The following is a 72,089-nucleotide window of genomic DNA, read 5'->3' on the forward strand; positions in this document are numbered from 1 at the left end:
ATAGAACAATCAGATTAGGTTAGTTTAACAGTTCATAAAAAGGGTGAGGAAAGCAGTTAAATCATCGAAAAGGGACACGTTACGACGCACCATTGAGAGGTGCGTCACGGTTCTCAGAAAACTAACCACTTTGACTTTGCTATTTCTCCTTTTTATTTAACGAATCTCGATTATGGGACAGGATACGTTCTGTTCGATTTATGGATCGATTGCGACAGAACGCGTAAACATTTTCGCAGCGAGAGGCTTAGGCTAAGGGGTTTAGAGTCAATACTCAGAAATATTATGTGTTGTTGTGTGTTCTTTCACGTCGAAACTAGGGGCCTATTTATAGGAAAGAGTTCGTGGAAAGATAGAATTGCAGAGTTCTAATCCACAAAGAATTAGGAAAAGAGACGTACTTAGGTATTTTCAGCGCCCAGGCCTGGGCGCCGAAGATTTCGGCGCCCAGAGCCAGGCGTTGAAAATAGGGTCTGGGCAGTTTTGTTTAGTCAGATTCGGATTCCTAAAATCCGTAGAGTTTGAGATTAATTCGAGTCTTTTAGCGCGTATCAATTTTGTGACGGAATGCGTCTGGGCCCGTTACGAACTCTAGGCTCGTTAGGATTTTAATTAATACGTAACTCTCATTTCCGAATCCTATTAGGAATAGGATTCTCGCAGTTTTCTATCTCGTTTAGGATTTATGTTGGAATGCAACACCTAATTCTGACAGGTTTCTATCTTTTATGATTTGCCACTTTTAGAAGCTACCTTTTACGGCAGCTACTATTTTTAGCAGGTTTCCATAAATAGCAGGTTTCGGGTGAAATGAAATGGGGAATTGAGATTCGTTTATTTTATAGGAGATGCGCTGTCAAGTGGTGTTTTTATGCTTTCATCATCGAACCCTTCCCTTTCGGGAATGAGGACAAAAGTAGGTGTCTACAGTTAGCCCCCACTTTGACTGAGTCTTGGAGTAAGACGATGGTCAAAGTATTAGACGGAGTGCGTCACACAAGCCATGGTGTATGTGACATGTTTTGCGAGGGTCTCACGAGCCCCCGAGTGATAACATTTGACTTAAGGGTCATCACTTAAAGTGTCGACATATCCCTCACGTGTCATTGGGATTTGTCAACTGATAGTATAGAAACTTCCTCACTTTGTCATTGGAAAGATCTAAAGATGCGTAGAAACTCCCTCACTTTGTCATTGGGAGTAACTACAGATGTTTTCGAAATTAAAGTTGTAAAGTGTAATTGGGCCTGGCCAAGCCCAATCACGAGGTAAAACGTTTTTAAAGATTCTCATTTTCAGGGCTAGCTAAACGAGAAAACCCCCTTGTTTTATAGGACGTAAAACGAAGGAAAATCCAACACATCGCTCTTTTTTGGAAAAACGAAAAAACCAATCCTTTAATTTTTGGAAAAAGGGAAAACCAATCCTTTAATTTTCGGAAAAAGGGAAAACCGATCCTTTAATTTTCGGAAAAAGGGAAAACCGATCCTTTGATTTTCGGAAAAAGGGAAAACCGATCCTTTGATTTTCGGAAAAAGGGAAAACCGATCCTTTGATTTTCGGAAAAAGGGAAAACCGATAAAAGTTATCGCTGCAGCGACTAAGGACCTGCGCTGTTAGTGACGCAGACCCCGCCCGCCGAAGGTGGGCGAGCCTGTCCGCTGAGGGTGGACCCCCCGTCCGATAGAAGTGGACGAATCTGTTTGATGTTTTTGAAAATAAGGACCTACGCGGTTTGCGACGTAGACCCCGCCGGCTGAAGATGGCGAGCCTGTCCGCTGAGGGTGGACCCCTCGTCCGATAGAAGTGGACGAATCTGTTTTGAAATTTTATTGTGTTTTTTTTTAAAAATAAGGACCTACGTGGTTTGCGCCGTAGACCCCGCCGGCTGAAGATGGCGAGCCTATTTTGAATTTCTTATTTTGCCTATGTAGAAGGGCTTTTGTGATTACAACCTGTTGGTGGGCCGTAATATTTCCTAATTAGATGTGTCCTATAAGTGGGTCCACATTGTGTATTTTTTGTTTAACAATATTTTTGTTTATATATTTTTCTTCTTCTTTTTTTTTGGGGATAGAAATATCAAGATAACGGATATCTTACACAAAATAGGGGAGTACGCGTGCCCGACAGCGAATATTCGCTGTCTAGGAAGCATTTTCAGCGCCCAGCAGTGGGCGCGAGAATATCTAACGCCCAGAGCTGGGCGTTGAAAATGCGAAGGGGGGGCTGGTCTTTAAATTCGCGGACCGTCTCCTTCCTTTCCCATGTCCACCATTTTCGCTCAAACTTCCTTTCACTTCTCTCTATTGATTTTTGCTCGTTTTCTTCGCTTTCCTTCACGAATTCTACTCCAAATTACTTCCCAATCTTCCCAATGTAAGTAATTTTCAATAATTTTGAGCTTTTTTGTCAATTTCAGTATTTTTGTCAAGTATTTTCGTGCATGAAATTGATTTGGGGGTTTTTGATTTTGTGCCCCTTTTTTTTAATTAGATGGTTGGAAATGTTCCACATAACATGTTTAATTAGTTTGTGCATGTTAATTTTTGCAAGTATGTTGATTTTTGTTGAATTTGGGCATTTTCATGCTAGCCCCCAAGTATACCTACGAATCTAGTATTTTCTTATAATGTAGGTGTTCTTGGTATATTGCTTGCGTTCCTCATAATTCATGAATGAAAAATTATGGGAGAATTTTGATTTTGCTGGAGTTAATTTTTACTTAGGGAATTTTGCTAAGTATGAACTTAGTATCATGTTTTTAAGGAACAAAAATTGTATGACTCCATTTCATGAGTGAAATGCACTCTTTTTAGGGATCGGTATGAGTGCCGATTTTGTCAAAGGTATAATGCCTTGTTGTATTGTTGATCAGCATGTCTGACGAGTCGTTACCCCCTCCTGGTGGCCACGAGGTGCGTGGCATTACGCGTCAGTCGACTGGCCCGGGTCCCCTATGGGTGGGCCCTGAGCTTTACGATGGTCGTGATCTGCACTACTAGGTTTGCACCGGAAGGTATGGATGGTATGTCTATAACAGAGTATTATTCGAAGTTCATCGAGTTGAAAATGGATGGTATGTCTATAACAGAGTATTATTCGAAGTTCATCGAGTTATCTAGGTTTGCACCGGAAGTGGTGGCAACGGAGGAGCTTAGAGCCCAGAGATTTGAGAGTGGATTGAATATGGACTTGCAACTAATGCTTGCTGGAGAGACCTTTACATCTCTTGACACCCTATATGGAAAAGCTGCCCATCTGTATCGCCTGCAGCAAAGAAAGAATGGGATTGGTAAAAAGAGGAAGGATGTTGGCAACCAAAACCAAGGTGGTGGCCAGCAGAATCAAGGGAATTTTAAGAAGAACAAGGGAAACAATCATTTCCAGTTCAAGGGAACCCAGGGTGGAAATAGGAACAACTTCCACAGTAACAATGGAGATAAGAATCAGTCTGCAGGGAATGGAACAAGAGTCTATGAGTGTAGACGTTGCCATACTAATCACCCAGGTCGAGACTGTAATGGAAACCAAATTGTCTGTAGGTTTTGTGAGAAGCTAGGCCATAGAGAATTTGAGTGTTGGGCCAAGAATGGGAAACCCAACCAAGGTAACCAAGGCAACTGCCAGAACAACAACCGGAATAACCAAAACCGGAATGGAGGAAATAATGGTGGAAACCAAAGGGGTAACCAGAGTGGAAACAATGGCAATAGTGGGAAGGGTAATGGAAAGCCCGGAGGGAACTATCAACCAAATGGGAACCGAAATGCCAATGAAAATTCTAATGGAAGTGGCTATAACAAGGGAGTTGCCCAAGGGAAGCTGAATGTGATCACTAGGCAGGAAGCCGAAAACTCGTCTGGCGTCATAGCTGGTACTTTTTCTATTAACTTCGTTTTAGTTAAAGTACTATTTGATTCTGGTGCGACTTACTCGTTTATATCAAATGGTATCTTAGAGAAGTTAGAACTGCAAGAACCCGAGGAAATAGAAGTACCCATAGTGATACCAACCGGTGAGATCGTGAAATGCACCAAGATCCATAGGAATGTACCTTTAACCATAGCCAAGACCATATTCTTGTCTAGCCTAATTGAGTTTGAGTTATGAGATTTAGATGTGATTTTGGGAATGGACTGGTTGGCCATGTTTAAAGCTAAGATTGACTGTGAGAAGCAGAAGATTCACTTGAAGTCTAGTCTAGGAAAGGTGGTATCGTATCGCCGTTTTGGGAAGCCTAGGAGTGTAGGAATAGTCACAGCAATGGAACTCGTGAAGCTAATACACAAAGGGAACCCTGTCTTCTTATGCAATGTGAGAGACCTAGACCATGTAATGAAAGAGCAACCAGGGGATATTGCAGTGGTGAGTGAATTCTTGGACGTGTTTCCGGAGGAGATCCCGGGAATGCCGCCCAGTCGACCAATCGATTTTACCATAGATTTAGCACCCGGAACTGCACCTATCTCGAAAGCCCCATACCGAATGGCTCCAGCAGAAATGAGTGAGTTGAAAGGTCAACTTGAGGAATTGCTAGAGAAAGGTTATATTAGACCAAGTGCATCGCCTTGCGGAGCGCCAGTCTTGTTTGTGAAGAAGAAGGACGGTAAGAGTTTTGAAGCTCTTTGGGTTACACTTTATGTTAATTAGTATATTATGTTCAAGGCGACTCAAGACACAACATGCAAACAATTGAACAATTAAACAATTCAACAATGACACTTCATTATTTTAATTCTTTAGGACTTGTGATCAAACAAGACTCAAGTGAAATTACTCCCATTGTTCCTTCTCAAAAACACTGTTTGAGATAACCCGACATTGCCTATTAACAAGCGGGGTGTGCCCTTAGCACGAATTGTCCTTAATTCAATTCACATAGACTCTCTAACATATTCTACCCCTTTGGTAGAATATATATTGCTCACTGGCAATATTCGACTGGCTCAATAATTATGCTAGACATCCTGTACTATAGCATAACAATAATAACAACTTGCATGCGCACTACTCATACATGCAAACCAACTTGAACAACATGCTTGACATAATTCAATGATTATAAAAGTCCATAACATGATAGTTCAATAGAATCTATAAGGCATAATTCAATTCATAACATGCTCGTTCATATAGATTCAATAATAATAATAACATGCTCGTTCTCAACATTAAACATGAATTCATAATAACATATTCATTCCCAATCATCAAACATGAATTCATAACAACATATAAGTTCACATGATTCACATTCAATACACTTCACAAAGTCCTCAAGGGATGGGTGGTCACCCTAGTCTTGTATGTACCTGGAATACCTAAGTACGGGGGCCACTGTGCGAATCACGACTCACTAGAAATCAACTTCTATAAAACAAAATAACAGAACGAAATTATTATCCATGTTTACTAAATTTCCAGTAACTATTTAAGAAACTAAAACCCTTAGTTTAATTAAAAATTGTAAGGGAATTAATTCCTTGAGTATTATTGATATTATGGTAGGCAATATATACTAAAAGATGTACAACGGTTATACATGATCTTAGCATGATCTTTGCATGATTTTAGGCGTGATTACAGCAATTTGATTGGCTAATTCTAAGGAGAATCTTACGTTATTTGCTGATTATTTACATTGACTAATTATTTACATATTAGGAGTCTATCATACCCCCGCAGTCAAAGCGGGAGGTTGTCGTACGCTTAGACTGTCCCGAAAATCATCAAATAGTACGCGCGGAAGACCTTTAATGAAGATGTCTGCAATCTGGTAACGGGACGGGACGTGAAGAACACGAACTTCTCCACGAGCAACTTTTTCACGTACAAAATGAATATCCATCTCATTATGTTTAGTGCGTTGATGTTGAACTGGGTTGCCGGAGAGATAAATGGCACTAACATTATCACAATAAACCAAAGTAGCTTTCCGGATGGGACACCGGAGCTCCAAAAATAGATTTCGTAGCCAACAAGACTCTGAAACAACATTTACCACACCATGGTATTCGGCCTCGGCACTTGACTTAGACATAGTGGGTTGCCGTTTGGACGACCATGAGATTAGGTTATCCCCAAGAAAAACACAATAACCGGATGTGGAGCGAGAGTGTCTGGACACCCACCCCAATCTGCATCTGTATAGGAAATAAGAGAGGCAATAGAGGATCTGTACAGGTGAAGACCGAATTGAATGGTACCTTGAATGTACCGTATAATGCGTTTAAGAGCATTCATATGTTCAACTTTCGGATCATGCATGTGAAGACAAACTTGTTGAACGGCATAAGAGATGTCTGGTCTTGTGAGAGTGAGGTATTGTAATGCACCGGCTCACTTGCGATATGTGGTTGGGTCATCATAAGAAGCTTCGGCTGTTGCGCCAATTTTGGACTTGGTATCGACGGGTGTCTGACTTAGTTTACAAGCAGTCATTCCTGCTCGTTCTATAATATCTGTTGCATAATTCTGCTGACAAAGAAACATGCCATGTGTAGTGCTGGTAACGGCAATACCCAGAAAATAGCTTAAAGGGCCCAAATCCTTCATAGCAAATTCGGCACTTAGTAGAGACATGATAGATTTTCTTAGTGCATCTGAAGAGGCTGTTAGAATGATATCATCAACATATAGCAGAATATAAGCAATGTCAGTACCGCGACAAAAAATAAAGAGAGAGTGATCAGATCGGCTATGATTAAAGCCAATAGTTGAGACATAGTCGGCGAAACGCTTATACCATGCTCGTGGAGCCTGCTTTAAACCATATAAATATTTCTTCAAGAGACAAACATGATTAGGATACTTTGGATTACGAAATCTAATAGGTTGATGCATATAAACAGTCTCATGAAGGTTACCGTGGAGAAAAGCATTTTTGACATCCAATTGATGAATTGGCCAAGAGTGTGCAAGTGCGATGCTTAATACCGCACGAATAGTAGCTAGTTTGACAACCGGACTGAAAGTCTCATCACAATTAATGCCAACCTGTTGGGACCTGCCATCACCTACAAGACGGGCTTTGTGCCTCTCAAAAGAACCATCAGATTTCTTTTTATGTCTAAAAATCCACATAGAGCGAATAAGATTCACATTAGATGGACGGGGCACCAACTCCCACGTCTTATTTTTAATTAGAGCATCATATTCATCAACCATAGCAGCTTTCCAATTGTGATCATTTAAAGCACTCACCGGGTTTTTCGGGATGGGCGAAATAGAAGGAGTGGTGGTAGTGTTTAAATTAAAGGGGCGCTTGGGCTTATGAATCCCATGCTGACTCCTTGTCACCATGCGAGTGGGCTGCTGGGTAGTGGATTGGGTTGCAAGGAGTGGGCCCGTAAGGGTGGGGCTGGCAGTGGGGTCCAGTCGGGTTGGAGAATAAGGGAATTAATTCCTTGAGTATTATTGATATTATGGTAGGCAATATATACTAAAAGATGTACAACGGTTATGCATGATCTTAGCATGATCTTTGCATGATTTTAGGCGTGATTACAGCAATTTGATTGGCTAATTCTAAGGAGAATCTTACGTTATTTGCTGATTATTTACATTGACTAATTATTTACATATTAGGAGTCTATCAAAAATCATTCATTAATTGGTAATTTAATAGTCTCAAATAGTCAACTCAAGTCCTAGTATAAAAACATTGACTTTTTCGCTTTAAAACCCTTAAAAACCAACTTTTTAAAGCTCATAAACATTCTGAAATTTTTGATTGATTCCCATAATTTAAATTGACATTAAATTATGTAAATCAATTGCTTAATCAATTTGAAACCAAAACCCTAGCAATAGTTTAATCCGAAAACATGTTTTGACTTCAAAAATCCACACTTTATAACATATAAAATCTGAAAATCATAATTTAAATCATCAAAACCAATCTCTTTAATTAAAACACAATACTAACCCAATACGGTGTTCATAGCCGTTTTAATTAATCTAAACAATCCAATAATTAAACTCAATCACAATAATTAAATCAATTTAAACAACCGAAAATTAATATTTTTGAAAACATAATTTGATTGTCCCAATTCAACAACACACACGCACACAACAATTAATTGTGTTGTGTGCGTGTGCGTCGAACAATCAACGCAACAACACAACACACGCACGCACCGCAGCAGCAGGGCGCACGAGCACGCGACGAGGGCAAGAGGGACAGGCAGGCGTTGGGCGCGCAACACAGCGACGAGCGGGCACGAGCTCGCGTGGCTGCTGGGCGGGACGACGCGCACGCAACACACAGCAACAGCGAGGGCGTTACGCTGCATGGCGAGGCGACGAGAGAGAGAGGGGCACGCGAAGTGCTGGGCGAGGGACAAGGCAACATCAACACGGGGCGCTGCGGGCTGCGGGACGAGGCACGACGCGTGAGGCTGGGCGAGCATACACGGCACGGCAGCGTGCCTTGCGCGGCAAGCAAAGGGGTCGGACGAGAGGAGAGGGAAGGGTGCTGCAAGGAGAGAGAAAGTGAGGAGAGAGAGGGAGTGCTGAAAATTTTGTGAGGGTTTAATGAGAGGGTCTATTTATAGGTTTTCTCTCCCTTGTGGGCTAGGTTAGGGTAATTTTGAGTTGGGCTTGCTTTCGGGCTTAGTTCATTATTTCCTTGCAAGCTTTGTTGGGTTTAATTAAAACAAAACGATCGGGCTTTAAGTTTATTAAATTCGTTTTGGAAATACGACCAAACAATTCCCGATTAAATAAATTCCTTGAAATTATTTAATAAAAATACGGTTTTTGAAATAATTAATATTTAAATTAATTAAAAATAAAAGTGCATTTAATTCTCATTAAATGAAATTAATTTGTAAAAATACAATGAAATGCTTTATAAATATAATAAAATATATTTATAATAATAGAAAAATACGAGGTATTACAGGTGCGCTATTGTGCCGCACCTCGCCGTCGTTCCCCCGCTGCCGCGCCTGTGCTCTACCGGCCAGCATCTCCTTGAATCTTCATTTGGTTAATTTCTTAAACCCTAAGTTAATTAAATGTTTTAATTATATTTTATAAATTTAATTTATGTTTTGATTGAATTAAATTTATGATTTAATTAGAATTTTCAGATTACATATTATGTTTAAATAATAAATTTAATTTTCAGATTATATAAATGCATTGAAATAATGATTTTTAATTATTTAAATCATGAATTTTAAGTCTTTAATGGTTTTAAATCATGGTAGGATGATTAAGGATTTAAAATTATTGTTTCGATGTTCTAAGCATGTTAAGTTAGTCTTGGAGAAGTTTTAAACAAGTTTATATTGCTGGGAATTTAAAGTATGATGCTTTGAAGAGTTTTCAACGAATTTCAATCATTAATTCAATAATTATAATTCTAGGAAATTATATATTCAAGTTTTGATATTGGGGAAGGTTCTAAATATGTTTAGGATGTATTTAGAATGCTTTATTATAGTTGTGAATGATTAGAAGTTGATTGGGGATCCTTGTTGGTTGTTTTAGGCGGAGAATTCTCTATAGGCGACTTTGGAAAGTGCTAAAGTAGCCTATCAATTTGTTTACACAAGGTACGTACATACCTGTGTGTTTGTGAAATGTGTGCTATTGTTGAAACTATGTTGGATGTATGTGTGGACTGGTTTATGTTGGAAATTTCACGATTCAATGTCGTTGAATGAATGCATTGAGCATAGAACTTTATTATGAGAATTATAACATGTTAGCATGGATGATTGATGCAAGCATGTCAGTTGGGAACTTTATATTATTTTATATATATTGGTTTAGATTGATTGATAGTTGTTCCCTTTTAGCATTTCACTACTTTATGAGGGTTGAGGACCTTGTTTAGTAAGTTGAAACTTTATACCTATATAAAGGGGTTAACCATTGTTAAAGGAAAGGTTGAATTAACTGGAATGAGTTCTTGATTGATAATTTTGCGATTGCTTACTTAATTCCAAGATAAAAACAATTGTGAATACTTGTTGATTACGTGATTTATGTGATTGATGAGTCATAACAAAGTATTAATTGGTAAATCATGTAAAGTGAAACTGAATAGCAATAGCTTTAGACTGTGCACGTCTGAAGCGACGGACAAACAAGAGTTGGGGTTCATGGTGGTAGCCCATGGCCTTTTCTGGGACCGGATTGATCACCGTGTTCTATTTTATTCAAAATTTCCTCAATATCGTAGGTCACTGAGGTTACGGAGTCGCGCCCGTACCTCGTCTTCCTTAGTGAAAACTTCTGGTTGGACAACTCGGTCCATTGACTATTTCAATTAAAATAATACTAATGATACAAAGGTCTAGTCTAGTCAAATGTGGTTTCAAGTTAATATGTTTGGGTCGTCCTTACTTATGCTTTATTAGTATCATGCTAGGAATGTTTATGCATTGCTTTAGTATGTAGTACTCAACTTTGCTGATTACGTGCTTTGTTTGTGTGTGTTGATCATGGCTATGCCTTATTGATCATGTGATGACCCATTTTTGGTGAGCAGTCTTTAAGGATCAATAAGCATCACCCATCTACAGGTTTGAAGTTGATGCATCATTGGGATCGGGATTAGAGAGCTTGTATTTAGTTTTGATTTGCTAAGTTGATTTGGGTTTGTTAAATTGAACTTTAAACTTGTCGTACTAGCTACATCATTTTATTTTCGTTGATTGGTTTTGGATTTTACTCTGTAATTGATTATTTATAAACCTAAAGTTAGTTTTTTGTTTTTCGCTGCAAAATTGTGAATAAGCCGTTACGTTTTCACACGGGCGATAATACTTTGATAATTTTCATAGTTATATTTATAAAAGGGTTATTCTAGAAAATGGAGAATTGTCGGGGTGTTACAAAGGGGTGTTAAGATAGAATTAGAATAATATAATTAGAGTTTTGATATGGTACAAGTACAACTACTAATTTCCTACGGAGTATTAGTATGATTAGTTGTCAAATTGAGTTAGGATTTATATACCTGATTATACAATATATATTTGCCTTTGAGATATGAGAAGTGTTGTGGGCAAAATTACCGTGCCTTCGTGTACCAATGAGGACGTGACACATGGCACGTATTGCGCCCCCTAAAGCAGAAATCATACGAAGTCTACTCCGAGGCATGGGTATTAATCTAGGTATCTACAGTGTATGTATTTAAGTGTGTATAAATGTATGTATAAAACCTATACCTGGAAAGGGGCTTAATTAGTATGTATCCCAAGTGAATGACTAAGCACAATAGGCCCAAACAGCCCACTATTGCCAAAAGAGGCCAGAGAATTGTAAGGAGAAAGGACACGTGTCCTCCTCCCATTCCCCAGCCAATCATGTAAGGGGAATATTAGGTCATTCCCCCAAAAACCTAGTACTATAAATATTCCCACTTCCCTAGAAAAAAGGGGCACAATCAATACATTCTAGAGCAATTACTGCTCTGCCTTCTCTCTACTTTCTCTCTCTATAAAAATACAATCTTGTTTAATCTGTAAAAGTTACCAAGAAACCTCCCAGGTATCTCACCGGAAAAACCCCACAACATTTGGCGCCGTCTGTGGGGAGGTACGGTAACATGGAAGATCAACGACAGGACAACGATGCTGGGCGGCCTACACGCGTAGAGCGGCCACCCCTCGAAAGAGAAATGCCGACTGAACATCATACGCCGGCCACAAGAATCACTGAAGATGCCGCACGTACATTTGCGGCCGGGCACACCCCTCGTCACACTGCCGAGGTAGAGGTGCTCAGCGAGGAGGACGACCAGGCCAATCGCACCCCTCCTGGAGGACACCTGGATCCTCGGGTGGATACGGTAATAGAGGAGAACCCTGATATGCCTGTCTATGTGGGTGCTCTTCGGGCTATTTTGGCCGAGTTCCAAGCTGATGTAGGGAAGACAGTTAATGCTGAGGTACAGAAGAGTATGCTGATTTACACCACTGCTGTGGCTGCAAATCATGAGAGGCCGGCAAGCAATAGGCCAACACTTTCTTTACGCCCCCCAAATGTCTGGACCAGGCTGACAGGCGAGGACCTAAGGAGACAGCCGCCAACAAGTCAGCCAAATCAGACCATGTCTTACCTACCACGCCGAATGCCAAGGCGGCTGGTCGGAGAAACGTCCCGAGGACGTGAGCAGCCACGCGCAGAGCAGTTGCCCGACTCTGAGTCGGAACTTTCTGACACCGGGTCAACCCCCGTCATGCCGGATAGACCTCTCCCTCATCCAACTTATACGCATCTGAGCCAGGCACGTCCAGGGGCCACCCGTCCAACCCGTCAAACTCGCGGACGCGAGTCCTCCCTGCGGCTACCTTACTCCAGGCGTCAAGACCCTGTATATCACATTCAGGAGGGGGTGTCCAACATGGCATTAGGGCACACCACCCCTTTTGCAGACTCTATCATGAGAGCCCCGAGGGAACCCAAAGTCAAGCCGCCCAACATTGATGCTTACGATGGTACCACAGATCCGGACATGCACCTCTTGGTTTACCGGCATCACATGTATGTCCAAGGAACAACTGACTCAACTTGGTGTAAGTATTTCCCGGGCACACTCAAAGGAGTAGCCTCTAAGTGGTTCGAGAGACTTCCAGCCGGAACTATTCGCTCTTTTTCGGAGCTCGAGCTATTGTTCTCTACTCGGTTCATGGCTCACAAGGAAGAGAAGAAGACGAGCATGCATCTGAGTAGGATTCGGCAAGGGAAGGACGAGTCCCTGAGGAGTTATGTGAAGAGATTCAATCTAGAGGCAGGGCAAATTCCGGATTTGCCAGATGGTGTTGCATTCGATAACTTCATTCGAGGGCTTAAAAAGGGCTCTTTCAAGTTTGATCTGGTAAAGAAAAGCGTCCGAACAATGGCAGAAGTGCTGGATGAGGCGGAGGCCTTCATTCATGCAACAGAGATTTGCAGCGTCCCGAAAGACCCCAGAGGAAGTGATAACGCCGAGCTAGCGGCAAAAAAGGAGAAATTTGAAAAGAAGAACCGGCCTAACGGGACGTGGGCTATTGCAAAAGAATCAGACAGGGCCCCCGGAGCGGCAGGTCAGAAACGGCCCAGAACTTATGATCGGGAGCGTTTCGAGTATAACACAGACATGTACACAATCCTGATGGACGTCGGGTCCAAATATGACATTGATCGTCCATTTCCCATGAAGTCACCACCAGAAAGTAGGGACCCCAAACTGTACTGTCACTTTCACAGTGACATTGGGCATGACACCAATGAATGTAAGAGCTTGAAAAGGGCATTGGATGGCCTAGCCACCAAGGGGTTCTTAAAAAGTTATATCAGCAGGAACACGGGAGGTTCTGGCAAACCCTTCTACAAGAAAAACAAATCCCCCCCCTCGGAGGAAGATGGGAATCGTACCGACCCGGAGTGCGTGGCAGTCATCTCAGGAGGATTGGCCGCCGGCGGGCCGACCATGAGGGGCCAGAAGGATTATGCCAAGCGACTGGGACAAGTGATGCTGTCCGGCAAGGCCACAGTTGACCCGTTTCCAAAAGTTGAAATCGGCGAGGCCGACCGTGGGAAAATCTCCACCCCGCATGACGATCCTTTGGTAATTGAGTTAAAAGTAGCTAACCTAAGGGTTAGGCGTATTTTGGTTGATACAGGAAGTTCGTCGGACATAATTAGTCTAGAGTGCTTGAATCGGCTGCAACATGATCCCTCAAAAATTGAGAAAATCCACTATCCCATTATAGGCTTCGGAGGTAGTGTCATCCACCCAGTCGGCATAATTACCCTTCCTCTGAGGATGGGAAATAAAAAGGAATCTCGGCAAATGGATGTCCGTTTTCTCATAGTGAAAGATCTGACGGCATATAACATCATCTTGGGGCGTCCCACGTTGAACAGGGCAAAGGCTGTCATTGTGACTCATCTGATGCTTCTTAAGATCATTTGTGACGATGGGAGCGTCAGCACTATACATGGTGACCAGCAACAAGCTAGAGATTGCTACCTAACCACCTTGAGTCCAGAAGCATGGGGGACGGGTGAAGAGAAAGGGACGTCGAGCAACAAACGAAAATGTGGCGACACGCAACCCAAGGTCGTCAAAGAAACATTAACTATCTCAGCAGGGCACATGGAAGAGAGACGCCCAGAGCCTGTTGGGGCCCATTTCAATGTGGTTTTAAACACAGACAAACCTGACAGAGTAGTGCCCATTGGGATTTCTCCTGACGACCCGCTGGCGGCAGAATTGGTCCACCTTTTGAGAGAATTTGAAGATATCTTTGCTTTCACGGTGGACGAAATGCCGGGTATTGACCCTGCTGTGGCCGTCCATAAGCTGAATGTGGACCCAACCGTTAAACCGGTTCGTCAGAAGAAAAGGAACCATGGGGAAGATAGAAATCAGGCGGCAGCCGCGGAAATACAGAAGTTGATGGAGGCTGGGTTCGTCAGGCCTAGTCAGTACCCCGACTGGGTTGCTAATGTGGTCCTCGTCAAAAAACCTAATGGTACCTGGAGAATGTGTGTTGATTACACCAACCTCAATAGGGCATGTCCAAAGGACAGTTTCCCATTGCCCAAGATTGACCGGCTCGTCGACTCTACAGCGGGGCATGCCATGATGAGCTTTATGGATGCCTACTCAGGGTTTCACCAGATTCCGTTGTGGCCTGACGACCAGGAGAAAACGTCATTTGTTACTGAACAAGGCCTTTACTGCTACAAGGTGATGCCGTTTGGGTTAAAAAATGCACCGGCCACTTTTCAGCGTCTTATTAACACTGTGTTCATTAAGCAGCTCGGCAGGAATATTGAAGCTTACATTGACGATATGATCGTAAAAAGTAAGCTGAGGGCGGCGCATATAACTGATCTCAGAGAGACATTTGAGACTATTCGAGCTTACAACATGAGGTTGAATCCTAAGAAGTGTGTGTTCGGGGTGACGGCAGGCAAATTCTTAGGTTTCTTGATTGATGAAAGAGGAATTGAAGCTAACCCAGACAAAATCCAGGCAGTAATTGATATGAGCTCACCAAAGACAGTGAAGGAGGTCCAGCGGCTCACAGGTTGCTTGGCCGCCCTGGGCAGATTCCTTTCCAGGGCTGGAGACAAGTGCCACTACTTTTTTAGATCTGTCAGAAAGAAGGCCAAGTTTGAATGGTCGGACGAGGCCGAGGCGGCATTGGTCAGATTAAAGGAGCACTTACACACCTTGCCTCGTCTTGTTAGTCCCTTGCTAGGAGAGACTTTGTACATGTATCTCGCCGTGTCCGAGCACTCGTTGAGTGCCGTTCTACTGACAGAGAGGGAGGGAATACAGATGCCGGTATACTTTGTCAGTCATGTTCTTCAAAATGCTGAAGTTAGATATCCTACAGTGGAAAAGTTTGGCTTAGCTCTGTTCATGGCCAGCAAAAAGCTCCGTCCTTATTTCTTAGCTCACAAAATTGTGATCTACACCGATCAGCCGCTCAAACTGCCCTTCACAAAGCTGGAGGCGTCAGGACGAATGCTGAATTGGGCAATAGAGCTGAACGCCTTTGATATCACCTATGAGCCGAGGAAAGCTGTCAAGGGGCAGGCATGTGCCGACTTCATTGTTGAAATGACGAGGCCAGACTTTGCCAAGAATACAAGCACAGTGTGGACAGTGTATGTAGACGGCTCATCCACACAGAATGGATGTGGAGCAGGGATAATCTGTCACTCCCCAGAAGGAGATACTTTTGAATATGCTATGCGATTTAACTTCCAGGCGTCAAATAATGAAGCCGAATATGAAGCCCTGCTTTGTGGCATTAAAATGTGTAAGGCGGCAGGCGCCGAGGAGATTGTAGCACTATCTGACTCCCAACTGATTGTGAGCCAAGTTAATGGGACCTACGAAGCTAGGGATCCGACTATGGTCAAATACATGCAGGCCGTCCATCAGGAAGTAGAGCCACTGAAAAGTTTTGAAGTAAGGCAAGTCCCTCGCTCGGAAAATAACCAAGCTGATGCCCTGTCAAAGTTGGCAAGTTCCGCGTCTTGTGATACCCCTCGGCACGTGTTCTGGGAGGTAAAAGAGCACAAAAGTGTTGAGCAAATGGAAGTGGAAACTCTTGACAGAACGTCCACATGGATGGATGACATAGTAAACTTCAAAATGAATGGAGTCTTGCCCGAAGACTCAAGGGAAGCGGCAAAACTTCAAAAGAAATGTTCTTGGTTTGAAATGTGGAACGGCACCCTCTACAAAAAGGCCTACTCCCGTCCTTTGTTAAGATGTGTAACACCTGAGAAGGGGCAGGAAATTTTAGAAGACCTTCATCAGGGGTTGTGCAGCTCGCATATTGGTGGAAGGGCTTTGGCTGAAAAGGCACTTCGAACCGGCTATTACTGGCCGACCCTTAAGGAGGACGCAATCTCACTGGTCAAGAAGTGTGACAAATGTCAGCGCTTTTCTCACCTAATACATCAACCGGCACGAGTTCTGACGCCCATTATAAGCCCAATTCCATTTGCTAAATGGGGGATGGATCTCCTAGGCCCATTCACGACCGCACCAGGAGGAAGGCGTTATGTCATCGTTGCCGTAGATTACTTCACCAAATGGGTGGAGGCAGAAGCGCTCAAAAACATAAAAACTGCTGATGTGAGAGCATTCATTTGGAAGAACATCATGACTCGCTTTGGGATTCCACAGGCTATAGTCTTCGATAATGGGCCCCAGTTTGAGACGCCTAAGCTGAAAGAGTGGCTGGCAGATCACGGTATACACACCTGTTTTGCATCAGTCGGACGACCCCAAGCCAATGGTCAGGTTGAGGCGTTCAACAAAATTATCTCTGAAGGAATTAAAAAGAAGCTTGACGAAGCCAAAGGTCTATGGGCTGATGAGCTGCCAAATGTCTTATGGTCCATCCGCACCACGGCTAAGAATTCAACCGGTGAAACGCCCTTCCTGCTAGCCTATGGCGCCGAGGCTGTCCTACCCATAGAAATGTGTGAGCAACCGTTGAGAGTCATGCTGTATGACGAAAATGCTAACTGGGAGACAATGAAAGCAGCCTTGGACTTTCTGCCCGAGGTTAGAGGAAATGCAGCGCTCAGGCAACAGCTGTACAAGATAAGGATGGCAAGAGAATACAACAAGAGAGTCTCTAATAGAGTGCTCAAAGTGGGAGATTTTGTCCTCAGAAAAATGGAGTCCACAGGACGAGCAAATGAACAAGGTAAGCTGACGCCCACTTGGGAGGGACCTTACGAGATCTATGATGAAGTTAGAGATGGAACCTACCGCATTCAAGACATGCAAGGCCGCCCTATTTCACGCACTTGGAATGCCGACAACCTCAAGAAATATTTCTTCCAAGATATGTGCTAAGCCTTGTCTTACTTACCACGATCCATTGCCCAAGGGGCGGCCTCTAATGGTCATAGTAGGGTAGTAATTACTTTTGTAACCGGCTAAATTCGCCTTGCAAAGTTATAAATAATACTACTCTATTTGTTTCGTAATATTTATTGTTCGCACAATGAATATAAACATATACACTCCAATGCATAACCAAAGCCTAATTGTATGACGGCCTGAGAAGTGGCCCAGATTAGCAAAAACTCAGCAAGACTAATTGTTTGAAGCCTAAGTAGTGGCCCAGATTAGCACCAAGTTGTAGGCTGATCACCTATCCAACTACCCTCCTAATATAAGCAAGCCGCTGGCCGACCAGTACAGCATAATACGTGCCAGCGGCATGAACAACTTTGAAACATAGGTTGTTCGCTCAAAAGCCCAGCGGCATGAACAACTTTGAAACATAGGTTGTTCGCTCAAAAGCCCAGCGGCATGAACAACTTTGAAACATAGGTTGTTCGCTCAAAAGCCCAGCGGCATGAACAACTTTGAAACATAGGTTGTTCGCTCAAAAGCCCAGCGGCATGAACAAACTTTGAAACATAGGGTGTTTGCTAAAAAGCGCGGCGGCACGAATGTTTGGCCGGCCAGTCCGTTTGACGAGCATGTCTAGCGGCAATCATACCCATTGATTGACTTGCGTCAATCAATATCGTTATAGACACGCTCGCCAAAGAAAGTGACGACCAAAGTAGGGCCTAGCGCATGCTCAGTTGCCAGCGGCACCAAACACTTGGAAACAAAGGTTGTCCGCTCAAAAGTTCAGCGGCACGATTAACTTCGAAACAAAGCCTAATTGTATAACTTCGAAACTTTGAAACATAGGGTGTTTGCTAAAAAGCGCGGCGGCACGAATGTTTGGCCGGCCAGTCCGTTTGACGAGCATGTCTAGCGGCAATCATACCTATTGATTGACTTGCGTCAATCAATATCGTCATAGACACGCTCGCCAAAGAAAGTGACGACCAAAGTAGGGCCTAGCGCATGCTCAGTTGCCAGCGGCACCAAACACTTGGAAACAAAGGTTGTCCGCTCAAAAGTTCAGCGGCACGATTAACTTCGAAACAAAGCCTAATTGTATAACTTCGAAACTTTGAAACATAGGGTGTTTGCTAAAAAGCGCGGCGGCACGAATGTTTGGCCGGCCAGTCCGTTTGACGAGCATGTCTAGCGGCAATCATACCTATTGATTGACTTGCGTCAATCAATATCGTCATAGACACGCTCGCCAAAGAAAGTGACGACCAAAGTAGGGCCTAGCGCATGCTCAGTTGCCAGCGGCACCAAACACTTGGAAACAAAGGTTGTCCGCTCAAAAGTTCAGCGGCACGATTAACTTCGAAACAAAGGTTGCTTGCTAAAAAGCGCGGCGGCACGAATGTTTGGCCGGCCAGTCCATTTGACGAGCATGTCTAGCGGCAATCATACCTATTGATTGACTTGCTCCAATCAATATCGTTATAGACACGCTCGCCAAAGAAAGTGACGACCAAAGTAGGGCCTAGCGCCTACTCAGTTGCCTGCGGCATTAACGTGCTTAGTGTACTCTCGGATGCACCTTGGCAACCATACCTATTGATTAAGCCTATTAAGCCTATTGATCAAGGAATAATCAAATTATGAAGAGCAAGTAAATGCGAGATAGGAGAAACATCAAAAAACCTATTTACTTATAAAACAACGCCCGTAGAAAGGCGTGTGAAAGTAGCTCAGAATTCCTGACCAGGAAAAAGAAAGAGAATTGTTGTGTGCTCAGCAGGCACAATGATACAGACGCCATCAGCGCCAAAACTTTACAATATAATTGTTTTTGCCCTTAGGCACTGGAACGCTTGAATAAAATTTTTTAAAAAAATAGGAAAGGAAGCAAATCAGGGGGCGGCCGCATCGTCCTCGTCATCAGATGATACAAACTCAGGGGGCGGCTGACCAAGACGTTCAGCAGCCAACACAGCGGCACTGTGCTCCATTCGCCGCTGGAACCACCCAAGATCATACTCTGACATGTGGCTCTCCCAGGCGTGCTTAACAGCGTCCTTGGTCGCTTGTTCCCCCTGATCATAGGATTCCAGAAGACGCTCACGCAAGGTGCGAACTTGCGATCTGGCCGTCTCTAGCTCCCCACGAAGATGCTCGGCTTCCTCAGCCGCCTCTTTGACCTGAGGGTACTCCCGCAACTGGTCCTGAAGCGCCCGTATTTCCGCCGCCGCTGTCTTGGCTTCCTCGACCATTGCCACCATGTCCTTGTCCTGCGCCAAGATCTTCTTAAGCAGCTCGGCCTTGTCAGATCTCAACGCAGCCACCTCCTTCGCTTGAAGGTCTATGGTCGTCTGCATCTGCAGGCGGACCTCTTCAATGGACTTGAACGCATAGTCACCATGGTGGGTGGACTCAGCCACCTGAGCTTTGAGCTCCTCAGCAGTGCGGGCCTTCCAGCTCTTGCAGAATTCCATGCGGCAGAACAACTGCAGAAGAAGCTACATATTAGTAAATGACTCTAAAAGGGAAGACAAGTACAAGCAAGTTGGAAATAGACTTACGTCGAGAAGAGTGGCCTGGATCGCACCAAACTGGGCGTCAGTCTTGCGGCCAGGAAGAGAAGCAACATACTCAGCGGGGACGGCCTTAAAAACCTTGCGGCATATAGCCACCCTATCCTTTGACGAATAGTGTGGAGTAGCAGGTACGTTCTCATCCTCGGCAGCAGCTGCATCCTTCCCTTTGTCTTTGGCTATAGGAAAAACAATGGCCTTAGGATGACGCGGAGAGTAAGAAGAACTGCCAGAGGAGGCTCGATACGTCTGAACGACGTTCGAATAATACTTACCGCCCGAAGACCTAGCTCGGCGGGCCACCTCCGCCGGTATCTGAGAGCGGACGTCGGCCGGGATTCCCGAAAGAGGGTCCTCCACCAAGTCCACCACCAGAGACGGCTTGTCCACGCCCATCTCTTCGTCATCAGGGCATCCCCCCTCAGCAACCTTCGACTCGTCTTTCTTCACGAGACGGCGAGGTAGAGGTTTTGGCTTCTTGAAGGTACTCGGAGTCTCCGAGCCAGCCGGCACAGCTCTCTTCTTCAGCTGGGACAGAGTCGTCCCCTTCTTCTTCCCTGACGCCCTAGCCGCGTCCTTAGCTTGCTAAAAAAGAAAGGACAGTCAAATATTAGGCCTCGTCATCTATCGCAAGTCACTCACCATGTAGTGGCTCGTCATTTAAAAGGACGCCCGTCTTCAAAATGACGAGGCGTACCTCATCGATCACAAGCCACTCACAAGATAGTGGCTCGTCATTAAAAAGGACGCCCGTCTTAAAAATGACGAGGCGTACCTTATCAATCGCAAGACACTCACAAGATAGTGGCTCGTCATTAAAAAGGACGCCCGTTTTAAAAATGACGAGGCGTACCTTATCAATCACAAGTCACTCACAAGATAGTGGCTCGTCATTAAAAAGGACGCCCGTTTTAAAAATGACGAGGCGTACCTTATCAATCACAAGTCACTCACAAGATAGTGGCTCGTCATTAAAAAGGACGCCCGTTTTAAAAAATGACGAGGCGTACCTTATCAATCACAAGTCACTCACGAGATAGTGGCTCGTCATTAAAAAGGACGCCCGTCTTAAAAATGACGAGGCGTACCTTATCAATCACAAGTCACTCACGAGATAGTGGCTCGTCATTAAAAAGGACGCCCGTCTTAAAAATGACGAGGCGTACCTTATCAATCACAAGTCACTCACAAATAGTGGCTCGTCATTAAAAAGGACGCCCGTCTTAAAAATGACGAGGCGTACCTTATCAATCACAAGTCACTCACAAGATAGTGGCTCGTCATTAAAAAGGACGCCCGTCTCAAAAATGACGAGGCGTACCCTATCAATCACGAGTCACTTGAAAAAACGCTAACTAAGGGGCCCGTCAATAAAAAGTGACGAGGCCTACCTTAGCAAACACGGGTCAGATATCAGGATATCGGCTCGTCACTAAAAAGACGTCCACTATAGACGCTGGACGGGAGAAGTTTAACTTGCAAAAAAGAAAAAAAAAAACGACAACCTAAGAGAATACTCACCTTCTCCTCCAACTCGGCCTTGGCTTTCTGCATCTTGGCCTCATAGATGTCCGCCATCCAATCGGTCATATCGCCCTTCCCAATATCTGCCGCCGATAGCTTGCTCATTCCTTCCTCTGTGAACAAAAGAAATCCAAAGTTAGAAAAAATGAATAGACCAACGCAGAACGACACATAAATTGGCATACAACCTCGAGTCATGGAATATCCTAAGCCTACGGCCGCTAGAAAGGCCTCGTTCCGAAACTGGCTAATGTGCGGCAACCACTCGGCCGGCACATGGAAACTCTTATCCACTGTTAAGTGGTAAGTGTTGGCCCTGAACAGGACCATTATCTGATCCCACTCTTCGGCAGTAAGGGGGGGAAGGGGCTCGTCACGATCCATGAAGTTGGCGTCACAGTTCCAACGGCTCATTCTCTCATACATCTCCTGGTCGTCAGTATAAAACACGACCCACCTCTTCCTCCACATATGCCACTTGCTGAGCTTGCCGACCACTGTCTGGTAGGTACCACGGCTGCTCAGATTAAACCACCCTTTGGCGGCACTGGGGGAACGAGAGAGGGAGACCAGATGCAGAAAGGCGTTGAAGGACGGCTCCACGTCGTTCAATGCACATTTGGCAATGTAGCCAAAGATATCCGCCCATGAGTTGGGGGTCAGCTGGGCCACCCCAATATTGAAACCATCTAACACCTCCACAACGAAGGGGTGTGGAGGGAATCTCATGCCGAGTTTGATTGACGCGGCATACACAGGGAATTCTCCCTCGGCAAGCAGGCTGACGGTCGAGTCCAGACCGGCCGGCACGCGCATTTGGTACCCTTCCCCCACGCAGAGGTCATCCCTCATCTTGGCTCCGTGCCTGTCTAGCCACCGCATCCAGCCCACGTCTGGGTGAATCTCTGACGGAAGCAATTGGGCCTCCTCCCGTCCTCTGGGCCTAATAAGCTGGGGAGCAGCTTCTTGTTCCTCGGCGGCCGATGACAATGGAGCGACGCTTGGCTCCCCCACTGCCTGGCTCGCTGTACCCTCCGACGAGCTTGCCGCCTGCTCCCCCGCCTCGACGTACTCGTCGATCTCTTGAAAGAGTTCGGCAAATTCTTCGTCGACTGCCGAGGCGGTGGAAGAATATCTCTCCCTAGGAGGTGTCGATGCTTCTTCCCGCAAGCGCAGGCGCGTCGGATCTGCCGTTTGCTTGGTTCTAGCCATGCCTTCTGCATAGTGAACGAAGCACGGCTTAGGGGTGACCAACAATGAAGAAAAAGACGCGATTGGACGTCCGCCCCGACAAAAGATGAACGGCGGAAAAATCTTAAATAAAACCTTTAAACCCTTACCTAGTACTAAGAGGTCGGCCGCTAACAAAGGGAAAAATGACGAGAGGATAACAAAAACAAGAAAGGCGAAAACTAACCTTGAAAGATCTGCGAAGTACTTGGTGAAGAACAGGATGAGTTTCGCGAAGAACGAGATGAGTTTCGCGAAGAACGGGATGAGTGTGACGAGGAAAAGGATGAGTCTCCTGGTGGCCGGAAATCGCCTGATGGTGGTAGGAACACGCCGGAAATCGCCTATGAAAGCTCTGTGAAAATGAAATGTAAAAAATGAAATTTACCCCCCCTCACCTCTATATATAGGGAGGGGCAAAATGGAGAAAGGTGACACGTGTCACCATCTCAACACCTGACCCAAAGATGAAGATGCAAAACAAGAGTCAAGAAGCGATACCCGGAATGTGTTTCCAGAAATGCCCTTCTTGAGGGGCAAATGTTGTGGGCAAAATTACCGTGCCTTCGTGTACCAATGAGGACGTGACACATGGCACGTATTGCGCCCCCTAAAGCAGAAATCATACGAAGTCTACTCCGAGGCATGGGTATTAATCTAGGTATCTACAGTGTATGTATTTAAGTGTGTATAAATGTATGTATAAAACCTATACCTGGAAAGGGGCTTAATTAGTATGTATCCCAAGTGAATGACTAAGCACAATAGGCCCAAACAGCCCACTATTGCCAAAAGAGGCCAGAGAATTGTAAGGAGAAAGGACACGTGTCCTCCTCCCATTCCCCAGCCAATCATGTAAGGGGAATATTAGGTCATTCCCCCAAAAACCTAGTACTATAAATATTCCCACTTCCCTAGAAAAAAGGGGCACAATCAATACATTCTAGAGCAATTACTGCTCTGCCTTCTCTCTACTTTCTCTCTCTATAAAAATACAATCTTGTTTAATCTGTAAAAGTTACCAAGAAACCTCCCAGGTATCTCACCGGAAAAACCCCACAACAAGAAGCGATATATTTTTGAGTTATTCTAGAAAATGGAGAATTGTCGGGGTGCTACATGCATGCACTAGTGAGGCAGCTGCTGCACGTTATGGTATGCAGGTAGCTAGGAGATGTGGGTACAATAGCATATGGCTCGAGAGTGACGCGCTTAATGTGGTAAAAGTAATCGATCGACCGTCGATAGGTTATTCGCCTTCGTTTCTCATCTATGATAATATTAGCATGTTATCTAAGTCGTTTAATGTTTTCGTAATCTCTCATATTAAGAGGGCAGAGAATTTGTAGCTCATCTCGTGGCAAGATGTGATACAAAAGATAGTTTTAAATTAGTTTGTATGGATACTATTCCCTAAAGTATCCTATATTTGGTAATTTTGGATTTGCAATAATATCCCGGCCTAACTTTTTCCCTCAAAAAAAAAAAAGAGTAAATAGAAGAACAATTATTCGGATACTCTATAACCCTAGTCACAAAATTTGGGAAGTCATTGAATCGTGCATCCGGTTTTCGCAGATTCGTGACATTTTTAATTTGTATCCGTCATTTCGGGTACCCGGCTTCTAATGAACACCCTGCCAAACAAATTTGTTCTTTAACCTTGGGAGTCCAAATTCAGCTCCTCTTGTTCCCGCCAGAAACCTACCTTATATTCCTCTTCTTCGTTTCAGGACTCAGGCAAGTTGGCCGAGTGTGTGGTCAGCGGCTCCGTTCTGACGTTCAATAATGGAATTTCCCGACTTAGATGAGCTTCAGTGGCTGGAGATGAACCAGCAGGAGGAAGAGGAAGAGGTAGAGGAAGATTACCCAGTGGAACTCCAAGTAGAAGAACGCAAATATGAAAACGAGGATCAACATTTTGAATCTGAAGAAGCAATTCCTTCTACTCAACCACATTCCCATTCTCAAATTCCCTCCAACGAGAAGAAGCGTCCTCGATCTCCACCGGATACTGATTATGACGACGAGTGTGTTAGGGTTAGGGTTAGGGTTAATGTTAGACCTGAAATTGAAATCCATCACCAGAACTATGATAATGGAAATTATTTGTCTCGTTATGCCTCGGAAATAGACGGCGATTGTGTACCAATCACAGCCCCCTCTGGCTCTGGCTCTGGCTCTGGCTCTGGCTCTGGCGAACGAGTTTATGCCAAGCTCGACAATGTTGTTAAGAAATTCAATATGCCAACCATATCCAGCAGCGGTATGTTTCCGTTTGCTACTGCCAGGGTTGGCTGGTTAGTGGTTTTGATTTTTGATATTTTCCTTATCATTATCTATCCTACTTGCAGGTCTTATCTCAAAATCAGTTTGTGTTCTTCTACAAAACGCAGAGCAGGATGCACTGTTGAAGGTACCACTCTCTCATTATAATCTAATATTATATCAAGTCTTACATAAGTTTTAATGAGTTTTATAGGGATACTGATACTAGAAAATCAATTCAATGAATCTTTAGTTGCACCTGATCTGCGAGTACATCTCCATTAATTAGTTTAGTTACTAGCTCATCTGGAATTTTATTTGAAATATAACCTTGTTCTAGGATTTCTAATCCATTTTTTCTGACTTTTTTTTTCTTTTCATTATGCAATATGCCAATATGGTTAAGTTGAAAAGTTTGTTAGTTATTTACAATTCTGTTAATGTTTGAAAGTTAGTTTGACCAAGTTTGAAATGCTGAATTTGTGTTATATTTTTTCTATGTTTGTTGTTGTAGGCTTTGCAGGCTAGTTCTGAAGATCAAAACACTGTATTACCTCAAGAAACACCAGTTATGACAGAAAAACTTTGGGTAAACAAATATGCTCCAAGATCTTTTACTGAGCTTCTAGGTGACGAACAAACAAATAGAGAGGTACATTCAGATTCATCTTTTGCTGAAAAATGAACTCTTTACTAGCTGGATTTTGTTCTTCTCGCCTTATATGATGTTACTTATTACATACAGGTGCTTTCTTGGCTGAAACAATGGGATGCTGCAGTGTTTGGTAATGGCATTAGAAACACTGAAGACGAGGTTTTATCTGCACTGAGACGACATTCTTCTCTCCCCCTCCATCAGAAGCACTCTAGTGTTAGTTTTCTCGGGAAGAGTAGAGGGCATACTTCTTCTGGAAAGTACACAGGGACGTCATCTATGTTCGATCAAGAAAATAATGGGCCAAAAGGTATTGATGGGTTGCAAAACAAGATGCAGAATGCAACACTAGATCAGAAGGTTAGCATTAAGAAACTACATTTTGTTGGCGGAAGTCTGTGATAGTGATATGACACTCTTCATTGTATGAGAGTGTTTGTATAAGTACATGACTAAGTTTTTTTTTTGACTAAGTTTTTTCCATAAAGTTAGTTTTCACCATTTGACCGTAGACTAATGCTACCAAAGCTTCTTGAAATTAAAAAAATGAACACAAGTTAAAGAAAACGAATTGTATGTAAATCTAGGCTTAAGGATTGATTAACTGCACATGAATTTAATGTTCGTCTCCCCATCTCTCTCTCTACTCCTATGGGTGCATGCATGTACTTTTGTCCACTTGCATGTGCACTTGTTTACATGTATCAAGCTTAGATGCAAAGTCAAATAACAAACAACGGTTAACATAGTCCATGGGGTTTATAACTCCATACTCCTTGTGAAGATCATTTGGTGATTGAAATCTTCTTATAGAGTCTAGTATTTTTGCTTTGCCACAATAATGTTTTGTACATGTGATGTTCTTAGGGGAAGGAATTTGAGTCTTGTTAGGAGGTACAATCCTTGCAAGAGCAGTAACGAGATGATCAATCACTTCCTAATTCGAATTCAGAGAATAGCTAAAACATTAGTTTTGCAACAAATAAATGTATCTTCATAAAACTCCGATGTAATAAAAATAAACTTCTAAGGTAGGATAAAAACTTATCCCAAAACAAGTTGGAACTACTAGGAAATCATATCCTTGCAGCCGAGACAACCATGCCGGAAAAAAATTCCATTTTTTGCTTAATTATCATAATCAAATAACTACCAACTAAATTAACTATCTAGAATAGCTGCTGCCACACCACTAAGAGCCATCTTACAGTTGCTACACATGTGGTTCCTTGCTCCCCGTTGATTGTTATGCCAATTGTTCCTTAAACATGATTCATAAGCAAAGTTGCTGCCTGAACATTTCCATTTAAATAGGCTTATCAAAACTTCTATTCTCACATACCATTCCCCTGTAACCATGTATCTCTTGTAAAAAACGTTTCATAGAACCAAGAAACTGATTTGCCCATATCAGAAGGAAACATCAAGAACCTAACAAACTAACCCAAGGATTAGAAAAAGTGACCGGGAACCATTTAAAGGCCAAGGGGATGCTTCCACATCAATTTGATTTGTAAAAATCAACGACTACATATAAAACAAACCACACTAATGAATTAGTGAGATTCTGTTGTAATAAGTAAAACACTAAAACCAGTTTTAAAAGTAAAGTGAAGAGGAAGTAAAGTGAAAAGAATAGAAGTCATAGTTTTAAGAGCAACATTGTGAAGTTGTGACCTTACACCCTTCCGTTCTCCTTACAGATTGTTGCATGTGAACTTATATCATCACTTCATCAATTAGACCGGTGTTCAAAAAATTTAATGTGAATATTGAGGTCTTAGGTAGGGGTGCTTATGATGACTCGAACTCGTGCTCGACTCGAAAACACCTTGAGAATTTGAAGCTCGACTTGAAAACACTTTGAGAATTTAAAGCTCGACTCAAAAACTCAAAATCGAGCTCTAACTGAGCTCGATTGAACTAGGCTTGAGATGGGCTCGATGATTAACATATATTGATTTGTTGGTTAATTAAACATATTATCATGTTACAAAAATAGGTTAATTCTAGAAAGTTATTCAAAATAATAACTAATTTTATTTAGAAAATGCAAAATATTTACAGAAAAGAAATGTCGAGTTACTCCCTAGTTTTTTCGTGTTGACTCATGAATATCTCGAGCAAGATTCGAGCTCACTCGAGCCTAGTCTTGACCAAGCGAGCTCGAGTAGCTTGCTAGTTGTATTGTCTCATAAGCACTCTTAGTCTTGGGTTTGAGGTAAGTAAACATGACAAACCGTTGCCCAGTGAGAAACAAAAAAGAATGAAACAAAGTGTTTAGATTTATTATTTCTTCAAATTTAGGTGAATTTTAATAATATCCTATCTCCTAAGAATTTGAGGTTCCCATGATTTTGGTAAAAGAAAAGATTGTTGATGTTTTTTGTTGACGTGTAGTCATGTACGCACTTTTTGCTCTTTGAATGTTTTTGAAATTTTGAATTGAGTAGTAGGAATGATAACAGAAGCAAATTGAATAGTGAACACTTTAAAACCTTTTGGACCAAAGATATTATAGGGTTACTCTTCAACGTTAATCACAGTCTTGAGTTTCTGTTCTTTGTTCTACTTTATGTGGTAGCCATAAGCTCTTAAAAATTGCAGGTACTTTTGCTCTGTGGACCCCCTGGACTAGGAAAGACAACTCTTGCTCATGTGGCCGCGAAACACTGTGGATACCATGTTGTGGAGGTTCGTATCTACTTTCATTATTGTTGGAATTGTCCGATTCCCAAAAACTAGAGAACAAAGTTTCTGGTTACTTCCAGGCTTCTAGCTAATGAATGTTTTTTTTCTAAAGAAAATATGTTTGTCGTAAGTCGTAGCAGTAAAACACTAATTTCAGATCAACCCAATTTCGTTGAATTTCCCCTAGAGTGGCTTCTAAATTTCCCTACCACTTTAGTGGAAAAGAAGCTAAATAAGTTATCCTATCCCATAATTAATCACCTCTCAAAGTGGGTCTTCTAAAATTCTGCGCATTCTGTTCAAACCTTAGTTTTAAAAGGCGCGAGGCAGACAAAGGAGCTAAACTTCCTGTAGCACAAGGCTAAGGCGTGCGCCTTTCGTAGGCAAGAGTGCAAGACGCAGAATTCTTTTAATTTTTTTGTGGTACTTATTTTCTGTAAAAAAAAAATCGAAATAGTCTTACTTGCTGTCACGAAGGGGTAATTAGTAATATAGTAAAATTGAAAACCTTTTCGAGGAAGAAAAAAAAGGGACTAAGGAAGTTTCAAATAACTTACTTCCTCCGTCTTTTAATACTCGCAACGTTTGGACTTTTGCCACTATTCATATAATCTACTTTGACTATTCTTAGTGTTTTTTTATATAAGATAAAACATAGTCATGTGGGATCTTGTTAGATTCGTCTCAATGTGTATTTTCAAAATATCAACTTTTTATAATTTTTGCATAAAGAGAATTTAAGATATAAATGATCAAAGTTGTGCATTGGCATGCGTGAAACTAAGGAACGTTGCGAGTATTAGAAGACGGAGGAAGTATTAGTCACTGACTCTTTATTTAGATTCTCAAAAGAATTGAGCCAAACCTTACATAACAGTAGTTACTTTAAAATATATAAAGGAGGAGTTTACACGTCATGTGACTTGTGTCGCTGAAAGAGGCAAAAAAAGATGGAGAAATTTGGGTTTTGTCTCTCCTCTTTTCAATATAGTAAGCTTTAGCCGTTGAGGAGCCATTAATATCACGTGGTTTGCCTTTTATTTTAAATAATTATAACCTGTCAGCAATATACCATAAGGCGCTGCGCCTTGAGTCCGGAAAAGGTGCATAAGGTGCGCGCCTTTTGTAGGTGTCTGAGCATGACAAGACTAAGGCGCGCTCCTAGGCGCACTTTTTAAAACTAAGGTTTGGACCACTGGCACCACAAAGTCGCCATAAAAGCTTTTTGCCACAAAATCCTTCGTCTCTTTTTACCTTCCAAAACCCACTAATTGGATTTTTAGCATATACACATTTATGATTTATGTGAATAACTTTTATCCCCCATCCACAACAAAAATCCCCGCAATCTCACAATGAAGGAATACTTATAAGCACGACTCACTGTTGGCTCTTATCCGGGGAAATCGTGATCTTTGGTGGTTCTTCTTTGGAGCATATCATTAGTGTTGATTATCCCCAACGCTGGTCCACAAAACTGCTCTAACTTAAGAGGTGCTTTGGCCTTTCAATAGTTCCAAATCAATTATGGACCGGGAAGAGGGGGGTACCCCGCGTTAGCAAAGAGAGGAAGAACAAAAAGACATGCAAAAAAAGTGCCCATGTATCCCCCAACCACTTTCTAGAATCCTCTACCTCCTCATAATTGAGGTGACAAATCATGAAAATCACAATTAGTTCATATTTCTCTATTATGAGGATGTCTCCGTGAATGAAGATCTCAATGCAGAAATAGGAGCTTCATGTAAAGTGGTAAAATTATATAATGGAATGAAACACACAGAAAATGGCTGTTCCTCTCTCCAAACATCCTCCCAAAGTCTAATATGATAGCGATTCCCTACCTTAGAAACTGGCTAATGCAAAGAAGCCAGAATATACTGTAGAGAAGAAATTTCACGAGCAAGCATAAGTTACCGTCACACCACATGTGCATCCCACCTATTTTCGAGTAAACCGTGCTTACTCCGGATTAAGCGATGCCACTGTGAGGTTCTAGAGGAAAACACCATTACCACTTCTCTATCAGAGCAACACTATTTTTCGCAAGCTTTCCAGCCTTCCTTCCTCTTTCCGGCTAATGAATCATTGTACTTTTGTGTTGAAGTTATATATATGATCGCAGATTAAGAGAGAGTTAGTTAAATGGTGTAAATATTGTGGGGTAAGGGGGGGGGGGGTGATATGTTAAAGGCGTGTGCCGAAAATAGAATAAAGTAGAAGTGTGCGTAGAACAAAGAAACACCTATAGACAGAAAGTAGGTATGGCCAAAAAAAACAAACGAGAGGGAATATATACTTGGAATCCAAGGTTAGTTTATCTTTTGGTTTTTTATTCATTCGAAGCTGTGTAAAACTGGGCCCTTTCCATAATGTATTCCCATCATCAATTCGAGAAGCTTTCTTTTCTCAGTGTTTTTTCTTTTGTGAAGTTTACTGTAGCTGTTAAAAATCTTTTTAGTCAATGGTTGCATAATTTTTTTTCTCTTCTTTCTGGTTTAATAAAACCAACATCATCGGTTCTGGTTTTTCTTGCACAAAGTATCCAAGAGAAGGGGAAAAAAGTGCATTCTCTTTCGGCCATTAAAATGATGATTATTCACTATCTATGTATGTTTTCTTGTTTTATATTCTCTATGTTTCATTTGGAGGTTGATGTTTGTAGATAAACGCTAGCGATGATCGGTCATCAAGTACCATTGAGGCAAAGATCTTAGATGCAGTGCAAATGAACTCAGTCATGGCTCACTCGAAACCCAAATGTTTAGTACGTTTTAATGATATATTAGTCCCTTAGCTCTTTCTATGTTTTTGACAAAGGATCTAAAAAACTGCGACATGTCGTCTGATTTTTAATTTGTATAATTTCTTTTCTTATTAATAAATAAACAACCAATCTCAACAGGTCATTGATGAAATTGATGGAGCACTTGGTGATGGAAAGGGTGCAGTAGAGGTCATTTTAAAAATGGTAAGAATTATCTCCTCCTATATGGCTGTTTTAGTATTCATTTTCAATGTTGGTTTAATAAAAGGGAGCTAGATACCATTTTGGGTGCTTTGTTAAACAACTAACATCCTTCTCCTCAAATAAACGGAAGACTTTCTGGATATGTATATTCAAGATGGAAAACTTGTGTTGTAAACGCTTTCCTGTGTGTTCTCTTAAGTACCTTGTCTAGACTCCTGGTTTCTGTTGACGAGTATTACAGAAATATGTTTATACCTAGAGGGTATCACCTATGTACAAAAGGAGGATAATAGCTAATCTTATCATGTTTGCAAACTGTCATGTACTTGGAATAAATAGTGGCATACTATTAGGCTAGAAAAGTTGTCACCTTATATAAAGTAGTAAGAATTTGTGATGAGATTTCCCAGTATGTTACCAATCATAATAAGGGATTGGGATGGGATGACTCTGATCCAACTATATTTTTAAGGGTATATTTGTAAAAAGCATGTCATCTTTAAATCTAATGAAAATACCCCCTTGGTGCCAGTTTTTAATCGGCCTGCATTAATTTTTCTAGTATCAGTATTGTATCAATTGAAGTGTAGTAGTCCTTTATGGCTTGGGAATCACCGGTTCAACAAGTTGAAAAACCGTTACGTGTCTGTCAAATGTCAATACATTGCTTCAATGTTTGATTTCAACTAGAAAGCACATTGACAATTGCCTCGTTCAGATTGCGGCAGAAAAGAAGTCTTGTGTTGGAAGTGAAGCTTCTATAAAAGAGGAACAATATGGAAAGAAATCATCGAACAAGGGGCGCAAAGCAGTTTCTCTGTCACGACCAGTAAGATTAATTTTAGTATTGTACACGCAATGAAATGTTTATAGTTGGTCAAATGAAGTGGATATGATGTGCAGATGATTTGTATCTGCAATGATCTCTATGCTCCTTCATTAAGGTCTCTGCGGCACGTAGCAAAGTGAGTTTTCCCCTCTTCCCATTTAATGTATCATGTCGCTGTAGCTTGTAAGCATATAACGTTCTAACTTTTGTAATGCAAAATGTCCCACGTCTTTATTTTATCATGATGACATTCCATATCATCATAGTATTTGCATCTTATGTTTAGCAGGTTCATATTAGTTGTAAGAAAATGGTTACAAGTCAAGAAGTTAATGTCATACAACTTTGTGAATCTCTAAGTTATTGAAGGACATAATGGAAATAGAAATGGGGGTGAAGTTCCATCTTTACTTAAAATTGATTTTGCGTCTTCTATGACATTCACCAATTAGAAGTTGTTTTTCTCTAATAAATATATAAATTTTGACTTTTATGTATTATGTTTTTGTAAAGATTTTTTGTTGGATGAAGGGGTTATCAATAGTCTGTTGTTCCTGTGATTAGATGTGTTTTGTAATCCGTAAATCTCTGCAAGACAATGATTGACCTACACTTTTTCTACACCAAACGACACTAGCTTAGGTGGTGTTCAATGAAATTGCCACCCCTTTTACATGAGACCAACTAAAAGAATTGAAAGCACAATTCAAGGATACATGTTATTTGGCCGTCCATTTTGTGTAATAATTTGACATGTTAGGGTAATATCGTAATACTCCCTCCGTTCTTTTAGTTTTAGGAGGTAGAGTTGAATTTGTGAAAATAATATGCAAGTGGAGTAAGTGGGTTAATTCTTTATTGTAAGAAATTGATGGTGGGTGAAATCGGTGAATTATTTATTGTGAGAAACAATGGTGCTAGTATGCGTGAGGACTACGGGAGAGAGAAAAATTAATATAATTAGGAGTGGGAACCATAAGAGAAGAGAGATATTAATACAGGGGTCGGCTAACATGAATCGTCGTAGGAGATCGTCATAGTCACCAATCAAACCAAAAAGGAGCAGGGAGTAAAAAGAAAAAATAACCAGGAAGAGAAAGTGGAATTAATGAAAGTAAGATAAGAGAAAAATGTATATACATTATAGAAGAAATATTGTAAGAGATAATAAAAATAAGTAAAGTTTAAAATAAATGAATAAGTAAAATAAGTACATTTCAAAATAGGATGTGAAATTAAAAAATTTAAAGAATTTTGAAAATAAAAAATAAAATAAGAATAGAAAATAAAATAAAATAAAAATAGACAGAAACAGAAACATGAAAGCTGTATAAGTCAAATGAAGTCATCAATGTATATTCTCTCCCTCCACTCTGTCCTATCCAACGCCATGTGTTGCTCGATCCCAAGAAAGCTCATATCGTGCTCAATTACCTTCCTCCAAGTTTTCTTAGGTCTTCCCCTACCCCTTGCAATTCTATCACTTTGCCACCCTTCTATCCTCCTAACCGGGACATCACTTGATCTTCTGCTTACATGCCTAAACCATCTTAAACGATTTTCCATCATCTTAAACTCAATAGGTGCAACCCCTACTTTCTTCCTAATAATCTCATTCCTCAAACGATCCTTTCTTGTATGACCACACATCCAACGTAACATGCGCATCTCCGCCACATTCATCTTGTGCACGTGACAATGCTTCACTGCCCAGCATTCCGTGCCGTATAACAAAGCCGGTCGAATTGCCGTGCGGTAAAATTTTCCCTTCAATCTTTGGGGCATGCCTGAATCATATAGGAACCCTGTGGCACCTTTCCACTTCAACCAACCTGCTTTGATTCTATGGGCCACATCGCCATCCAATTCTCCATCCTTTTGGATAATAGATCCTAAATAACGGAACATTTCAGAGCCTTGGACAATTTTCCCATCTAAGGTAATCCCCCCTGTCTCTCTATCTTGGACTCCACTAAACTTACACTCCATATATTCCGTCTTGTTTCTACTCAGCCTAAAACCCCGAGATTCCAAAGTTTGTCTCCATAACTCCAACTTACTTTCCACTCCTTTTGTTTCATCAATCAACACAATATCATCTGCAAACATCATGCACCAGGGTATACCATCTTGGATTGACCTCGTCAATTCGTCCATGACTATAGCAAAAAGAAACGGGCTAAGTGCGGAACCTTGATGCACTCCAATCGTAATGGGGAATTCTTCGGTCTTACCAACACTAGTTCTCACACTCGTGCTAACTCCCTCATACATGTCCTTGATGATATCAATATACTTCCTCGGAATTCCTTTCCTACTTAATACCCACCAAAGAATTTCCCTTGGTACCTTATCATACGCCTTCTCCAAATCAATGAAAACCATATGTAAATCCTTCTTCTTATCCCGATAATTCTCCATTAGTTGCCTTATAAGATGAATGGCCTCCATAGTCGATCTCCCAGACATAAATTCAAACTGGTTCTCCGAAATTTTCACAGTTCTTCTCAATCTTTGCTGAATAATCCGCTCCCAAAGTTTCATAGTATGACTCATTAGTTTGATTCCTCGATAGTTGGCACAATCCTGGACATCACCCTTATTCTTGTACAAGGGGATGATAGTACTTTTCCTCCACTCTACTGCCATCCTATTACTTCTCCAAATCTTGTTGAAAAGAGTTAACCATACAACCCCTCTCTCTCCCAAACATCTTCAGACTTCGATAGGTATACCATCGGGCCCCACTGCCCTCTTGCGACCCATCTTTTTCAGTGCCATTTCGACTTCTCTCTTTTGAATTCTTCGCATGAAGTCTAGGTTAACCATATCCCGAGGGATATTTGTATCCCCAATATCGCGCCCTTGATCCCCGTTGAACAAGTTATCAAAGTAGGACCTCCATCTATCCTTGATTTCCTTATCTCCCACCAAAACTTTTTGATCAACATCTTTCACACATTTAATCCTCCCGAAGTCTCGCGTCTTTCTATCTCTCATTCGAGCAAGTCTATAGATGTCTTTTTCCCCTTCTTTTGTATCCAATCTTGCGTAAAGATCCCAATTCACCTTTGCTCTAGCCTCTCTTACGACCTTCTTTGCTTCCCTTTTAGCCTCCTTGTACTTCTCGTAGTTCTCATCACTTCTACATTTTCCCAACTCCTTATAGCATTCTCGTTTGCTCTTTATAGCTTGTTGCACAACTTCGTTCCACCAAGATGTGTCCTTACTTGGTGGCATGATTCCTTTCGATTCCCCTAGGACCTCTTTCGCCACTCCCTTTATGGTGTGCTCCATTCTTGTCCATAATGAGTCTATATCCAAATCCATATCCCCGGCCCATATACCTTCACTTGCCACCTTTTCCATGAATTGTAGTTGTTGCTCCCCTTGAAGTTTCCACCATTTGATCCTAGGCTCTACTAGTGGTCTTCTCCTCCTTATATAACTTCTACCTCGAAAATCAAGTACCACAAGTCTATGTTGGGTTGTTGTTCTCTCACCCGGAATACCTTACAATTGGTGTAGCACTGTCTCAAAGCATTCCTTACTAAAAGGAAGTCAATCTGACTCGCATTATCTCTACTCCTATAGGTTACTAGGTGAGACTCTCTTTTCTCAAACCAAGTGTTCATTATACCCAAGTCATATGCCAAAGCAAAATCCAAAATAGCATTTCCCGCTTCATTACGCTCCCCATACCCAAAACCACCATGAATGCTTTCAAATCCATCGCGACTTGAGCCTACATGTCCGTTGAGATCCCCACCAATGATCAGTTTCTCACTTATAGGGACACGTTGCACCACTTCTTCTAAATCCTCCCAAAATTCTTGTCTAGTTGAAGCATCTAGTCCTGCTTGTGGTGCATAGGCACTCACAATAGTTACAACTTCATCCCCTATCACAAGCTTAATACTCATAATTCGGTCACTCTTTCGGGACACGTCCACTACATCATCAATATATTCTCGGTCAATAAGGATGCCTACCCCATTCCTACCCCTAGTTTTTCCTGAATACCAAAGCTTATAACCCCATGGGGCTATTTCTCTTGCCTTGTTTCCAACCCACTTAGTCTCTTGCAAACATAATATGTCAATTCTCCTCCTTCTCATAACCTCTACTACTTCGACTAATCTCCCTGTCAAAGAGCCAATGTTCCAAGTCCCAAAACGCATCCTACTACCCTTACCCTTACCCTTACCCCTGCCCTTACCATGAAACCTTAGATAGTTAACCACCACCCTTGGGCGGCGCGTCGCTTCCGGGCGACGGCCTAGCAACCCTTGCATATTTTCCACTACACCCGGGCCTAGGAAGTGTAGCGCACCCTTGCATATTTGACACCACCCCCAGGTGTAGGGGTGGCGCGCCGCTTCTGGGCGACGACCTAGCAACCCTCACATATTTTTCACTACGCCCGGGCTTAAGAGGTGTAGCGCGTCGCTGAGAAGGGGACGCCCCCACGATATTGCATTGTCGATTCATGTCATGATATGTGGCTTAGTTTCACTGCTTGCTGCCACCAACCTACCGCACCCTCCTCCTTTATCCGGGCTTGGGACCGGCAGTGAATGCCGCATACGCGACACTCACAAGTGAATGCCGCATACGCGACACTCACAAGTGAATGCCGCATACGCGACACTCACAAGTGAATGCTGCATACGCGACACTCACAGGCGGAGTTTCCAATTAATGATGTAGAAAATTTCCAATTATGGATGTGTAACACTGGGAAAACGGGCTGATTTAGGCAAAGTGTAACACTTAAAAAAAGAGGGAGTAGTGGATTTATTTTTGTAATGTACTTTTCCCTCTCTTTTACTGAGTGCATCACTGTAGGCATGAGATGGAGAAGATTATAAGACGTTTCTTGTGGTCCATGTGGGGGGGGGGGGGGAGAGGAGAGATCATCCAGTGAGTTAGAGACTATGGTGGATATGCGAACCTTAGGAGGAGGGAGGTTTTGATTTTGATGATTTAATACCATTATGTTAAAGAATAACTTCTAAGGGAAAATGGATTTGAGCCTTTGACGACTCTAGCAAAGATCGGATTCTCTTTAGTATCAAGTTATTAGAAATTTAGAATTAAACATATTCTTCGAAGGAAAGGATGGATGCACTAGTTAGATTTTTATGGCTCCTATACTATCCCTTGGATGACAAGTAATTAAGTAAATTGCAGTTTTATTTTAAATTTATTCTATGAAAATTTTACTTTAATTATTGCTATCGTTTATATAGTTATAGACAAATTCTTATTTAAAGGTATCGGAGTAAAAATTAACTCAAAATGGTTAAAAGTTACCCCAATATAATGTAAAAGTTATCTACTTTTTGGGGATAAAATTTTTCGCTTTAATAAAAGTTATCCCTTCAAAATCACTAATAATGTATGAAGGTAACTATGTAAACCTTTAAAATGTTTATCCATCAAAACAAAAATATAATATAAAAGTTAATCAAAACATTTTAAAAGTTACCAAAATTAGGTAAAGTTATCCCGATATACTATAAATTTATTGTACACCTAGTGCGTGCAAGGCCTTTTGATATTTATAACTGATTATGGGCAGAAATATTTTACAATAATTATACCAAAAATATTTGTATAAAAAATAAAAAATCTTGTCAGACATTTTTCAATAGTTAAAAAATTATTTTATAATCTAAATTATTGTTTTCACTCCACCACCCAAGTGGATATCCACTTCCCACCTGCACCCTCTTGAAGGTTGCCAATATTACTAAACATTTACTTCAGACATCCATTTTTTTCAACGTTCTAGGTATGATAAACACACTTCTCAATCAAATACAACCATACAGTACCTAATAGTCAATTTAATAAAATTATTGTGAATACATGGCGGAGGTGGGAATGCTATTCACCACTTCCCCACTACCCATGGCAGGTGTGACTTTTAAATCCACACTGGCCCAATTCCACCCAAACTCACACCCATACCCGGTTAAACTGTGGTGGGTTGGATGTGGAGTCCGCGATAGTCGTCACCTTGGCAGCAAAGAAGATGCCAAACGTAGAGCACTTTCAAACAAGTTGGATTCTGCTTCAAATCTACAGCACTAGATTAAGAGATTTTTATGTTGGTGACCATATGTATCACTTATGTAAATTGTTATTTCATCTGTGAATTATTTTGTTTGTGAAATTTTCTAATGATTGTATTGGAATTCTCTTCCTTTGCAGGGTTCATGTGTTCTCTCAGCCGACTCTAAATCGCGTGGTGAACAGGTAATAGTAACAATAATTAGACACTTAATTGGCAATGCGTCAAAGACGACTAGATGCTCAAATAAGTTGAACATCAAATTTAAGACACCTTTCTTTTGGCTTAAATATGAGTCCCTGCTCGAGTGCTCGGTTTATTAATTGTGCAAATGTGCTAATAAAAGACACAGCTTGATACTTGAAAAAAGTTGTGATTTATTTTAAACATAAAGCAAAATGCATATAGATAACTGAGAAGTGAGAACACAGGGCATCTGAGTTGCCTTTCCTCGTAGAACATGGACTCTCCCAAATTAGTCTCCAAATCATTTCTTCACATCTAAGTCGTTGCTTGGGTGTTGAGTATGGGAATGGAATCACCAAATCAAAGTTTGGTGTACCTATAGTTTTACTTTTATTATTGATTCAAGTTCCCCTAAAAGTTACACCACTTGAGAGCTCATTGAGGCATAAAAGTTCAATCATATTTCAAAAAAGAAAATCCTAATTTAAGATATAACAGCATATGCGTTCTCCGCTTTATTGTGCACTGTAAACACCTCCCAAGTATACCCACTTCCATCCCACTTCCACATCCCTCCATCGACCTTAGTCCAGTGTTTAAAAGAATCAAGGTGTTCTAAGGAAGTAGGGGTCCCAGAGTCTAGCTGTCTCGGCAAAGGACACAGGTGTGAGGCACACTTATTGGAATTAAAGATTGTGTGTAAAACAAGTTGCAGCAACTAGACTTTGGTGAGATATATTGAGCCGCTGAATTAGGGCAATTCCTTGTGTTAAGGAGGGAGTAAATGGTGCAGTGGAGTCCATGGTAAACAAATTGAAGATCTCAACATGAAGTTAATAAAAAGAAAGGATGACAGGTCTTCACCTAAGTGGGATGAGGTGCACAGGAATTTCTAAACACTTGGGCATGGTGCGTATATGTGCCTTTTCAAACATGTCGTTGGCCCAATGGCCCACCCGTAACTATCGTTCTCACCACTAGAAAAACACAAATCAGGGGAAGAGGACGGAGAAACCACTACAGTTGGTTTAGCTGCTTGAGCAGGAAAGAGAAATCCACATTCGCCCGAATTAGCCTAAAAAATTCTGGTTTCAAAGAGTTAGTGACTGTAACTGTGCATCAGAAGCTGCTGAGTAACACATAATGACCACTGTTTGTGGACAGTGGTGCATGACCAGTTTAGGACTAGACAGTCCAATGTCCCTTTCTGCTGTTTTCTGATGCACAGTTACAGTCACTAACTCTTTGAAACCAAAAGCTTTACCTTTCTGCTGCAAAGTTCCTGTCAAGCGGCCAAGGTGAAGCTTTTGTTTCAACAACTGGTCTAAAGAAGATATGTACCAACAATATGTTTCAAAGGATGCTACATAAGATGTAGTTCTCTGGTGTTTGTGTGCTCTTGCTGAATAGTGGAAAGAAGGACCGTTTGTTTTTGCATTTGTTATATTCTTGACAGATTTGGTTGAAGATTATCCTTCTCGAAAACGAAGATTTGAAGTGGTCTATAATTTACTGCAGAATACATACTGCCCACTTTTTGAGAGGTATGAAGTAGCTTATGCGAAGCTTATGGGGCCTTCTAGCTTGCCTGAGAAGCCATGGTCAGGGTTATTTGCAAGGGTTTGAACAATCCAAGAATGACGAGAATGATCTCTACAAGCTGGAAGTGGAGGAAGGAAGTTGTGAAGAATATGGTCGGAAGCATAGTGATAGTCCTTTTCTAGGAAAGATTATGCTTCTCGGGTTAAAGAAAGAGTAGCTTGTGGCTCCGGGCCACCCCGAAGAACACTTGCCCCCCCCGTCTTCTACTGGGTCTCTTTGAGGAGCATAGGCTATGGTCTCCATGATCAATGTCAATGTTGAATTTCAGTAGGTCTGGGGGGCCTCAAAGTAGCCCAATATTGTTTGGAGATGTAATGTTTTTTTCTGGCTGGAGCATAATAACATAATCTTTTTGAACCATGTTCTTCCTCTTTGGTGTGGGAAAAATAGGCCTATCATTGGTTCTTTGCGCAGGAGGTGAGTGTCAGATTAACTTACAGAGAGATAGGAGGGATCTGTTTACTAGTATTGTCTTCTCTGTTGTATCTTCTTTGTATTGTTTACGGAGTACAATTTTTGTTAAAATAAATGGTAAATGGTTGGCTGGGCTGGAGCTGGTATTGGAATTGTGGGAGGAGTTGGAGAGCGTAAGCAGTGGGTGCTAGGTACTGATAATTATTATGTTACTGATGTCATTCCAGTTTGTAGTACCAAACGCATATGCTGGGGATGTTGGAGAACCATATGGGGTTCCTAATTCTCGTCTTTGTTAGAAAAATAGGAACAACGAAATAATAATGTGCTGTGGATAGTGGAGGAATCTCTTCACATTAATTTTTTCGCAACCCTTTTGTCTAGCAATCAAGCTGAGGACAACGGTTTCTCGGAAGCATACTTCTATTTAGTTAGCACATCTTGATAGAACAGAGCTAATTTGCGTTTAATAGCATTAGTTCTATTATTGTGGGTGCCATATCTAAGTTTTCTTATGTAGGTAGAACAGGGACTTATAATTTTATTTTGATACCACTTTTGATGTTTTGTTTCCCTAAATGCTAAAGATAATCACAGGGGAAATATATCTTGTATGGTAGGAGTTGCTTATTTTTTTATGTGGAACAAGAAATTACTTATGAAGAACTTGAGCGGACAACTTCTCCTTATATGCATGATTTGTTGTATGAATTCTGTTGAGCTACATTTACTGTCTCTCCTCATACATGTAGCTCATATGGATTAACATTTAGACTTATTATTCGTAGTCAGGAAATTTAGTTGGTCTTGCAGAGGTTTCACTTCTGCTCAGAGAGATCTATTTATTGTTTGCAATTTCAGAGATGTGAATGAAAGGACTGTTGACCCGTGTCTTGTTTTATTGTGTGCCCTATCTTATTTTACAAGAACATGTAATACCCATTGAGCACGTGATATCTCAATTATATAAAGAAAAGAGGAGAATATTAACAAACATGCTCATTAACAAATATTTAACTCATCTGAAATTAGCTCGTCAGTATTCTGAGAAAGTGGTCGACCAATTGACCATATTCATCATACTTGTATTTTGGTTCAGTGCATCTTCTTTCTTGCCTGCTTCCCTCCATTGTCGTTTCAGTGTTTGTAATGTATTTCTTCCATCCATATGTAGGCTGAAATACATATGTAGCAGGGAGGGAATGAAGACAAGTTCCATTGCATTGACTGCACTTGCTGAATATACAGGTGCATGGCCGTCTGTGTTAGCACTTAAAGTTGATGAAAGAACGGTTATACTTGTTTTTCCAATGTTTATCTTACTAAAATAAGATCAACTTTTCTCAAGTATGCAACGTATTAACAGAGTCACCTTTTCTTTGGAAGGTTGGGGGGGGGGGGGGGGGGGGGTGTGCCCTGGAGGCAGGTTGTGGTGAATCAGCCCAACCACCCTAAGTTGCTAATTTATGAGAGGAGCAAGAACAAGGGAAAATTAGAATAGGTGCTGCAAGACAGTTGAATAATTATTAGCTGGTAGCAAGTGTCGGGAATTCAATAGAAAGTGGATCAGTAGCGTAACAAAAAAGAGGAGGGCAGGTGCATGTTTGGGATGTGCAAAAAGAGAGTTGTATTTCTTAGCTTGGGAGAGAAGCGAGCCTCTCAAAAGCTCATCAATAAGTAACCCTCTGTTTATCTATAAAAAATCCTCCTCCCTCTATTCTCTCTTGTGATTTCCACTAAAATTACCCCTGTTCTTCTTTGAGTGATCTAAAGTCATCGCACAGATCTTGGACTCTTGGAGGTGGGGCATGTGATCTTGAAAATTGTCGAATCTTAAAAGAGGAAGATGAACATGATGTACAGTTTATCCCTCAGAAGCCTTGTACGTGAAAACTGAAACATTCCCTTACTAAACTTACTCAAACTTTAAAGCCCACTGAAGGACATTTTGTCTGCTCAATGGACTTCCTCTCCAATCGAGGATGTGAGCTTTTACCTGTATTTTGATTTCTTGTGGTTTCCTGAGGACATTTGTAGGAAATTCTTGTTCAATTTGTTGATTCTTATTTTTACGTTGTTGTTCTGACCTGCTGGAGTTTCATTTTTTTTTTTTAATCAGAATGCGATATACGCTCGTGTTTGAACACACTTCAGTTTCTTCACAAGAAAAAGGAATCTCTCAATCTGGTAAACCTTATGTCTTTATTTTTTTATCAATGTCAGTTAGATTTAGACCTCGTTGTCAGTAATAATCTGGGTCTGAGTTTGAATTTAATTAAGTTATTTTTTGGGAAAAAATCCTTTTGATTGATCAAATTGGTTTATCTGCTACAATATTTGCGGGGAACTCAAAAACAGCTAAATTTTCTTGTTACACTCACCCTCCAGGCAAAGTTATATACATTGTTTGGCTTCTGCAACTGCAACTGCAACAAATTTTGAATAATTTAATGTTTAGCTGCTTGTTTCTCGTATAGATCCTAGTGGCAACTTGAGAATGGTTTCGGAACTGTATTTCAATGGGCTTAAATTTGATATTGTACTATTGTATAGGAATTGGAAGCCTGAATGTTACACATGGTCTAAAATTAGGTTGAGTCGGATGACCTTACTTTTAATTGTTGATTTGAACAAGTAGGGAATATGTCCTTGATGTTAATCAGCTATCTCAGTAAGAAGAAAAATTAATCATGTACACCACATGTTTTTTAATTTATTTGTGCACATGGTTTGTGAAACTACTAGGCATCACTATAGTGCATCACAAACTCAAAATGTTGTCGGTGTAATCTATTGATGAAATTGCGTAAACGTTCCACTATCTTTTTCATCCATCTCATATGTACTACAAGGGAAGTTTGATCCAAATATTACTTTTATATTTTATTTCTAGCATTTGCTTGTTTCATTGTAATCTTGGTTGCATTCATGTAATGTTGAAAATAAACAATGAAATTTAACAAGTATTCAATAGGTAGAGAATCGTTATTAATAGGTTTTGGGTCACTCCAGTCCAGGTCATGAGTTGTATCAGGTCGGGGTAATTTGGGTTACAGGTCAAAAATGTTCAACCTCAATGTCCTGGTTCGGGTCAACCCAACGGGTTTAAGAGGTGGGATACATTTAAGACAAAATAATTAACCTATTGTTTGTCAAACGAAGCTGAAGATATGAAGCGTTCCTTGATTGAATGACTAAGGTAAAGAAAGATAAAGTAAAGAAGTTGTGGTTTTGCATTATAAAAGCTAATATTTTTTAAAAATAAACCTACAGGTTCTTCTCTTTGCCTAACCTAACCCATTTGACCCGCTATTTACGGGGTTTTTAGGTTAATTCCGGTTGAAAAATCTTGTTCAATTTTTTTTGAAAAATGGGTCGGGTTAAGGTCAGGTAATTTTTTATATGTCTAATTATTAATGACAACCTGAAATTTTGGCTAGATTATATATTAAAAAATACTCCGTATGTATTTTAGGCAACGGTAAAAACAAAAAATCTGTATATTGATTTAGGGAGGATGAAATTGTATGTTTGTGATCAGCATCTCATATCTATTTTTTTACAATGATTTATCGAAGGTGGCTTTAAGTTCCCAAGTGATTGGTCGAAAGGACATGACAAGAAGTATTTTTGATGTCTGGAAAGAGGTAAGGATACATAGTGGCTAATTTTCCTTCTGTCATTAGTTGGTTAATCTAGAAAAAAATATTGATATTCCTGATCATTCCGACCTTTTAGGTATTCCAGAAGAGAAAAACTAAACAAAGCCGGAAATGTGATGTCAGTCCAAGAGAGACATATGATACACATGGTTCCTTATACTCTTTGGTTTCCTACCGGTAGGTGGTGTATTTGTAGCTAAAAGACTCTTCCTACTCATGTAGCTCATTTGATAATAATTTTGGCTATGGTGATGCAGAGGTGATAATGAATTAATTTTTGATGGCATTCATGAAAACTTTTTGCAGCAACATTATCATGACCCGTTGCTGCTGAAGACGGTAGACCTTGTGCATATATTGTGAATTTTAAGTTCCAACTCTAACAAGGGTTTACGCTCTTGGATTAATTAGTATAACTGGCACTGATGTTTCAGTTCAATTGTCCTTTTTGAAGGTACATTGCCTTAATGCTCTTGGTGTTTCCGACTTACTCCATCAGTATGTTATGCGTTCGCATAATATGTCTCTTTGTGGTAAGAAGATGCAATTTAGTGGTTTATTGAAGAATATTCTTTTCACAAACCTTACAACTCATTCTTTTGCAGCGTACTATCCTTCTATCATTATCACAATACATCAGCTGTTGGCACGTGTGGAAACACCGACTATTGAATGGCCTAAATCAATAAAGAGGTAACTACTGTCTTGACAATACTTCGGATTTTTATTCCGTAAAAATGATAATTATTGCCTTTTGTACATAACTTGGAACAAACTATCAGGTATCGCTCATTGCTGCTGGAAAAATTGGAAAGGTTAAGATCTTGGCAAACTAAAATTGCACCATACATTTCAAGGCATCTGTCAGTGAATTCTTTTGTTGAAGATACAATTTCTCCATTCTTGCATATTCTCTTTCCAGCGGATGTGAGGCCGGTAATTACTTAACCTAATCCTTTTTTACATTTACTTTACCTATAATGTAGGTATTGATGTTGTTTGTAACCATTTCTAATCATTGGTTGAAAATTGTTCAGGATTGGTTGTTTGAAATACTCTTGACTCAATTAACAACATTAACATGACTTAAGATATATAGATAAATTGATATGTGGTTGGATCTGATCAGAAAGGTCCTTGTCGAGAAAAAACTGAGAAGGGATCTCAATTATTGAACCTTTAGATGTAATGTCTAAAATTTACTGGTAACCACTCATTTAGTAGGCCATGTGCATATTTATGGGACTTCTGGTACTCTCTTTGTCTGATGGTAAAAATCAAGCAAATGATACGTCAGATCTCTTCCTCCCTTGTTGCTACAACCATCACACATTCTACTGCTATTTTGGGCTGCAGGGACACCTTGCCAACATCAAAACTGTTGGATAACCCATTGACCTTGCCGGCGTTCCCCTTTTCATTCAAACCCTAGCCATTTTTTCTTTATAAATTACCCCCCGTCTCATCTTTTTGTTAACAGGTTAGACGTGTTTCCCTTCTTGCTAGAAGTTTTTGTCTGGTTTGACTGCTTCACCAATCACCACCGGAAATTGCCGCCAAGCTACCTAATTGTCGGAGGAACAGAGAAGAGCTAATTGGGGACAAATTTGTAACAAAAGTCGAGCTAACATTCCTGCTCAAGTTTGATTATAGAGTATAGACATTTTATGGAAACGAATATTAGCAGAGTTAAATATGAGATGGATGGTAAAACCCTTATAAATAAAAACTAAAAATGGCTGGTTGAAGTCAATTATTTTCCTTTGCTAATATGTATTTCTAAATGAACTCGAAGGCAGATGTTAAAATCTTGATCAGTCTTACCTAATATGGTACATTTACCCCTCGTACTACGTACCGAGTACACCCGTATTACGTACTGCGTATTAATATTGTAGAACACTTTGGACTAATTTAACATAGTTAGGTAGCAAATTGCGTACTCGTGCTGAAGCGTACTTCGTACTTGGTAACACTGATCTTAATAGATGTTTTCACTGTTTTGGTATAGGTTGCAGTGCAGTTACTATCGGATAAAGAGAAGAATGGTCTGGCACAATTAGTTGGCACTATGGTTTCATATTCTCTAACGTACAAGAACACAAAATCTGATTCATCAGCAAATAACTTAGCGCATAATGGATTGATGGATGCCTTATCATTGTCGTTGGATCCACCCATTCCAGGTTTTGTGAACTTCAAGGTATGAGTTGTTGTGGACCTTGGACAGTTAATGATGATTTTTGTCCAATTTCTCTTTTCTAAGTCTTCTTCATTTGTGTGGTAAGGATTACAAGCCTGCATATTATGAACTAGCATCAGCTGTGAAGCAACTTCTCGTGTATGAGGTAAGTTATTGGCATGTTATGGTGATATTTGATTTTTCTATGCATATAAAGTTATGTCGATTAATTATCATTTCTGTAACTAAAATTTTTATTGTCATATTTGAATTTTATATGCATGTAAAGTGATGGTTAATATCATTTCTAGAACAAAATTCATTACTTAAGCCTGATCCTACCCTATACAACTAGTCTCTCTGCCCTAGATAACCCCAGCCATGATGACCTAAACCCAAAATTGACCGGACCTAATAGAATGTTTGTCTATTTCGAGGACCATAAAGTTCAGTGTTTAAGTCAATTTATTTCCTCAGGGGATTTACTACTCCCTCGGTTTCATAAAGTTCTTCCCGCTTTCCGTGTAAGGCCATTCCTAAAAATCATTCTTACCTTTTCTTTATTCCTTATTAATTTGGTAAAGGTTTGTCCCCTTTCTATCCCCTCTTACCCCACTTGTTGACCCTCTCAATTCCGTACACTCTCACAACAACATTCTCTCTCCTAATTAAAAAAGAAAAAGCACCCACTTTCACACTTTCTCTCCTCAATTCCTTGGTATTTGTTGCTAATGCAAATGGGAAGAACTTTATGAAACGGAGGGAGTATTTTCATTAAGCATGCTTGAAATTTTACAATTTGGCATTTTAAAACTAATTATGAAGCCATATGATTCAGGTTGAAAAACAAAAGATAGTCCAAGAAAGCACAGCCAAATTCATACATCCAACTGATTGTTCCGAACGGGATACCACTGCTGCAAGGGATAAAGAAAGAAGACCAGAGTCTACCGAAACGCACAAGGCTGCATTTGATTATTATAATAAAGATTTAACAAAGAATAAGTCACAGAAAGATGTCTGCAAACCTCATATCCATAGAAGTGCATCCTCCCTGGGATCTAGTGGAAGTTCAGCTGATGTGAAGAAGCTAAAACTCATTGGAAATGTGAAAAAGCCTTCCATTGGTTCCTTTAACTTCTTTGACAGGTATCATCTGAATTTATGTAATCATGTGAAGTCCCCAACTTGGTGCTTAAAGCTAATATCCTTCTTTACCTTGCTATAAATCTGGATTTTGGAGTATAATTGGAATGCTTCCTAATCTCGTCAAAAATCATCAGAGAAGGATTCTACGCTTTGCATCCTTATGCGCCTCTTAAATTTGTCATTAGAGGCTATTCCTTAGCCAATCTTGAGCTGCGATGTCATTTTAAATTGTCTTATTGAGGTTTTAATCCAATGGATTTACCAGTGATTGGTACTGATTTACCAGGGAAGCTGCAGTAAGAGGTAAACCTAAATCGGACAAGAGTTTATTTTAGAACATAAAAGACACCCTTTTGTTTAATGTGATAGTATGTTACACTGATGCTAACTTAATCGTAAATCTCGGGGGGGAGGGGGGGGGGGGTGGTTAAACCTGAATTTCTTTGAACTGCTTGAAATTTTTTGGATTGCTTAAGACCATTCTTAGTCAACAACCTTCAAGCAAGGTACGCTTATTTCTTCACTCCCGGATTACTCAACAATGTCATCTAAAATGACAAACAAGGGGTAATTTGGATTTCTTTGTGGCGCTTGTGAACTGGCAAAGACTTCTGGTGCTTCTCTACAAAACAGAAGAATAAACTATTGAAATACAAAATAATGCCCATTACCTTCATTTACAGGAGAAACTTAGACATTTCTTTGGAGAGTTAATTTGTGATGGATGTAGCTTTGAATTAATCAACTTCAAAGCATGTGAGTGAGAACAATTTGATGTAGGGAGCATCATTTCTCTAATAGGATGTACTCTACTACTTCGTACATTTTAATTTGACTTCCATAGAAAACATGGTTGAAGCTTTCTAAACATACAATGATGTCATTAAGTCTTTGTTGGTCAGATAATTTTCAAACTTCATTAAACAGTGTGATATTAGTATTTTGGTAATTCTTGATTTATTGTTTCCATGCTCGTCGCTAGCCTATATATATATGGCTGTGAATTGGATGGATCGGTTTGGACTTTCACACGTCTATTTTGAGTTTGTAATATTTTGGGCTTAAGTATTTGAGTCCACATCCAATTCAAATTTTGAAAAGGGTCTGATCTATGTATTAATCCTTTCAGATTTTAAAACTTACATTCTTTTTCCTCTTAGCCTCTTAGGCCCTATACAATTTTTTGATGATTAAATAATTGAGTGCTAGAACCACTTACAGCGAATAATGGAAAAAAACAAATAATCATCCCGTGGAGTGTACATTAAGTTTTCCCACGAATATCAAATTTGCTAAGTTAAATTTTGTGAGGCATATTGTAATACAATTTGATCCCAAATGTAGATCAAAATTTCCGAGTCAAGTCTAGTCCAGTCCGGCTACTTTGCACTCAATTGGACTTGACTTTAGAATTTATGCAATCCGCCTACCCCCCCTTTGTCTGTAACAGCTGTTGATTTAAATTTTGATACTTGCCTGGATGCATTTTTCTTTCTTGTAAGGATTTTCAATCTGTTGGAGAAAGCATCATTGTTGCTTCTGACATCTCTCATGCTGACTGTACCAGGTTTAAAAAAATGGGTCACAAGGGTTGCGACGGTGTAGATAGTTCAGAAGAGAAGCTAGCGGGTGCAGAGAAAGATGGGCGTCATCTCTTATTCAAGTTCAACGAGGTATGTAGCAATCTATCTATGTTCGAGTTGATAGTGATGGCATTTTCGGGCCTTGTACCAAGTAGCACTAGAATTATAATTATTTGGGAGTACTTTGAAAGAAACATGGTAGAGATGTGAAGCTCTTGGGGGGTTCTTACTTCTTACAGCTCCTAGCAGAGATTTTTCTCAATAACGTAATAGATGATATTCTTGATAGTTTCTTTGATTAAAGGAACACACATCCATTATCTATATACTACGTATAAACCAGGGGCGGACCCAGGAATTCACAAATGGGGGTCCAAAAAAACTATGATTTTCTTTCCAATTTCTCATACTTCGTATGCTCTTTATACAGAGTTAAAGTTGAGAGGTAGGTACTCGAAATATCAAAAACGCCATAATAAAATATATGGAGGATTTATAAACTTTAATTTTGGATTTTTGTAACAATAAAACTCAACACCTAGTCTAAATTGCAACATTAACTTAGCACGATTTCAATTTAAATGGAAAAAACAAGTTTTCATACGTTGAAAGAGATTTACTTTATTACAATAATTGCGAAGTATTCCTTATGAAAATTACAAAATATTTTAGAAGAAAAAATAACATTACTATTTTGTATTTTTGTAAAAGCAAAATTATGAACCATTATAGGTAAAAAAAAAAAAGCAATGAAGGAAAAGGAAAAAAAACAAAAACATGAAGAATTTAGATGATCAACGAAAGACAAGTAAAAGACAAAAAAAAAAAAACAAAAAAAAGTCATATTTAATCTCCATTTAAGAGGATTCGAACCTAGGCCACCTGAGTAGCAAAGGATTCAAGCAACCACTATGCTACAAGCCTACAAGTATATTTCAATGTCATTAATTTAAGTTAATTACACATAACTATTTCAAGTGCAATTAATTACCCCAATATCAATTTTACAGTTTTTGTCCAAAAATAATGGGGGTCCCGTTGGACCCCTCCGGACCTATATAGGTCTGCCCCTGGTATAAACTACTCACAAGTTACCTATGTTTTCTTATAGAACTTGACTAGACCTTAGCCTAGAAGGCTAGGACAGTCAAATCTCTAACACATTTAAATTATGTTTGTATCGTTTAACTCATGCATCTAATCATATATTATTCATTAATTTATTTTTTGTTGGCGTTATTCGTCTCTAAAACTCCCCATTGATGCAATATTTGCACCAAATTCATACTTGTAGAGTGTACTTATGTGTGATCTTCATTGGATAATCTTCTTCTCAAGTTTTGGATTTATATTGTCTCAGGTTCTCATGTGCCCTGTTATGTAGATTCTCTCTTGTCTTTGCCTCTTGGCATGTATTGCACGGTACTTCTATTGTGATTTGGATGTAATACGCTTCCCTACTTGTTGATCTTTGTCACTTCATGGTGTTGGAACTCTTGGATTCTGTATTTTCAAAATTCTTATGTGGTCCTTACTTGAGTCGTTACTCAGTTGGAAAGTTGAGTCTCTTTGTTTTTAAAAGTTTGCCTCTGGCTCACCTAGACCTGCTGCTCAAGCAACATTAGCGCTGCAGGTACAAGGTGTGTGAAGCGTAACTGTGCGGCGCATGTATAGATATACTTCACATATTGGAAGTACCTCGTGTGCGTGACATTTGTTCTTTCTTGGTGCTGTTGGTCTTGAAAGTTGGAACCCTTTGTGGCCTGGGCGGCTATCCCTTTTTAAACTGTTGGGCCTCCCAGTTATCTCATTTCTTTGATTGGTCCATTTTAATTCGCCGCTGTTGACTTCTTTTCTTTATCGGTTCGCTCCTTTCATCCACCCATGACTGCTTTATTGTAATGGAGAGGAAACAAATTCATACTACTAACTGGTAAATGGGGAGAGACGTATCAGATCAGTTTGTAGTAAACTTACAAGATCAGCTGAACTTGCGCTACCTGGTAAATTGCGCTACCTAGTATGCCTAATGCTATGACCTGGTAAATGGGGAGAGACGTATCAGATCAGTTTGTAGTATCTTGAGGAGAAAGATAAATGAGTTACTTACAGGAATAATATTATAAATATGAGAAGATTAGGAAGAGATAAGCATGTTGAAATGTTGAAAATTGTGGAAATTGAGTAGTAAGGTTAGATTTGGAGAGTGCCATTCCTCGCGAAAGATTGGCTAGATTGTAATCAGTGATTTAATCATCAATTCCATCATATTATTTCAAACACTACTGTAGGTGGAGGATGATCAGAATTTTAATGCTTTTATGTGGATCTTTTTCACATCTCTTGTAATCTCCATCCCGATTTCTTAAATATGGTGTGCTCATGCTCATAACGCAGCTGAGGATGTCTTATTGGCTTATTTGCACAAAACTGTGCCGGAACTTTACAGAACTAGTTTTAGATTATTAATCTCCCATCGCGGAGCTTCCTTCTCTCTCTCTCTCTCTCTCTCTCTCTCTCTCTCTCTCTCTCTCTCTCTCTCTCTCTCTCTCTCTCTCTCTCTCTTTTTAAATATTTTTTTTCCAGTTATGATGCCAACTTATCCACCTTTAGCTATATTCTGTCTTTGATGATCACCTTCCTCCAGGTTTCATTGGCTCCTTGTTCTAATAACCCTGGAAATTTAACTGATTTCAGAAATACTGGACTACAGAGATTTATTCCATCTCTACAAACCCTAGTCCATCCACAACTTGCACAGCAGTCACAGAACACACCCAACTCAACGTCCTTCTGCGTTGGCTAACAAGTAACAAACACCTGCACCACTCTCTTAACTGAACACATAAGAGGGGTTTAATGTGTAAGGTGCCCTGCCAATGACCCAAAACGTAACTATTGACCTTCTTGGCTTGAGTGGACTATTTCATCATTGCTGACCAGTTGGGGTCTTTTAGTTGTTTATGTGTGAGGCAAAGATATCTAGTAATCTATTCAGTTACCAGTCCAGGTAGATCTGGCCACTGCATTAAGTATATGGTTGTAGCCTTGGTCTATTTCTTAGCTTTGTTTACTTTCAGTCTGTGATTAGTCTTTTTGTAGCTGGGGCTGCAGAAACATCTAAGTGGAGCAGTATGCTTTTGTCCTCTGGTACATCTCATCCAAATACTTGTGTACTAGAATGCCTTGGTAGCTTCTTCCAGCTCTCGCTGATATGCATGTTATTGGCACATATACTGGTCAACTTTGAATTCTGAATTACCAAAGTAGTTTAGTTGCCTTATCATTTGGTATATTTAGTGCTCTCAATTTCTACTATTAGTTCCTGTAAGATTAATTGGCCAGGACATTCAGCCAACTGTACACTGATGTTTCTTCATGCTTGATCTCCTGTTTTGCAGGGTTTTACAAATGCAGTTAAGAGGCCTGTACGTATACGTGAATTCTTACTGTGATGGGATCCAGTTGCATGTTTCATGGAAAAGTTGCTTTTGTTACTTGGATTCCTGATTCATCTATTGCTCAATCGGGATACATAATACTAGATTCGAATGAGTCAGCTCAAAGTATGACTTTGAGTGATGTTTTGACCGTAATGTTCATTGTGTGTACATATATATAGTCATTCGAAAAGATGAGACAATTTTAGTACTTTTAAGGCATTGTGTGCCTTGACATATTAATTATCCTATGAAGTGGGTGGCCAAAACATTGCATCATTTACATGGGCTTCAACCAGATAACAAAAGCCAAATGACAGGGAGATAAATTACCAGGAGTACAGAGAATTAATCTATCATTGGAGTACATAAGATAATCCAAGCATTACTATTCTCCTTGACCAGGGCAAATGGAACCAACATAGATGTTGGTTATTCCTCCTAATTTGGGGAAGATATAATTAGTAAAGACAAAAAAAAAAGAAAAGGAGAAAAAAAGGAGAGAAGTTAGAAAGCAAGAAACATTTATTGGCAAATTATTCTGCAATAATTTGCGTCATTCGTTTCTTAGTAATAGGTTGGTTATAAATATGTAATCATATTGATAGTTAAATTCATTCAAAAATATAACATTGTAACATAATTCAGATATAGAGAAACACGTTACATTTTTAGAGTATACCATCGAATATTAGTTTATATTTTATAAACACGTCGTGAGTTATTTTATTATATCATAAAGATATAATTGTTAGCCTATTTTGTTTATACACGAAAGGGAAATAATATTATTTTCGCTGCAAGATTATTTGTAATATTTCCCAACAGTCTGGTCAGAGCCGGATACGTACATATACATCATCGTATATAAACAAATGGAAGATTAGATTGTAAGCCTATCAGGAATGATTAAATTGACATCATCCAACTATTCCATGTGGAAGTCTCGAATGGAGGATATCCTTTATTGTAAGGACTTGTATAAGCCCATCGAGGAAGAAAATAATTCGGAAAATAAAACCGAAGATGCATGGAAATTGGAGAATCATAAGGCGGTCGGGTTAATACGGCAACATATTGATCAAAGCATTATTCAACATGTTGCTAATGACACGGATGCCTACAAGCTTTGGAAAAAGCTTGAGTCAATGTATGAGAGGAAGACAGCTTTAAATAAAGCTGCATTGGTGAGAAGGTTGGTTCGTCTTCTATACAAGGAAGGTAAAAATACGGCAGAACATATGAATGAATTTCAAGGCATTGTTAATCAGTTAACAAACGTCAACATGGAAATTGAAGATGAAGTCCAAGCCTTATTACTCCTCAGCTCATTACCTGATAGCTGGGAAACTCTTGTTATTGTGAGGGGGTCGAAAAAGCACGAGGCTAATGCGTGACCTCGTCCCTCGAGGGTGTGACGATTCTTTTTATTCAATCAAGTGTAATTGGATTTCCTGTGAGTTTACACCCAATTGATTAGTAATATAGGAGTCGCCATTCAGTTTTTAACAACAATGAGAAAAACTGACAAAACCCGGTTATCGTGACATAAAGGGAGTGCAATTATGTTTGACCACGACGGCCGTAGGTTCCCTTGTGATCCCTGGTGTGGGGATCTCTCAACATACACCCGCAAGGTAGAGATTGAGGGTTCGGGGGACTGTAACTACCGAGAGGAGTACTCGCTCGTCGATAACTCCAGAGGCAGGATATCCGTACTAGCTCAGCATAAATAATTGAAGGGACATGCGTTAACTATTAAACTAATCTGAGTTGATTTTAGCAATATGCAACATATAATACTAGATCGATCGTGATTATCTGATTTAAATAGCATTAAGGGACCTAGCATGATAATCCAATTTCCCAAAAATATTATATTGGTTAGGCGTGGTAGAACAATCAGATTTAGTTAGTTTAACAGTTCATAAAAAGGGCGAGGAAAGCGATTAAATCATAGAAAAGGGACACATTACGACGCATCCTTGAGAGGTGCGTCACGGTTCCCAGAAAACTAACCACTTGGACTTTGCTATTTCTCCTTTTTATTTAACGAATCTCAAATTATGGGACAGGATACATTCTGTTCGATTTATGGATCGATTGCGACAGAACGCGTGAACAATTTCGCAGCGAGAGGCTTAGGCTAAGGGTTGGAGTCAATACTCAGAATATGAATTGTGTGTCCTTTTCTCGTCGAATTTGGGGCTGTATTTATAGGGAAGAGTTCGTGGAAAGATAGAATTGCAGAGTTCTAATCCACAAAGAATTAGGAAAAAACACGTACCCAGGTAATTCCAGCGCCCAGGCCTGGGCGCCGAAGATTTCGGCGCCCAGAGCCAGGCGTTGAAAATAGGGTCTGGGCTGTTTTCTTAGTCAGATTCGGATTCCTGAAATCCGTAGTGTTTGAGACTTAATCGAGTCTTTTAGTGCGTATCAATTTCATGACGGAATGCGTCTGGGCCCGTTACGAATTCTAGGCTCGTTAGGATTTTAATTAATACGTAACTCTTATTTCCGAATCATATTAGGAATAGGATTCTCGCAGTTTTCTATCTCATTTAGGATTTATGTTGGAGTGCAACACCTAATTCTGACAGGTTTCTATCTTTTATGACTTGCCACTTTCAACAGCTGCCCATTACGGCAGTTACGATTTTTAGCAGGTTTCCATAAATAGCAGGTTTCTATAAATAGCAGGTTTCGGGTGAAATGAAAAGGGGAATTGAGATTCGTTATTTTATAGGAGATGCGTTGTCAAGTGGAGATTTATGTTTTCATCATCGAACCTTCCCTTTCGGGAATGGGGACAAAAGTAGGTGTCTACAGTTAGCCCCCACTTTGACTGACTCTTGGAGTAAGACGATGGTCAAAGAAATAGACGGAGTGCGTCACACAAGCCAGGGTGACCTGTTTTTTGCGAGGGTCTCACGAGCCCCCGAGTGATAACATTTGACTTAAGGGTCATCACTTTGAAGTGTCTACATATCCCTCACGTTTCATTGGGATTTGTCAACTGATTGTATAGAAACTTCCTCACTTTGTCATTGGAAGGATCTAAAGGTGCGTAGAAACTCCCTCACTTTGTCATTGGGAGTAGCTACAGATGTTTTCGAAATCAAAGCTGTAAAGTGTAATTGGGCCTGGCCTAGCCCAATCACGATGTAAAAATGTTTTTAAAGATTCTCATTTTCAGGGTTAGCTAAACGAGAAAACCCCCTTGTTTTTATGGGACGTAAAACGAAGGAAAATCCAGCACATCGTTCTTTTTTGGAAAAAACGGAAAACCAATCTTTGAATTTTTTGGAAAAAGGAAAGCTACTCATATCGTTCTTTTTTGGAAAAACGGAGAACCAAAAGCTACTCACATCGTTCTTTTTTGGAAAAACGGAAAACCAATCCTTTAATTTTTGAAAAAAGGGAAAACTACTCACATCGCTTTTTTGGAAAAACGGAAAACCAAAAGCTACTCACATCGTTATTTTTTGGGAAAAACGGAAAACCAAAAGCTACTCACATCGTTCTTTTTTTGGAAAAACGGAAAACCAAAAGCTACTCACATCGTTCTTTTTGGAAAAAACGGAAAACCAGAAAAAGTTATCGCTGCAGCGACTAAGGACCTGCGCGGTTAGTGGCGCAGACCCCGCCAGCTAAAGATGGCGAGCCTGTCCGCTAAGGGTGGACACCCCGTGCGATAGAAGTGGACGAATCTGTTTTTGAAATTTGAAAATAAGGACCTACGCGGTTTGTGACGTAGACCCCGCCGGCTGAAGATGGCGAACCTGTCCGCTAAGGGTGGACACCCCGTCCGATAGAAGTGGAAGAATTTATTTTGAAATTTGTTTTATTTTTTTGAAAATAAGGACCTACGCGGTTTGTGATGTAGACCCCGCCGGCTAAAGATGGCGAGCCTATTTTGAATTTGAAGATTTTATTTTTTCGAAAACTGAGGATCTGCGCGGCTAGTGACACAGACCCCACCCGCTGAGGGTGGGCGAGCCCTATCCGCTGAGGGTGGACGTCCCTGAATTCGTTTTTTCGATTTGGGAACTCGCGTGGTTCGTGACGCGATCTTGCCAACTGAAGATGGGCAAGTTCCTATTTCTTTTGTTCTTTGTGATTTCTTTTGAGAATTTCTTTTTATTCATTCTTGTAGGAGCGAATTCTTTCGAGGGATGCTCGGATTTAGTTGTAACCTGAATGTGGGTTGGCAACGTGCTTAGACGGACCATTGTCTTGTGGTCATCTTCCTTCATGGTTTGGAGCTAGTCCTTACGGCTCAATTTTGCCACTACCTGGGTCCTTGATTGGGGGACCATGTATAAGTATCAACGACGACCTTTGTCTTGAGGTCGTAAACCGGTTCTTTTTCTTTTGAGATTATCCAAACACGGGACTTTGTACAGCGTAGTCTGGGAATATTGTTTTAACTTTGCATACTTTTTTTTGAATTATATATTTTCTTTCGAGCCCCCAAGCATTCGTGCTTGACGGTCATTTCTTGTCAAAGAGGTTCCTTGGGGATACGCATTTTGTAATGTCCTTGATCGTGTTTTGGGATCGTGCTCGTAAGTACGAGCGATCTTTGTAGTGGTGTACTATTCTTGACAAAGTCGTGAGGTGCGGCTTTCAGTAAGGAAATCGATAATTTTTGAGTCGAATGGATACGGCAGGGCCCACTAGAAGTTAGGGCCTTTTTTGAGCCTGGGTTCATTTTCGGCGCCCAGGCCTGGGCGTTGAAATAATTCACGCCCAGGTGGGGCGTTGAAAGTGTTGTTTGGGCTGGTCTTTTGATGACACAGTTGGCCTCTTGTTCATTCGTTTATTTCACTTGGAAGTTCTATGTATTCTCTTTTCTTTTGTTTTTTCTTTGTTTTTAGAACGTGATGATTTTCTTGAGAAGCCGTAGCCGATTGGTGGACTACGGTTCTTGTCGCTTTGGGGCGATTATTTTAAGGAACTGTTGCTCTTAAGGCGTACAGTTATTGTGATAGTTGGGCGAGTCTATATGGCCCGAGGAACATACCTTGAGGCGTAAGACTTTGACCGTTCTTGTTGTTGTATATTTTTCCTTGTGAACGCGTTCGTGAATGTTCGATACTTAGAATAATGATATGTATGTGCGAACGAGCGTTCATAGAATGGCCGTTGCGTGCGGTCCATTAATCAGTTTGCTTGAATCAAATTTTTTTTGAGCAATGACTGATTTTGAATAGTTTGCTTAGAAGCTTGATAGGGTTCAGGCCCATTCATGAAGTGGGCTCAAGCATCGTGCCCTTCTTGATCGTTCAAACACTTGCTTCGAGTTTTTTTATTTTGCTATGTTCGTTTCGTAGCTTGGAGCCTCCAAGTATGCATGTAACAGCCCGCTCTTAACGAGCTGCTAAGTAAAATTACTTAATAGCATTAATCAAACTTAGCTCTTAACCAACAAGGAACTAATCCATGAAATTCAATAACTCTCCATATTTAGCTTAAGAATATTCACACAAAAACTATTACAACCTTATATATGAAATTCAGCTAGCATATATCGTTTTTTTTTTTTTTTTTGCATTCGCGATCCCTGATTCAACTTCCAGCATTAACTAAACCTGCAAAATCACGAATAGGAATCTGCCCCCACCAGGACAGGTTCAAAGAACAAAGTCAGGGAAACTGAGTACACATTGCCCAACCTGAAACTCATTTTAGTGGCTTAAACATAATTTCGTGAGTTATTTATTTGTAAGGTAAAATCGATTTGATCCGATCAAAAATCATATTTCAAATTTGCAAGAACTTAAATCATTTCACATAAAATCTTTAATCATAACTGTAGTATTCGTGATTGATTAAATAAATTAAACAAAGGTTTCAGACTTATTCACTAGGTGTTCAAAAGATGTTCATAACATAAGAAGTCTTCAAATCCACAATTCAACATAATCAATCCTTAACACATACCGGAAAAGTATCCATCATGGATTCACAATTCGTCTCTCATGATTTTAATGACGAACATAAGCTAAGTACAAACACATCTCGAACATAATAGCCACTAATGATTCTCCATACTGAATCTCTCATACCAATACACATATATATTCTCTCAAAGCCATTGGAACTTCGATTCGTATCGATCTCGATAATTTATTTTTGAAATTGTATCATAATACTAGTATAAACTTTTCAAAAGAGTAACTATAAGTTATTGATACTCCAAAACTATAAATTTTCCAAAAATACTTCTTATAAATGATAAATAACGCATCAAAATCACACTTCGAATTTCGCAAACAATATATGTTTGATATTTCAAAACACATAAACATACTTATTCTTTCACAATATTTGCTTATTCCAGCAAATTCTAACATGTTTGTCTTTAAAACTTATAAACTAACTAGGGGAAGAGAACACGAATAGAGATGGGTTGAAGAACCACTGTCTCCAAACTTTTAGGGGTCGTCACCCACCTTTTCACACATGCTTGCAAGACTTTTAGGACATGTCCCCACACAGATGTACATATGTACATTTACACAGATTCACAAATGTGCATATACACAGATCACACACAAATACACAAATGTTGTTCATGGCCGTTGTTAACGGCTTCTTCCCCACTAAAACACATTTGAAAACTTATCCAATAAATTTAGGAAATATATAATCACACTTACTCAAAGTCGCGTGTCACAACAAAACCTCATCTGAAATCATAAACACAATTGAAAATCTTGGCACAAACCATACTTATACAAAGTGATAAATTTGTCCAAAATATTTGCTTAAAGATCATAATGTATTACTCATAGCTTTTCACAAATTCCGTACACACGATTCTTGAAAAACAATTTTAACATAGTATATATATAAGGTTTATAAGGTTTATATTCTTAACGACACTCTCGAATACAGATACTTCAAGGCAAATCGTATTTCTTAAGCTTATCACAAATCATATTCTCCAGCTCAAATTTCCAATTCACTATTAATCCATCGAAATCCTTAATCTGAATTACACAATTGCGCATTCAATTTGATCTGTGACACAAAGATCACACCTCCAAACCATTAGCTTATAATCACAATAGCATAATAAGCTCATATCCTTTTAATGCGTAACCTTCATAACTCCAAGTATAATAACCCAAAATCTCCCTTATAAGTAACTCTAGATGCATATAGGTTATACCCAAATTAGCTTAATAGCTCAATTAAGACTAGTGAACTTAATTTTCTCTTGATCGTACGTGGTTACAGACCCAACACTGTAATTTAGATCTTAAAATTAATTCTCATTAAGAATAAAGTATAAAATGATGTATAAATACACATTCTAATCGTAGCAAAATATATATCATTTATATTATTTCATCTTAGTCAAAGAATAATCTTGGTCTTTTAAATTCAAACATACTCTTTACAGAAACCATATAAAGATCTCAAATAAAATAATTTAGTAAACGACGAGCTTCACGACTCGATAAAGGATAACTTGGTAAATATAGGCCATAAATCATAATTCGGAAAATCAAAATACATTATATGTTGAGTTGCTCAAAACTTGATTTTTAGAAGAATAAATTAGTTTATTTTTATGGTTACCCAATTCATAAAACTTATTTCAAAAAGCCCTTTTCCGTTGTAACCAATCCTTATCGTCATATCCGAGTTAAAATTATACAATAACTAGTATGTTGGTAAAACTACCGTTTAGTGATAACGTTAACTATAACATAAAGAAAGTAATTATTTCATAAAGATAATTTATAGATCTTATTATAAAATTATATGGCTCAAATAATAGTTCAAGAAAAACAAAAGAATACAAAGGAAATATGTCTGTCGCTTACGATTCAAACGATAGTTCTTGCTAAACCTTATTAATCCAAACATAGGTTAATATATATATGAGTCACACTCATAGTTCTCTGTACTCCGTACCTTATTTCAAAATTTGTCATATCTATAACTTGATTACCCAGAATGATATTCAATTGTATTTCTCGAAATGTACTAAATATAAGGAAGCTAACATAAGCCGGCTTAGAGTATGGAATTCCGATCACAATACAACCCATTTCATTCTTAACAAGTATATGTATCTTTACAAATCTCACATTGGTCACATTCTCCAATACGTAACCAAATTTTAATAAATCTTGCTACCAAATCTTCACAAGTCTCACAATCGAATTGGCACACGTCTCATGTTCAAATCTATCAAAATGCCTCACAATCAAAATTTCAAGTCTCAAAAAAATCGAGATTTCACAATCCACATGTTTAAATCAATTGGGATATATAAATTAGAAACACAAATGATTAAACTCACTGAAATTCTAAAAATGTTCATATTCACATCATATTTGGGCTTTCCAAATCACAATAGTATAAGTAAAACCTAAATCAAAATTCATATTGTTATACGTAAATCACATTCTTAAAGTAAAGATAATTAGCACAAGCCATAAATTTTCATCAAAGTGGATGGAAAATGTGTACCTTAAGCATACGACAATAATACTCCAAGAGTACGATCTCAGGTTCATAATCCGATCATCAACACCAATTTCATGATACCCATCACTCCTTTGCTTGAACTCCCAATTATACATCCATAGTTCAATCTTCATAATATATGCATGAACTCAACTCTTTAATAAGCTCCATATATTATCTTAACAAGGGTTCTACTTTGCTAATCAAATCAGAGTTGGGAACTCAGAGGAAAGATCAACAACAACAAGGCCGCAACAACAATAAATTGAGGTATCAACAACAACTTGTAGCCAGCAGCAGCGACTGATTTCAGAAGAGCATATCTCCTAAAATACGGCTCCAAATTGAGTGACGTTTGAGCCTACATTCATCTACGCAAAGATATCTAAAATTTTTGTTTAGAAACAAGAAGGGAAAAATTAGCGTAAGATCTTCAAAACATCACAAACAGAAGCTAGTTCTGAAAACAATAACTGCAGCAGCAGTGACAAGAAGAGGGCGTATCTCCCACAATACAACTCCAAATTGAGTGATTCTTGAGGCTAAATTTATTAGCTTTTCAAGGGCTACAACTTTCCTGAAGAAACTATTGGAAAAATCCGAACTCGTGTTGTAGAAAACGAACGAAACAGAAGCAGCAGCAGATAATCAAGCTAGAGGAGAGAGATTTTTGGGTTGTGAGTGTTTTCACCTAGGAGAAACCATTAAACAAATTTATTTTCTACCTTACTTGCCACTCAATTGTGAAGAATTAACAAGAAAATGACACCAATATTTGTGTGTGGCAACTCCCATGAGTGACACATAGCATGGAAGAGCAAGGCATATGAAATTATTTTATTTTTCTCACCAAGGGCAAGATTGTAATTTTACATTTAAAAAAAAAAAAAAAAACAGAGTTTCCTCTCTTACACATTGAAAAGATAAAATACAATAATAATACTCATCTTTTATTAAAACTGTTTTAATCTATTTTAAGATAATAAAATGTAATTAGCCTCTAATTAAAAACACCTGGAAAAAAAATTGCGCTATTACAATGCATGTTGGGATGCTTTCTTTTGGCGTACGATTTTTGTAGGTTCTTTCGAAAAAGATGCCTTGGGGTTCCGCTCGTGTAGGTGCGAGCTATCCCTTCCGTGGCAGGTAACGTTTGCTACTTTCAATCCTTAATGTAGAAGTCGTGTGGATTGCATTTTGAATATGGGCGATAAGTAGTCTTTGCCTCTTTTACACGTGCTCTTGGTCGTGCCTACATTAGCGCAATATGCCTTACTCTCTCTTTTTGGACTTGTACCGCGGGATGGTTGAACTTATGGTGCAGCGTAGGCTTGTGTGGCCTAACATCGTGTCTTAGAACATTCCTCCAGGCGTTGGGATATCGTTATTATTTTTGCATTGGAGTACTTCATCATGCCTCGTTCCGGGGTTCGAACAAGTGTAGCACCTTCTGCGTGGGTTTGCACGGCTTATTACTTCGTTCGATGCGAGGATTCATAGGTGTTTCTTTCTCTTTTTTTTTATCTGGGCAAAACATGGCTAGCAGAAAGATTCAGCGCCCAGGCTGGGGCGTCAAAGATATCGGCGCCCAACTCTGGGCGTTGAAAATGATTTCTGGGCAGAATTTTGACAGTTTTTTTTTTTGATTTTTTTTCTTTCGCTTTTGCTTTGGAACGATGTAGACTGTGTAACGGGCGCTTTATAGGGCGAGCGTTATGTGCAGTGGTTTGATCGGAGTTTTGGTGACTCGCGATTTTCAGTTACCCTTGTTAGTGGGGCGACTTTATATACTCTAAGTAGTGCTTAGAATTTGGGAGGGGTTTTAGCCATTCTAAGGTTCGTTTTACACGATTAAAGCTTAGGATTGAGCCCCTATGACATATGTATAGCATTAGCGTCGAGAATTTGCGATGAAATCGTCATTTCGAGCATTTTTAGAGTGTTTTTCTCAAGCCTCCAACTGTAGCTACGGGATTGGCTTGGTGCTATAATGCCATGCATACATTTTTGTGCATTCATGGTGACATGGATCATGAATAGTTTGAACCAGACTCGTTTAGTGCGAGGTAGGTTCGAGTAGCGATCTGCTACTTCTCTTGTAAATGTCGTATTGTGCGACATTGCCATGGTCAAGGTAATCACATGTTGAAGTGTGCCTTGACCAAAAGCTAGGCGCCTTTCTTTACCCATAATCATATTTAGAAATATCTTTGACTCACTTGCAAAACGCATACTTAGATTAAACCAATGACACTTTATTATGTTCGAAGAAGCCTTTGAAAATTATTTGAAATCCGAGTCTTACTGTGTACAATCTGAGGTGTCCTAAGTAGGTTGACTTATAGAAGGGTTCGTACAGGATTACATGAGTGAATCAAAATACTGTTACGATTTTTGGAATGCTGTCTAAGGATTTGCTGGAAGCCAGGGTGCAGGCATCAAGATATACTTGTGCCCGTTTGGCATATGCTTTAGGCTTTTAAGGCCATGTTTTCCAGAATTGCGGGAATATCAACCGTTTTCAAGTCGACTCAGATTTACTTGGTGTATGTCTGCACAAAAGGTCAAGGTATACTTAGTTCTTTCCCTAGCTCTTCCATTTCAATTTTTTAGCCCCCAGTTGCTATTATGTCTTCCCATTAATGATGCTTTTAGATTTCGATTTTAAATGCCCGTGTCATATGTCTGAGTAGGGTGAGCCTTGGTTAAGTGCCAAGTCCTATTGACAATGTCTGTTTTTTTTTTCAAAGAGGATTCACAAGCGTTCGAATTACCATGAACGGGTGCCCTGAGTTCGAATGAACGATGGGGCGATGCCGTAGAACAATCCTCTTTATTGCAAGCTTACTGCTTTTACTACTTGTTGGCGATCATGACTGTGTCTAGTGGTGAAAGAAGGTCTTTAAGCGAACGGCTATGTCTAGTGGTGAAAAAAAGTCTTTAAGTGAGTTAGTTCGCTTTAGGGAGGGTCAAGTCGAGTACTTTAGAGGTCATGGACGCTTGCGCTAGCCCCCATTCAATTGAGGCAGAGCGATCTTTTGAGTCTTGGCTAAGTGCCTAGGAGTGTGAGTGCTCCTTCTGGCAAGGGTACGTGCCCTTATTATTTCGATGTGTGCTCATTAATTTTGGCATCTTGGTGACTTGGATTTTTCCTTTGACTTAATTTTTCTTTCGACTTGGATTGCAAGTAATTAAATTTCAATAAGGGACTTCTATTTTTATTCTTGTTTTTCTATAGGCTTTAATATTTTTGCAAATTGGTTGGACCGAATCATGGATTGCCTACGTATCCGCCTTAAATAGATTTAATTTGGAATCAGGTCTTGCGTAGTTCTTAGCCTAGAAAATGGTTTCTTAGAATGCCGATTTTAAACAAGTACGTTCTGAGGTGGAAACATATTATTTGAAACGGTAGAATAAGTGAAGTTTATTATTATTTTAATCTGTTGCCTTGCCGTAAGCCAAAAATTTGTTTTATATCATATTTTTTTGAGTACATGTATTTTTTTGGTGGTACGTATATATGAATACGTGCTGTACCCCTCCAAGTATTCGTTATTTTTCCGTGCATGTGCGGATAAAATGACGAGCACTTCTGGACAAAATTTTAGCAAGCAGAGAGATTCAGCGCCCAGGCTGGGGCGTTAAAGATTTCGGCGCCCAGCTCTGGGCGCTGAAAATTATTTCTGGGCGGATCTTTTTTTTTTTTTGGTGCGCTAAATGCTCATTTTTCTTTTTAGACTAACTTTAGAGGCGCTTTGCAAAGTTCCTTTTTTTTTTTTTTTTTTTTTTTTTGTATTTTTCATTTGTTTTCCTTTTTTTTATTCGTGACTCAAGACGGTTTGAAAGATGGGTTGAATGAGATAGGATAATTTGTATAGGTATTGGTCAAGCATGAGGATTATATCAACCAAGGCCAATGAATAGCATGGGGGCGGCTCAAGGGTATATCAACGGGATGTATTCAAGCAAGTTATATGATCATTATACTAGTGGTGATGTAAGATCAGGTTTTGGAAATAATGGGTATGACGCACGTGTCAATGGCCGTGCGTAGTTTGCGGTTGACGACAAGTTCGAGAACAAGAGTCGAGGTAATGGTTTCTTGGGTTATGGCGATGAGAACATGGATGGGTTAAATGAGCTGAACAGGGGCCCCAGAGCGAAGGCGTCTAAGATCATAAGGAATGGAAAGGGTAGACATCGTAGAACTTTATGTAGCTTTTGTGGCATGATTTGGATTGGTTGACTCAGTTCTTTTCCTTCGTTCACTTTGGTAAATTCCGCACTTTGGGAGGTACGGGCTAAGTATTTCATGGCTCGCTCTTTTCGCTCTCCCTTTTCTCATTCTATTTTTTTCCTTTTTGCTCGGGATTTCTCCCCAACATAAATCCTTCAAAAAATATTTTATTTGGGCTAAAAGGTAGATGGTTGTGGTCTTTGAGTCACGAGGCGAGACTGAGTGAGCCTCGTTTGGTAGGCCTATAGTGGACCTTTAATTTTAGTGGGCCTAGGGTGGACCTTTAATTTCAGTAGGCCTAGGGTGGACCTTTTAAATTGTCTTATTTTGCAAGCGTATTTAGTCGTTTCTTAAAATGTGCAAATAGCGTAGATTCAAAAATGTTATTTTTACCTTATTGAAATTTAACGAAAGAATTACATTGAAAATAATTTTTTTTTGCTTCTTTTCAGATTCCAGTTTCTGGGATTTAATAGGAAGTTGTGATTTAGACTTGAACTTTCATTAATCTTTCTGATTATAACCCGTATATGAATACAAGGAGGTGGCCTAGACTCAAAATAATGATGAGGTGTAAGCCTATAACACTTGACCAAGCGACTCACAGACTTAGGCTAATTGGACCATAACTTTCGTTGGTTGACACTTTAGATTTTAACCCTTGGGTGTTCATTTTTTATGCGCCATTTTGCTTAATGTTGGCAAGGTAGTTAGTTGGGGAGATCGAATTTTTATTTTTGCAAGACTAGAATCATTAGTGCGGCTTCTCTCTTAGTGTGTATTGCTTTACCCCAATGGTAGCCTTATGGTATGCCGATTTGGGTATTTTCGTGGTTGGTCATGTTGCATTCATGGAAAATCTTTTAGTCCGTACTTAGGAGTATTTAAAGGAGCGAGTGGCTCGAGATGACTATGATAGTCGTGACCCAATGTGATCTTGAGCCTTGAGGCCATTAATTTTTTTGCTAATGGTATTGACACCTTAGGTTCACTTTGGGGGTTGTGCGACTATGGGGAAATGATTTTCAGAATGTGATTGTTTCCATTTTGCAAATACTATAATATATTATTTTATTGGTGAGAGAGAGTATTGAGGCCGTGGATTCCTAGCAAGGGATAACAATTACATATGGGTGCTCATTGATTTAAATGTTAGGAAGGGAGACTCAATATGGTTTAACCTTTTAGCTTGCAGAACGACACCAAGTATTAGGACCGATTCTATGGATAAGACAACTAAGACTTAGGATTTAGATTGTACTTCGGCATAACCTAGTCTGGACTCGGATTTTTTTTTTATTCGAACATTATTTTTCCTTGAAGACTCCATTTGAACATTATTTTTTGAATACTTTGCCCATGTGACATTCAAGGTCGTTTAATTAGCATGCTCGGTTTTGGTGCCGAGCATTGTCGTCGTAGGAAGCCTAACAATGACACAAAGAGTTATTTTTTTTAGTCGCTTTTTAGAATCGAGTGCCTTTTCATACGCCCTCGCAACAATTTTTTACGAATGGTTTTTTTGCTACGTGTTTTCCTTTTGTGCGGGCACCGAGGCTGCTGCGCCTGACCAGAAGGCCAAGCAGCAACTTCAGCGCCCAGCTCAGGGCGTGAGAAATTCTGGCGCCCAGCCAGGGGCGTTGAAAATGCGTCCTTGGCTGGTTCTCGTTTTCTGTTTGCGTCTACTTTTGTTTATGCGACATCGATTTTGCGTGCTTGCCTAATAACATCCTTTACGCGTTGTGCAGCGTTTGTGGGATTCGTGACAGGCCATCCCGAGCGTCGCTTATTTTTGTGGCGATCGTTCGGGTTTGCGGAACACGTATTTCGGTATAACTCTTTGGCAAATTGGTTTATGAATGTTTGGGCAATTTTTAAGGTCGTTGGTTTTTCTAGGATAGTTTGTCACACACAATCATATATTTCGCTACACATAACTAACATTCCATCATGAGGCAATAATAACATGTCATGTAGTTTATGATAGGCTTCTATGGGTAGTTATTTGCGCTTGGCTTGGTACCGCTTCTATCGTAGATCCAACACATGCCCCGGTCGAGGTAGTGTCTTCAGCAGACGAATTTCGCTCAAGAGGCCAACCCGCAAGTGCAAGCCAAGGGGGCATGCAGGCGAGAGGGACCTAATGAGCGAGCGATTGGGTTTGGGACGGGTGTACTACTAGCGAAAGTGCCGAGTGGACAACATTCGAAGCGTATGCACCCCCAGGTTGGCGATGGGTATCCTTAGTCCCAAATCCCAAGATGAAACACCAAGGGAGCCAAGATTCGTTATGCGGTTTTGTCCGTTCACATTAATATGCTGATTTTCAGGTCATCCCAACTTGATTGGGAAATAAACGCGGGGTAGGATCGTTTCACCCTTCGGCTATTTTGATTACCTACAAGCACGAGTATTTCCTTCACTATCCCCAGTGGAGTCGCCACTGTGAGGGGGTCGAAAAAGCACGAGGCTAATGCGTGACCTCGTCCCTCGAGGTTGTGACGATTCTTTTTATTCAATCAAGTGTAATTGGATTTCCTATGAGTTTACACCCAATTGACTAGTAATATAGGAGTCGCCATTCAGTTTTTAACAACAATGAGAAAAACTGACAAAACCCAGTTATCGTGACATAAAGGGAGTGCAATTATGTTTGACCACGACGGCCGTAGGTTCCCTTGTGATCCCTGGTGTGGGGATCTCTCAACATACACCCGCAAGGTAGAGATTGAGGGTTCGGGGGGACTGTAACTACCGAGAGGAGTACTCGCTCGTCGATAACTCCAGAGACAAGATATCCTTACTAGCTCAGCATAAATAATTGAAGGGACATGCGTTAACTATTAAACTAATCTGAGTTGATTTTAGCAATATGCAACATATAATACTAGATCGATGGCGATTATCTGATTTAAATAGCATTAAAGGACCTAGCATGATAATCCAATTTCCAAAAAATATTATATTGGTTAGGCGTGGTAGAACAATCAGAATTAGTTAGTTTAATAGTTCATAAAAAGGGCGAGGAAAGCGATTAAATTATAGAAAAGGGACACATTACGACGCACCCTTGAGAGGTGCGTCACGGTTCTCAGAAAACTAACCACTTGGACTTTGCTATTTCTCCTTTTTATTTAACGAATCTCAAATTATGGGACAGGATACGTTCTGTTCGATTTATGGATCGATTGCGACAGAACGCGAGAACAATTTCGCAGCGAGAGGCTTAGGCTAAGGGTTGGAGTCAATACTCAGAATATGAATTGTGTGTCCTTTTCTCGTCGAATTTGGGGCTGTATTTATAGGGAAGAGTTCGTGGAAAGATAGAATTGCAGAGTTCTAATCCACAAAGAATTAGGAAAAAACACGTACCCAGGTAATTCCAGCACCCAGGCCTGGGCGCCGAAGATTTCGGCGCCCAGAGCCAGGCGTTGAAAATAGGGTCTGGGCTGTTTTCTTAGTCAGATTCGGATTCCTGAAATCCGTAGTGTTTGAGACTTAATCGAGTCTTTTAGTGCGTATCAATTTCATGACGGAATGCGTCTGGGCCCGTTACGAACTCTAGGCTCGTTAGGATTTTAATTAATACGTAACTCTTATTTCCGAATCATATTAGGAATAGGATTCTCGCAGTTTTCTATCTCATTTAGGATTTATTTTGGAGTGCAACACCTAATTCTGACAGGTTTCTATCTTTTATGACTTGCCACTTGTAACAGCTGCCCATTACGGCAATTACTATTTTTAGCAGGTTTCCATAAATAGCAGGTTTCTATAAATAGTAGGTTTCGGGTGAAATGAAAAGGGGAATTGAGATTCGTTATTTTATAGGAGATGCGTTGTCAAGTGGAGATTTATGTTTTCATCATCGAACCTTCCCTTTCGAGAATGGGGACAAAAGTAGGTGTCTACAGTTATCTCGTTGAGCAATGCGGCTCCGAGTGGTAAACTCACCCTTGATATGGTGAAAGACAACTTATTCAATGAAGAAGCTAGAAGGAAAGAATTTGCCTCGACAAATCAGACTGAAGCACATATTGTTGAAAATCGTGGGAGACCAATGTTTAGAGGTTCCCAAAGTCAAGAAAAATCTAGAGGCAGATCAAAATCCAAAAAGTGGTTCACTTGCTTTTATTGTCATAAGTCAGGACATAAGCAAAGTGAATGTGAATATGGAAGCGGGACATGAGATCTAAAAATGAAAGGAGTAGTGATAATGAAGATAACAAAAATATCACGGCTACAACAGTAGGTGATGAGATTTATTTTGTAGGTGATGACGAGTGTTATAACCTAACAAGTGAAGATTGTAGTTGGGTAATTGATACAGGTGCTTTGTATCATCTAACTGCAAATAAAAATTATTTCACATCTTACACTAGCGAAGTTCTTGGTTTTGTAAGGATGGGAAATGATGGATCCTCCAAAATTATTGGTATTGGGGATGTTTGTTTGGAAACCAATACAGGCTGTAATCTTACACTACGCGATATCAGACATGTTCCAGATATTCGGCTGAATTCGATTTCAGCTGGTAAACTTGACGATGAAGGGTATGCAAATCACTTTTCAAATGGAAAGTGGAAATTGTCAAAAGGCTCGATGATTGTTGCTCACCGAAAGCAGCAACAAATCCTTTATGTCACAAATGGGAAGCTCAGCTCACAACTAAATGTAGCTGAAGAATGTTCGACCGAGCTATGGCATAAGCGACTTGGTCATATGAGTGAGAAGGGATTACCAATCCTCACTCGAAAGAAGATCCTCCCTTTGAAGGATGTTAATTTGAAATCATGTGTTGATTGTTTGGCAGGAAAACAACACAGAGTTTCATTTCAAAGAAATCCACCATCTAGAAGATCTCGGGTTCTAGATTTGGTTCATACAGACGTTTGTTCTATGACAGAAAAATCTCTTGGTGGTGCATCATATTTTGTTACATTTATTGATGACCATTCCAGGAAAGTGTGGGTCTTTCTTTTAAAAAGTAAAGACCAAGTCTTTGACGCGTTTAAGGAGTTTCATGCAAAAGTAGAAAGAGAACTTGGCATGAAATTAAAATGTGTGCGATCCGATAATGGTGGTGAGTATAGAGGTCCATTTGAAGAATATTGCAGGAAGTATGGGATAAAGCTCGAGAAAACTGTCCCAAAAACACCTCAACAAAATGGACTCGCTGAAAGAATGAATCGAACGATCACGGAGAAAGTTCGTTCGATGTTATCACATGCAAAGTTACCCAAATCTTTTTGGGGGGAGGCAGTGATGTTCCACAGATGATATGGTCTGGAAGAAAATTAAACTATGAAAGTTTGAAGGTGTTTGGAAGTAGAGCCTTTGTTCACATCCCGAGGGATGAAAGATCAAAACTTGATAGCAAGACAAAACAATGTATTTTTCTGCTATCCTGAAGATGACTTCGGTTATAGGTTATGGAGTCCTGCTGAAAGAAAAATTGTTAGAAGCAGAGATGTTGTTTTCTTTGAAGATCAAACCATTGAAGACATACAAAAATTGGGAAAATCTACAACATCCCATGAAGAATTGCCTATAATCATGAATCCAGTTCCTTCTCCGGATGCAATTGATGATCACGGGGGAGAAGTACACCAAGATGATCAACCTCATGATGATGAGAATGTGGAACATATTCCACAACAAGAAAATCAATCATCTCATGAAGCAGATTTAAGAAGATCCACTCGAGATAGACGACTTCCAGCAAAATTGGCTGGAGGTGAATATCAGTTACTTACTGAAGGGGGAGAACCAGAGTCTTATGAAGAGGCTTTCAAAGATGTACATCAGGAAAAATGGATGGAAGCCATGCAAGATAAGATTAAATCCTTGCATGAGAATCACACATTTGATTTGGTACAGCTACCAAAGGGGCGACGAGCACTCAAAAATAAGTGGTTGTTTAGATTAAAGAGTGAAGAAAATAATCCACAACCAAGATATAAAGCTAGGCTGGTTGTGAAGGGGTTCAGTCAAAAGAAAGGTATTGACTTTGAAGAAATATTTTCACCAGTTGTGAAAATGTCGTCAATACGAGTTGTTCTTGGCATGGCAACATGCATGGATTTAGAAATTGAACAACTAGATGTGAAAACAGCCTTCCTACATGGTGATTTGGAAGAAGAAATATATATGGAACAACCTGAGGGATTTCGGGTTAAGGGAAAGGAACACATGGTATGTCATTTGAATAAGAGCTTGTATGGCTTAAAGCAAGCACCACGACAATGTTATAAAAAATTTGAGTCTTTTATGAAAGATCATAAATATCAAAGGACGACATCAGATCATTATGTGTTCATTAAAAGATTTGCAGAGGGAGATTTTATCATTCTACTCCTCTATGTCGATGATTGTTAATTATTGGTCATCATACCAATAAAATCGCCAATTTGAAGAAGGCGATGAATAAGTTCTTTGCTATGAAGGACTTAGGACCAGCAAAACAAATACTTGGCATGAAAATCTCTCGTGACAGGAAAAATAAGAAGTTATGGCTGTCACAGGAAAGATATATTGAGAAACTACTTGAGAGGTTTAATATGCATGAGGCTAAGCCAGTGAGCTCTCCACTTGCAGGTCATTTTAAATTAATCTCTAAACAATGTCCTACAAGTGATAAAGAAAAAGAAGAGATGGATAAAGTTTCTTCTGCATCTGCAGTTGGCAGTTTGATGTATGCTATGGTTTGTACAAGACCGAACATTGCCTATTCAGTAGGTCTTGTTAGTAGGTTTCTCTCTAATCCAGGGAAAGAACACTGGGAAGCGGTAAAATGGATACTAAAGTATTTACGTGGCACGTCAAAAATGTGCATATGCTTTGGTCTAGGAGATCCTGTGTTAAAAGGTTACACAGATGCAGATATGGCTAATGATGTTGATTCGCGAAAGTCAGTATCAGGTTACATGATGAATTTTGCAGGGGGAGCTATATCATGGCAA

General features: G+C 39.9%; 2 protein-coding genes across 3 annotated transcripts; one reads left to right on the forward strand and one right to left on the reverse strand.

Annotated features, from left to right (window-relative positions):
• Positions 1 to 21,264: 21,264 nt before the first annotated feature.
• Positions 21,265 to 23,712, reverse strand: LOC130465690 (uncharacterized). Its single transcript, XM_056834557.1, has 3 exons — positions 23,188 to 23,712; positions 22,874 to 23,041; positions 21,265 to 21,569 (listed from the first exon to the last, which is right to left on the reverse strand). Exons 1-3 carry the CDS (start codon positions 23,331 to 23,333, stop codon positions 21,494 to 21,496), a joined length of 390 nt encoding a protein of 129 aa, XP_056690535.1. The 5' UTR covers positions 23,334 to 23,712; the 3' UTR covers positions 21,265 to 21,493.
• A 530-nt stretch (positions 23,713 to 24,242) lies between these two features.
• On the forward strand, positions 24,243 to 52,640 carry LOC110775433 (uncharacterized). Of its 2 annotated transcripts, XM_021980035.2 has the most exons (23): positions 24,243 to 24,952; positions 25,041 to 25,102; positions 25,469 to 25,606; positions 25,700 to 25,969; positions 28,217 to 28,303; positions 30,966 to 31,067; positions 31,206 to 31,271; positions 31,990 to 32,100; positions 32,175 to 32,236; positions 38,320 to 38,364; positions 41,556 to 41,629; positions 42,501 to 42,568; positions 43,960 to 44,028; positions 44,120 to 44,220; positions 44,301 to 44,382; positions 44,498 to 44,576; positions 44,649 to 44,736; positions 44,826 to 44,979; positions 46,055 to 46,246; positions 46,332 to 46,391; positions 47,064 to 47,374; positions 48,942 to 49,047; positions 52,359 to 52,640. In XM_021980035.2, the coding sequence occupies exons 1-23, from the start codon at positions 24,475 to 24,477 to the stop codon at positions 52,410 to 52,412; spliced, it is 2,859 nt and encodes a 952-aa protein (XP_021835727.2). In that variant the 5' UTR covers positions 24,243 to 24,474; the 3' UTR covers positions 52,413 to 52,640. The 2 variants fall into 2 exon arrangements, with proteins under 2 accessions (XP_021835727.2, XP_021835728.2); XM_021980036.2 differs by lacking the exon at positions 30,966 to 31,067 and having other exon boundaries at positions 24,273 to 24,952.
• The last annotated feature ends 19,449 nt before the right edge of the window (positions 52,641 to 72,089 follow it).

This window comes from Spinacia oleracea, chromosome 1 (assembly GCF_020520425.1).
Source record: "Spinacia oleracea cultivar Varoflay chromosome 1, BTI_SOV_V1, whole genome shotgun sequence".
Lineage (NCBI taxonomy): Eukaryota > Viridiplantae > Streptophyta > Magnoliopsida > Caryophyllales > Amaranthaceae > Spinacia > Spinacia oleracea.

Bases quoted from the DNA above. Each gene is read 5' to 3' on its own strand.
- LOC130465690 (XM_056834557.1), bottom strand. From the start codon at position 23,333: ATGCCTCGGAGTAGACTTCGTATGATTTCTGCTTTAGGGGGCGCAATA. The intron at 23,042-23,187 runs GTATCGCTTCTT...TCATTTTCACAG, and splicing joins TTTCTGGAAACACATTCCGG to AGCTTTCATAGGCGATTTCC. The intron at 21,570-22,873 runs GTTAGTTTTCGC...TTTTGTTCACAG, and splicing joins TACTTCGCAGATCTTTCAAG to AGGAAGGAATGAGCAAGCTA.
- LOC110775433 (XM_021980035.2), top strand. From the start codon at position 24,475: ATGGAATTTCCCGACTTAGATGAGCTTCAGTGGCTGGAGATGAACCAG. The intron at 24,953-25,040 runs GTATGTTTCCGT...TCCTACTTGCAG, and splicing joins GCCAACCATATCCAGCAGCG to GTCTTATCTCAAAATCAGTT. The intron at 32,237-38,319 runs GTGAGTTTTCCC...CTTCCTTTGCAG, and splicing joins TCTCTGCGGCACGTAGCAAA to GGTTCATGTGTTCTCTCAGC.